The 72,089-nt window shown below is 40.5% G+C and overlaps 1 protein-coding gene across 8 annotated transcripts; it reads right to left on the reverse strand.

Annotated features, from left to right (window-relative positions):
• Nucleotides 1-13,395: 13,395 nt before the first annotated feature.
• Nucleotides 13,396-59,675, reverse strand: RhoGAP100F (Rho GTPase activating protein at 100F). Of its 8 annotated transcripts, none has more exons than XM_025303031.1 (21): nucleotides 59,181-59,675; nucleotides 57,289-57,402; nucleotides 55,045-55,248; nucleotides 54,010-54,168; nucleotides 49,700-49,941; nucleotides 47,916-48,174; nucleotides 44,006-44,017; nucleotides 37,591-37,843; nucleotides 36,850-37,113; nucleotides 34,984-35,142; nucleotides 34,719-34,882; nucleotides 30,878-31,226; nucleotides 29,214-29,432; nucleotides 28,500-28,888; nucleotides 28,041-28,173; nucleotides 27,858-27,977; nucleotides 27,626-27,786; nucleotides 26,921-27,113; nucleotides 26,500-26,762; nucleotides 21,654-21,717; nucleotides 16,060-16,175 (listed from the first exon to the last, which is right to left on the reverse strand). In XM_025303031.1, exons 1-20 carry the CDS (start codon nucleotides 59,442-59,444, stop codon nucleotides 21,682-21,684), a joined length of 3,957 nt encoding a protein of 1,318 aa, XP_025158816.1. In that variant the 5' UTR covers nucleotides 59,445-59,675; the 3' UTR covers nucleotides 16,060-16,175; nucleotides 21,654-21,681. The 8 variants fall into 8 exon arrangements, with proteins under 8 accessions (XP_025158813.1, XP_025158812.1, XP_025158810.1 ...); XM_025303030.1 differs by having other exon boundaries at nucleotides 26,500-26,766; XM_025303028.1 differs by lacking the exon at nucleotides 21,654-21,717 and having other exon boundaries at nucleotides 13,396-16,175; nucleotides 55,045-55,227; nucleotides 59,181-59,674.
• Nucleotides 59,676-72,089: the final 12,414 nt, after the last annotated feature.

A 72,089-nucleotide genomic window follows, 5' to 3' on the forward strand; every position in this document is an offset into this window, starting at 1 on the left:
GACGAAGCTCACACAAGCTAAAGATCGGGAGAAATTCGGTTTGCCTTTTCTTCTTTGTCAGACAAAACTGCCGGCGAAACCGCCGCGTTGGAACTCCCCCGATCGTAATTCAAAAGAATTCTTCGTGCAGCAGCAACAAAATCCGACGGTCAATTTTCCAAATCGTCTTGAACAACTTAACTAATCCAACAATAATGACGAAAAGCTTTCGATACTATAAAATTTGGTCTAATGAGTAGACTTACGCGCGGCGTTCATCGCCGACGACCGACGAATTTACGAATTTACGTTCAACAAAACTCGCCGTGATCTCTCCCGCTCGCGTCGAAGACATCGTATGACGCTCGATTACGCGTTGCAGAAGAGATTCTAAAGTCTGACACTCCGTATTGCAAAAAATTATTTTCGTTTCTTTGGTGTTGAAGTCAACTTGTATCCGCATACAAAGCGCTCTTGCACTTTCTTAAGATGTGTTCAGCCTTAACAATTTCTTCCACCTTTCTTCCCTTTTCCTCCGACGGAGGATGTCGTTCATCGTTCGCTCCGCCGTTTTGAAAACAGGCCCGGATGTCGGACAGTATCGGATGTATCGCATGATCTTCGGTCTCTTCGCAATTTTACTTTCATTTCGATTCAAACGCCAACAAACTGACTCATCAAACATTTTTCTCCTTTATTTATCATCGCCGACAACATAAATCGTGACAAACCCAGATTTATGTCACTAACACATCTATCGTGCACTAACGAAGATAAACTTATCGCAGAACGAATTTCAACATCGCGAAATATTCTGTACAAACAGCAGAAATATCAATTCAATAACGTCTACTCACGTACAATTAATTAAGTCTCGAGTACGTTCATTTTCCTTTCAAACTTGAACGCAACGCTACTCTCCTACTACTTTCAAATGAACATCGCGACCGACGGAGATCAAGCGACACATACACCTTCGGGATAGAATCGTGATAGATTCGTAGCCAGGCTGCCGTTAAAGCTGAACGCATACGATTTACAATTGACAGACACGGTTTATATCTCGTTTCCAATATATATTCCCACGAACACACTCGTACACGCACACATGCAGCCGATCCTTCGTATTCTCCTTATATTCGCTCCCTCACACACACACACACACACACACAAACACAGTGATTTCTTTTCTCTCTTTCCTTTCTCCCCCTCAATATCTCTCTCGGTTCGCATAAGCGGCCAATTACCGGGCATGAGACGCGGCGACGCATCCACGTAATTACAACGCTAATATACCGACACGCTACTGTATTTTTTTCGTTTATTTTCTTAAATATACATCTACTTGCTTGATATAGCGATCAACGATAGTCGTTCTTTATCTCCTCCACTACGATTTTTCTCTTTTCCTTTTCTCTCTCTCTCTCTCTCTCTCTCTCTCTCTCTCTCTCTCTCTCTCTCTCTCTCTCTCTCTCTCTCTCTCTCTTTCTCTCTCTCTCTCTCTCTCTCCTTACAACGGTCTTACGCTGTACCCCTTAGCATTCCTGTCTTTCTCTCTCTTCATCCTCCTTCTCCTTCCCCTCTCTCCCCCGCTCCATCTCGCGTTCCTTTTTCCTCTGTATAGTTTTAAAATGTTGTAGTTTTTTTTTTCGATTAGGAGATCTAAGTAAAATTATTAAATGCGGGCAATAATATTTAATCTAAGTCGCAACAATAGATCTCGATTACTGCGTAAATACTGATAGATATACTTGTCCGCTGTGTTTATGTTGCACCATCGTCTTCTAGTCTATTCCGTCCGTCTCTTCGCTCATTTCCCCCACCTGACCGGCATTTTATTCTTTGTAGCGTATTTATACCTTCCTCGTATTTCTTTATAATATTTATATATTTATATTTATATTCTTTTCTCTCGCTTTCTTATACTGTCGCGTCTATGTCTCCTTCATTCCGTTCCCTCCTCTCTCTCGTCTTGCCGTCTTTTCCGTCTCCGTCTCCTCTCTCTCTCTCTCTCTCTCTCTCTCTCTCTCTCTCTCTCTCTCTCTCTCTCTCTCTCTCTCTCTCTTTCTCTACTCTCTTTTTTTCTTTAGATATATTTGTAGACTTAGAATTTTCAATTCTCAGAGCGATCTCATCGCTCGGCCGTGCAGTTTCGCCCTCTACTTTATTTTTTATGTTCTCATACATCATCCACCTCGCATTCTCTCTATTTTCTTCTCTTTCTCTCTCAGACGCACTCCTCCTCTTTCGCTCTTTCAATGTACAATAACAACTATAGTCGTTTAGTCTCGTAGACGTCGATTACTCGTCGATTCGTAAAAATTTTCTTGTTTTACCTCTGTCTACATCTCTGTTTGCAACATTACATTAATTCGTCCCGTTCGTATGCAATTAATCGAATCGCCGACAATAAAGTACACAAGCGCGTTTATTCTCGACAATGTATAATTCTGAGGCTTTCTAATCCCCTAATGAAGTGAAACGTAGCTGCATCTCTGTAACTGCTCGGTATACATCCCTGTCTTTTTTATTGTACTGTTTTACTTATCGTTATGCTAATCTTATTTCTCTGTTCGTTCTCTATTTTCTGTCGCATCACGCACGCACGCAAACGAAATAAAATCCGAATGGGAAGGGTCGATTAAAAGAAACACACAATGTCCGAGTTCTTCGACGGTAATTAACGTCTCGCGTATCTCTTCCACCTTGCAGTAGTCGCGTGTATAATACATTCAATAACTGTGGTTGCCCATTCGCACTATGTCATTGAGTTCATCGACTAACACAGAGAGAGTTTACAAGCTCGCCCCTAAGCGCTAAAGTGAATTCTTCGTCCGCTTTCTATCTTTTCTTATCTTCGCGCGATATAACGATGTAGCTAATTCGTAATGATGGACATGTCAATATAGCGTGTATATTGATATGATGTACGCGTGTTTGTGTATGTGTGTGTATGCTACGGGAAAACGAACGTGTCTCTGTATTTTCTATTTTTCCACAATTGTCGCACGCGGATTAACGCGGGATACGGCGATTTATGCAGCGTGGAAGAAAGTACAGGTGAAGAAAGAATCTTCAAGAATGATTGCCACGAAACGACGATCGAGGAATGACGATCATCATCAATCGCGCGAAGATGACGCTCGTTGTTTTCGCAGAACGCTAAACGAGAAATTACTCTTTGCCTCTCCTTCTTCCTCCTCCCCCCACCCCCTCTCTCTCTTTCTATTTCGGAATATTTTCTCTCGCTTTCGCGTTTTTTTTTTTCTTATAAAACTGGAAGAAGTATGTAAAGTGTACATATTCTCGATCGTTGAAACGATTACTCATGCTCGGCTTCGTCGCGTAGGCTTGGAAGTTGTAGATTTGTGCGGAACCTACGTACTGACCGAAGCGCGAAACGAAAAACGAAGACGGCGCCGAATCGAGTACTTTAGAATTTCATTTGTACTGGCTCGATCGCGAAGTCCTAGCGGAATCGCATTTTACGTGGCAAGAGTATGCGGGAACTCGGCCACGGCGTTCAATCTCTTTGTCGTCAGTGAGTCGATCTCACGAGATTCTCTAACGCAGAGTCCCGATCGTAGAACTGACGTGCAAAAATTAACTGACAATATAAATTCCGACCTTGTTAGGTTATACAGGATGTCCGATTATTCGAACTCATTATTTACACACCGTTATTTCTTACGAAAATTGTTGACAATTTTTCCTTGAAGTATCGAAGAAAGTTATTACTTTTATAACGATTTTTCAATTTTTACATATTTATTTATTCACTTATTTGTAGAAATAGTTTCTTTGGTAATATAATGCACTAAATATAAATAGAATCAAAATAAAAAGAAAAGAAACGAGAAAAGAAATATAGAAAACAGGAAAGGAGGAGAACAAAGAAAGAGAAAAAGGAATAAAGAAAAACAAGAGGTAAAGGAGAAAGAGAAAATATTTTCGCTCAATATTCATTAAAAATTTTCTATTTTCTTCTAATATTCAACGCAACACACTTTTGAAACTGAACGACAGACTAAAATTCTGTTGACGTAAAATCCATTTTAAATTGTATGAAAAAATAATTTTGTTATCCGTTTAGTCGTCCAAGTCTCGACTTCGTGACCTTGGTCACGGAAGGCTTCATTGTTTCGATTATTTATGTCTCAGAAAGTATTTATGCTTTGATATTTTTTGTAAAGAAAAAACCGTAAGTGTTCATAAAAAATATTGCGGTTAAATATGTTAAATATTACACGAGTTACTGAACATCCTGCATATGTATTTCACAGCAAGTTAGAAATTTATTTTATATTGGCGTTAACTCATCGACAGCTATAACGATTTTTAGTGACCATTTAAATGCTCGGCTAAAATTTCATTCGTTAAAAATGCGATAAATAAATGCAATTCGTGATGTAGATATTTATTAATTTGTTTTATTAGCTCCTCGTCGGGGCTATATATTTAATTTATTATATGCAAGTGATTACGTTTTCATTTACGTACGTAATCATACGTCAATTAATCATACGTAAATTAATGCGACGTGATAATATTACAGCGGTTACTAACCCTCTCATGGTAATTAACATATTATCTTACTTTTGTGTATGTAATAACATATGTGTGTGTGTGTGTGTGTATGAAATTTCTTTATGAATAACATATGTGTGTATATATGTTTGAAATTTCTGAGAGAAAGTGGTACCGAAAAGTTTACTGTCCTACTAATATTGCGCTCTTTAATTTATAATTCTAAGGATTATTAAATATTTACATGAAAAAATATTTTCGAATATTACACAAGAAAAGTTATTTTTATTATCCATATTGCGTAAATTACGACAATGAAATCGTCATGATGATTTGCGCAAAGTCGCCTAACGTATATAAGTTACATTTCAAGAAAAGTAATTATCATCTTATCTATGATGCATTCGTTTCGTTAAGTTTAGCACGTCGTGCCTACGACTTGGTTACTCCAAAAGACCGATGATGAAGAGATGCTACGAAGTAGGAGAGAAAATGAAGGAAAGAACTTCTCTGAGGTACAAGACGTACTTCCCGATCGATCGGGGTCTAGGTCGAAGCTGCGACTAATCCTAAAAGCGTGTTTCTTTCCTAAAAGTCTCTCGAGCGTATGAAACGCAATTCACTCCCCTATCGGATAATAGTGTTCTGTGAGGCCCGTTGCTTATTTATTTTCACCCTTAACGCACTCCCGTCCGCTTTGTCTGCGCGAATTCTAAGTACGAATCATGGCGTCAAGGGCTCGCGAAATTCTCCCTTCGTGTTAGTAGGCCCACCTATTCTCCTTCTACTTCATCTAGAAAAGGAAAGTGTATCTCTTCTTCTCGCTTCCCTATGATATGTAGGACGATGAAAGCTTTAATGATATCCTATGAACTACTGATGCCCCCTGCTCGATGAAGGGTGGAAACGACCAGGCATATATTCCATTCAACATCGTTCGCGCAACAATTGCGAGGAAAATCACAGGGAAACGCTGCTTCGAACAAAATGATGAATCTTGACATGATTCCAACATGTCGCAAAAGCTCTCCTTTGAATACTCGAGGGAAATTCTGAAAGACCAAACTTGCAACGGCGCATTTTTGTCGACTCTTTGTCGAGTAACGATTGAATGTGACATAAAACTCAAGTCAAACGATAATACTGATCGTCATTTTTCCATAATCCTGTTTCTCTTTTCTCGTGATTCCACCGAAAGTGATTATGTTTATATCACTAGTGCGACTTTTAAACGTGAAATACGGGTCAGACGTTCGCTATTTTATGGGTTACGTTTATTCATATACGAGGAGGCAGACGGAAATAATCATGAAGCTTTTGTCAACTTTGCATCATCGCGATCATTTTTTTACGTTCGAAGTGTCGTCCACAACGCGATATTCCTCCGGCACTATTCACAACTATCTACAATTCACGCGTTCACCTAAGTACGATGAATCCTGGGTGGGATATGTATTCAGAGCGTTTTGGATGATATATACATTTCGATAAGTACACGAGAAAAGCTACGCTCACGAAAATACAAATGTATATATGCATGTACATGACGTGTGTATATATAACATGTGTATGTTGGGTGCGCACGTGTGTGTGTGTGTGTGGTGCGAATTCCTTGTGTACACTGCTTCCTTTCTAAGGTATATGCCGCGGATACATGTAATTCGAGTCATCTTCCTCTACTTCTCCCCTCCTCTTCTTCCGTTCCTCTTCTTCCTCTTCTTCTTCGCAAGATACAAATGAAATGCGTGATTTATTATTTACAAATCAGCGTCTTCGCCTCCTTAATCGACCTCCCTCGCCCGAACTCCGCTTTTCACCCATCTCGTGCCCGAAAGTCCCTCGAGTCGCGCGTCGCAATCTATTAAAATTATTATTATTATCGCTATTATGTACAGAGAGGATTTCACATCCCCTGAGAGCCGTTTCTCCCGAGAAGGGAGAGCGTCGTCACGACTCTTCTCGACTCGTCGCGGCTCGAGCTCGAGAGAAATCCCGCGCGAGCTGGAGCAAACGATACCCGCGCGTGTCTCTCCGCGCAACTCGCGGGAGAGACACGAGAGACCGTAGCGAGAAGCTGTAGTGAGCCTCGATCGAAGTAATTTTCAGGATCGATACGAGAACGCGATTACTAATTGCACAAGACGAGAGAAGGTGGCTCGATTGAAACGAGACGACGAAGGCGGGCTCTATAGTGAAAACAGCTGATTGCGGAGAGACCTTTTTCATTTATGTGTCGAAAGAAACGTGATTACGACTCGACGACTCGCTAAACTCGTTATATTTCACGTTAAAGCATAGCGTTCTTTATTTTTTCACCACCACAGCCTGCATTTTCCCCTTTCGCGCTCGTGAATTGATCGCGATCACATCGACGGCGAAACGGCAAGGCTAACGCGCTTTATTAACGTCATTAACGTACCAACTATCAGCTATTATTATCTGTTCAGGGTCATTGAGCATCAAAAAGAATGACAGTACATTATTACTCTCTTGCTCTCTCTCTCTCTCTCTCTCTCTCTCTCTCTCTCTCTCTCTCTCTCTCTCTCTCTCTCTCTCTCTCTCTCTCTCTCTCTCTCTCTGTCTCCCCCCCCTCTCTCTCTCTCTCTCTCTCTGCATCTCTTCCCTTCCGGCGACTATTTACAACTAAGCACACTCTGCACGTCGTGCCACGATCGGTGACTCGAGGAATACGACTCTTCCGCGATTCGTTCGCGTCTTCGGCATTTTGCAGTTCGTCGCGGAGGGACAACCTTTGTATCTCTCTCTCTCTCTCTCTCTCTCTCTCTCTCTCTCTCTCTCTCTCTCTCTCTCTCTCTCTCTCTCTCTCTCTCTCTCTCTCTCTCTCTCTCTCTCTCTCTCTCTCTCTCTCTCTCTCTTCACCCCCCCTTCTTGCTCTCCGCGGCATTGTCGGGCAATCGGAAGGACGAAGGAAGAGTAACGTAAATTGTACCCAAGCTGATCTGAAAATCATCTCGATGTTTCTCCCTCTCTGCCCCCGCTCTCTCTCTTTCTCTTTTCCTTTCTCAAAACTCCGCGCCTGCCGTGTGATATTTCGCCTTGACACGAAGAACTCGGAGGCGCCAATGATCATCGGATCGAGATCGAGACCTGATCGTCATTGTGGTTCAAATTATGGCGGGGGATGATTCCTCGATAATATCGAATCGATTATCTAAACGAAGGACACGCGATAGAATATTTGCAAAATACATTTCTCTTCTCTTCTGTCGGCTAAGCTAACCGCGCTCGCGATCGTCCTGACGATCCATCTGCGTGCACCGATCCGTCTAATTTTCTCTCATGTGATTCGCCTCCTCCTCCTCTTTCTCTCTTCTTTTCGTGAGAATTTCACGAAAGCCTTCACTGATGCTTCACCGATCGGCACGACGGATCCTTCACGAGGGACCGATCATCAGTGCGGACGCGATGTCAACCTCGTGACAATTCGAGGACTTTGGAGGGGAATAGCTAAAACTATATGTTTAGTATGTAAGTGTTAGTCATAGAAAGAGTGGATTTGTGGTTCATTTACGTACGAAATTTATGCTGTCGGAGCGCGGAAGAAAAACTGATGCGCCCCGCTACGTTCTGCCTCTAACTTATAGAAAAATCATAGAAAAATTCTCACTTTTTTCTTTCCCTCTATTTTTCTCCCTTTCTTCTCTCTCCCTCTTTATCTTCTTCTTTTTTCTCTTTTTTTTAGAAAGATCTCAGTATGACAAACGTGGTCCATCATATGTATATTTATATGTTAGTGCTAAGATTCCCGAAGGTGTCCAATAGACTTGTATTCATGCAGACGCTCGCAAGAAAATTCTGTCTCTTGTAATGTCGCGTAATCGACGTCGCGTACGATTATGTAATGTACAAACAGCAATACATGCGATAGCAATGCTACATATTATAGAATTAAGTTATAGAAACGTGTGTACTTGTGCGTCCTGCCTGTCTCTCGCAGTTGCAAATCGATTATCTCGTCCGAGGATTTCTGCGTTGCATCTAGAAGGTAACACCGCTGAATTGTAATCATCGAATCGATTCTAACGATAATTATGCTATTTGGTACGATTGGTATCTCTCAATTGGTCGCCAGAATGGAAACAAAGCGAGACCAACGAAACACGCGCGACAGATTCTCACCGAGGATACACGTAATCTAAACGATATAAAAAACTCGTTCAATCATCGGTAAAATCGTGCTCTTCGTTGTCAATCATCGGATCAGCGCGAATACAGTGTGTATGTGTGTGTGTGTGCGTGTGCGTGTGCGTGTGCGTGTTCGTGTGCGTGTGCGTGTGCGTGTGCGCGCGTGTGGTGTGTGTATGTGTGTATGCGTGTGCGTGTGCGCGCGTGTGGTGTGCGTGTGCGTGTGTGCGCGTGTGGTGTATGTGCGTGTGTGTGTGTGTGCGCGTGTGCGTGTGTGCGCGTGTGCGTGTGCATGTGCATGTGCGCGTGTGCGTGTGCATGTGCGCGCGTGGTGTGTGTGTGTGTGTGTGTGTGTGTGTGTGTGTGTGCGTGCGTGTGCGCGCGCGTGGTGTGTGTGTGTGTGTGTGTGTGTGTGTGTGTGTGTGTGTGTGTGTGTGTGTGTGTGTGTGTGTGTGTGTGTGTGTGTGTGTGTGTGTGTGTGAAGAAAGAATCCGACGTGTAATTATTCTCAATGCGCTTGCGATCGAGTAGAGTTCTAGAGATCGAGAATACAAGCCCGTAGGTCCGTTCAACACGAATGCTTCTGCAAGTGAAACAACGGTAATCAGCCAATGAAACGCGCTATGACACAGGAGAGAATCAGGTAACGCGCGAGCACGTTAAGGAATTATTTCTTTTTATTTATCATATTTGTATGTGTATGTGTATGTATGTGTGTGTGTGTGTGTGTGTCGACATTACGACGCTCCTTGGCTCGTTCGTACTCCACCATTCTCGTTCCGTTCTCTCCCTCTGACTACTTCGTGCCAACAGTTCGTCTCTTCAACACACTTTACGCTGACCAAGTTGCCAAGCGAGTCCTGTGAATTTCGTTGTGACACTTGTTCCTCCAATTTGTTCACTCAACTTCTCCAAATTTCGCCAGATGACTTCCTTCCTCCCTCCCTCTCGTTCTCTTTGTCTCTGCTTCTAGTTCTGAATCCACCGATTCTCCCGGTCGGCTGAACTCGCAACGAGACGCCTCTCGGTGATGTTTTCTTCTCGCTGCCGCTATCTCGATATCGAAGGAAAATACGGAACAAAAGCAAGTAGCAGCCAAAGAAAAGTATGGAGATCGATCGTGGAGAAGTCTAGAGCACGAATTGCTGCGATCTGTCGTCCATGTTCGTTCCGGCTCTTTCGCTCTCAGCTCAATTTCAGACCAAGGGGTTATGTCCTTCGCGAGCGATGCGAGAACTCTCGAAGAACGACGCGGTTACATTCAACCTGATTGTTCTCGAAAAGTGATTGCCGTTTGGTCGTGGATGATACACCTCGACGAGCTTCTCCACCGTGTTATTGATTTCCCGGGCGGCACCACGCCCGCCAGATTGTTCAGCTGCACGTCTCCTCCTCCCCGAAGGGGAGGATGAGGAATTCGTGCGCCTCGCCGAAATTTGTCGCGCTAACGATATCTTTCGATACTCGCCAATCTGGGCAGTCGGATAATGCAACAATGAAATTATTCAGTGATTGTTCTTGGACAGTCCTCGATACCTATTCACGATACTGTTTCCGTTCTTCCTGCTTATTCTCGGGTATTCTGGGATATTTGCGGGGGTCCGACAACATCCAGCATAAGCGAACGTGTAATAGATACTTGAGCGAGTGTTCGAAGTCGTCGATATTTCGTCGTTCCTCCGGAACGACATGAACTCGCGGGATCCAATGGCGACCAAACATGACCATCGTCGGCTTCGAAGGGATCTCTCTCGTCTGTCGCAATTCCGGACGAAAAGTGAACCTAACCTAACCTGCGCGCGTCGACGGATGAAACTTAATCTAACTCACACTGTGGCCATAATATTCCGGACTCATTACGATCGACACGCGTGTCGCGATTTGTTAAGTCTCGATTAATGTATATATAATGTATATATATATTTATGTATATAATATATATGTATGTAGGTATAGGTATAACAACAGTCAATTATATAAAATTGCGGCAGTGTGCTTTCACGTATAATAATTAATGTTAATCACGCACTTTTTTTCCCTCCCTCTCCCTCCCCACCTCTCCCTCCGTTTCATTCTTCTTTGACGTGTAATCGATTCGTCGTTATAATCAGGACGGCGAGGAACACTGGATACCGTTTTCGTGTCTGTGTCTATCTCTCCTTTGTGATGTTAATGTGATGTGCCGATTGGATAGTCGTATCGAAAAGTCAAGGCGACACGAGTTTTAGCGAATTTGCGGACCGCACAGTTTCCAAGGTGCTGATAATGTCGTGAGAAGATTGCTCGTCAGCGACGTGAACGTCATTCGGCCATTCGCAGCATGACGCGAACTTCGATTTCTTTGTATAACAACGCAAAATCGCTGACTCTGCGACTGTAATAACGCGACGGGCAGCAACGATTCCGAATGTTCAAAGTTTGCTTGAGATTTACGGAGATCGCTCAATTCCTTCGCGAACACGATTAGAAACGGTAGGAACTATGTGATGACGTCTCGGTCTAACGAGTCGATCGAACTGGAGAATGCATTCGCGACACACTCTGCCATTGCAACGGTTTGAAACGAACGAAGCATGAGCGAAATAATGATGAATTGTGAGGAGAGAATCCGCATGATCGAGGAGCTCGATGCAACGCGAGCGTAGATTCACGATGAAAAATAGCATTCTCATGTGTGATTCGAACATTATTCGATCGCAAATAAACAATTTCGCTGGAATACTTCGGTGGACATTTGTCGTCCCGAAAAAAATATGTCGAAATTTAAAAAACAGGACAACATCCTTAAAAGACATGAAACCAAAATCCGAGTGATGAAACAATAGCGTGAAACACAGTCTGTTGACAATCTTTTCAACATATTGGAATTGTCTCGTTCTACAACCAGGTGCATTAGCACTCCTTCGAGTACAGTGAAGCCCGTATCCAGACTACGGATTGAGATTGAGTATTGGATTGGATTGAAATTTAACCAATCAAGGCTAAGTTTACTATATTTGAGATTATTTTCTTTTTTCCAATCTCAATCCCAATCCATAGTCTAATACGGGCTTAAGAGTGCACTCAAATGAATAAAAATTAATGCATTTGTTTGTACTATTTTCAGGGTAATAGTCCCTCCTCGAATACCGTTCCTTCAATGCGGGAAGAATAGTAATATCCTTCGAGAAAATTATATCCCCGGATATTGTCTGAATATTCGAATTTCGGCCTCTTGACTCTCCGGGAAATTGTCCCAATTCTCGAATTTCGAGATTTCGACTTTCCGAGGCAATTACTTCTCGAAGCTTCCGGTCCTCCGATTTTCGCGAGACGTCAAAGTTATGCACACGATACAAGTGCGACTTTAGTCCGGGTGGTTCGATCGAAAATGAAAAGAGAACGAGGAACTGACGAATTGACGAACGCCCTCCTCTCGCAAGTTCCACCGATCCGCCATTTTTCTCTCAGCCAGCTGGAGCGGAAAGACCCAGCGGCGAGTGAACGAAAGAGAAGCACTCCGGTACCCGGCGTTCGCTCGCTACGCACGCACACCGAACGACAGTCACACGCTTGTTAGGGCAGAATGTAAAATATTGCGTACGGGCAATTCGTTAGAATGTATATATATGTATATATATATATATACATATATATATATGTATATATATATATATATACATATGTATGTATATATATATATATACATACATATGTATATACATATATATACATATACATATACAGGGTGTTTGATAGCTGATCATGCAGACGAAAGTTGGAGATAGATTGGATGTAGCCGAGAAGAAAAGTCATGTACCATAATGTAAAATTGCCAATAGTTATCGAGTTATTAATTAAAACATGTGAGCCAACGAGCGCGTAGAGAGCGGAGGGCGACCGCAGTAAGCACGTAGACATGATACAGGCGGAGTCAGCGAGTGACGGTAAGCGAGCGCGCGCGGCGAGGGGCAACGTAAACAACAAGAGGCGAACGCGCGCGACGAGGAGCGAGCGAGCGCGAACGACGAGGAGCGAGCGAGCGCAAACGACGAGGAGCGAGCGAGTGCGACGAAGAGCGAGCGAACGCGAACGACGAGAAGCGAGCGAGCTATAAGGAAAAAGCTATAAAGAAAAAGCTCTCGCTCGCTCCTCGTCGCGCGCGATCGCCTCTTGTCGCTTACGTTGCCCCTCGCCGCGCGCGCTCGCTTACCGTCACTCGCTGACTCCGCCTGTATCAAATGTCTACGTGCTTACTGCGGCCGTCCTCCGCTCTCTACGCGCTCGTTGGCTCACATGTTTTAATTAATAACTCGGTAACTATTGGCAATTTAACATTATGGTACATGACTTTTCTTCTCGGCTACACCCAATCTATCTCCATCTTTCGTCTGCATGATCAGTTATCAAACACCCTGTATATATGTGTGTATATATATATATATATACATACGTTACAAACTCAACTATACAAGTAGTTTCGGTTTCGCGCGACCATTTCAGTGAAAATGTTATCTCCCTCCACTCTCCTGCCCCGTCCAGAGTTCTTGTGGTTCGCCCAAAATAACCCTCGAATACAACGCCTTTCGATAACGTTAACTTGCGGAAAGAAGAAAGTTACATGTGTATCTATATATGTATATATACACATATATATATATATGTATATGTATATATATGTATATATATATGTATCTATGTATATGTATATATATGTATATACATATATGTATCTATGTATATACATATATGTATGTATGTATATATATATATATTTATATCTGCGTGTTTATACGGATTACAGTGCCTCCCTTTTATATGTTTTATTTCTCCCCCCTCTTTCTCTCTCTCTCTCTTTCTCTCTCTCTCTCTCTCTCTCTCTCTCTTTCTTTCTCTCTTTCTCTCTCTCTCTCTCTCGTCGCCGAACGGAGCCGCGAGCGAGATCGAGTAACGATGATAGAAACGACGATAGCGTGATGGTTATTATAACGAGGATTACGGCAACGACGACGATGATGATGATGTCGCGTCCGCTCGCGGTTCCGTTGCGATCTCGCCGCCGCACGATTGTTCTCAACAATCGCGACGATCGTTTACATTCCCCCCCCCTCATACCCCGCTATATACTCCTGTCTCTCTCCTTTCATTTCGTTAATTTACGTTAGATAATTCGTTCGTGTTCACTTTCTCTCCCACTCTCACTCACTCATTCACTCACTCGCTCTTGCTCGCGTTCTCTCTCTCTTTCTCTCCCTCTCGCGATCGTCGTTTTAAGTTTAGACGTATAATAATACTGGCTATTTTTACTCGTCTTACATCTCTGTCTCTCTTTCTCTCTCTTTCTGTTTTCTTTAAAAGTATAGTTAATTAATCGTAACATTTCTTTTTTTACTCGTAATTATTATCGTTTTCGGTGAATTCCTCTAGCGCAGCAACCACTCTCCCACGTCTTCCAACCAACGTCCCCGTGACCCAGTCTGGGACAACCGATTGTCCGATCAGTACTGATAGAGTGGCCGGTCGGTCGGTCGGCGACCAGCCAGCTGGCACTATATCGATACCCGCGGCGCGACATGTCCCAGCAATTCCGCCTTATGTACGCGTTGTATTGTCGACACGCGGAAACGCCGTCGTGTCTTCACGCCTTCCCAACGTATATATATATACGCACTTTTATGTATATTATATATATATATATATATCGTCTAATTAAGTTTGTTAGTTTGTCAGTTTTGTCGACTTGTTTGTTTGTTTGTTTGTTTGCTTGTTTGTTAAACTGTTTGTTTGTTTGTTTGTTCATGTGACTCCATCTTTCTCCTGTATACGAGGGCTAGCTATTGACGCTACAAGTAATAGTTTTTTATCAAAAGCACACGTAATATCGTGACTAGTCTATGTATGTATATATAATATATATATATATGTATATTTATATATATATATTTATAATATGTCGCGTATAAACTGATCATTATGTATGCCACGTGAGCCTCCTCTTCGTTGACCAGCCCACCACGTGTTCGTGCTCGCGCTCGCGTTTTGTGTGTTCTGTGTGTTGTGTGGGTCGTGTTCGTGACGATAATGATGTCGATGACAAAGATCGCGACGATGCGGAAGGATCTCGTCCGTCTCTCCACTCACCCCTATATCTTCTTCTTTTTCTTCTTTCTTTCCTTTTCTCCCCGTCTTTATGCGGCAACTTCTAAAAGAGAACAACTTACTTCTTTTGTTGTGCACAAGGTATCTTACGTCTGTGATCCACCGTTTCTTTCTCGAGGGACACTCGACAGACCGTGAAACGACTACTTGAAGAAACTCTCGCGACGTGCAGGGGACTGAACGTGTGTTCGGTTGCTTCGGTTGTCTCTCATTCTCTGCAACCTCGACTTTCCAGCATGGAAACCGTTTCCTCAGCGTTACAGCGCTTGTTTGCGTCGGCCACTTGCGGGAAGGATACGCGTGTCATTTTTCGAATCCTAATTTGTCCTGCGGTTTGTTGTACGGGCCAGCGTCTCCTCAGTTGCTCGAGACCATTCTGGTAGCGTTCTCGTTCGACGTGGTTGTGTCTAATCATGTTACATTCAATTTGCACAACTCTAGCGAAACTCAACTTCAATCAGAAGTCAATAAACCAAGGCGCGATGTTTAAGTAAGAAATTCGCCAGCGTTGATTTTCATTTCGTTATTCGCTCTTCGGGAAATCCTCTATGCTAGTACAATCTGGTAACATCGACCGAGCTCAAAGCACCTTTCTGTCTCCGTTCTCTCTCCTCCTTTGCTTCTTTTTTGTTTAAACTTTAACAAACCTTCGCGCAAGCAAGCAAGCATGAGCCATGGACTCCGCCAGGACCGCGATCGATCCTGATTCCTGTTCGGAATGCTCAACAACGGATTGCTACGTATCGATCGGCCGATTATCAGCAACGTAGACCGAGAAGACTCTCGCTCGGACCGCTTCTACATGCCTCCTGCACCGCAAACGCGTTCGATGAAACTTAAACGATTTGACCCTACTGAGAAAATTCGATCCTACCAGAAATTAACGACTATGCTGCCTTACTCGATTGAGTCTTGCTGGAGAGCAAAACGGAGGTCCGTACGAGCGACAATGCCTTACATACAAAGTCACGAAGCAGTCCTCAATCTTCGACGTACGCTCGTTCGCTTATTCGTCCTTGCCGAGGAAGAATCGACATCCTCGCGGCTTCCTCGTACTAGCGTGACTAGTGCGTCTTGGGCACATGCTGGTGCCGGTCGTCGTCGCTCGCCTCGACGTCGCCCTCGACGCCCTTCTCGCCCTCTTCAGGGTGCTGGGGGTTGCCCTCTTCAGTGTCGACGCTGCTCGTCGGCGTCACCTGCTCGACACCGGCGCTACCGCCGACGCCGATGCCGCTCGACACGCTCGTCATCGTCGTCGTCATTGTCGTCGTCGTTGTCTCGTCGCTCTTCTCGAATCCCAGACCTCCCAGAAGGCTCTTGTTAATTGGCTCCGGCGAGGCCTCCGATTCCTCGCTGCTAGGTGAACCGGGAGACGAGACTATCACCTGCGCGAACAAAACGGACCCACCGTCAAGGTGAACCGATTAGTCGAACGCAACGCCCCGGATTGATTGGAACTTACATAGATATCCTCTGATGTGTCATGGAGGGACAGATTTCTCGTCTTGGATTATTCGACATAGCAGTGCGCCAATAATGCGTTCCCGCGATAAAAAATTATTATATACAGGGTGCTCAAGAGTGTTTTTTCTCAAAGAGATTTTCAGTCAGATGACCTGATTTGAGGTTGGTAAAAACAAGTGGTACCTATTTCTCATTTCCTTAATTCCCCTCTGGAGCTCAAAAGAATATTTTCCAGCCCTTCGATCTTTCAACTTCCTCTAGAAGATTTTTAAAATTTTCCCGCAAATTTTAAAAGAATTTAGTCTTTATTCAAATATATAATAATTCGAAATTAAAAAAACGAATTTGAAGGATAGGATAAATAATAAAGTACTAAAAATTTGAAAAAAAATTTGATTTCACCCATTGACAAGTTCGAGAGAATAATGGACTACTTAAACCTCGTTTTTACACTACTGGCAGTTTTTATAAAGCAGTTATGTAAGTCAACAATAAAGATAACATCCTACTTATTTATCGGCTATTTGAAAAAGAAATCTCTTTTTATTTGAGAGAAATTAAGAAAAAATAATTTTATATTATATAAAATAAAATTTTTAATTATTCAGTTTATAAAAAGGTCAACTTCAATAACTTTAACCTTAACATATATTATTGAGATCATCCCTGGTAACCTATTATAAATTTTAACCATTCCTCTTCTCAATATAAATACTACGAATATATTGATAAACTTTTCGAAATGATGGCCTCGTCGTATCCTATTAAAGATTATCAAATAGCGCGTAATAAATAAGGTAAAATTATTATTGTATAATTGCACTTTGTAAAAGTTTTTTATGAGCGATGTTATAAAGAACCTTCAGTTTTTTTATAAAAAATTTTACATAGAATATATAAAAACAATATACGTACCATATCTCCCCCCTCGCAAATATCCCGCAACAACTCCCAAACTAAATTAACTTAATCTGACCTTTATCGTTCACAGTGACATAGGTTGAGTTAAGTTAGCTTAGTTCGAACAGAAGAGCGAAAAAAGAGGCAGAGCTACTCAGTTTTTCATAAATCTACACCATCTATTTTTTAATATACTAGAACACTACAAGCGCGCGCTACGTGCGCGCCATTTTAGCATATTCATAGTAAAGTTAAAAATACATATTATAAATAAAAAATAAAACTTGGAGTATAATATAAGTTCGATAATATCCGACTCCAACATATGATGTATTAGGAGCATACATTTTCAAATTCCATAACACATATTTCCTGCATAGTAACACGTCACCGTCTAACCAAATTCCGTTCTAACCAATGAAAATTTCAACATTTAGAATTTCTATTCAAGACCATCTTAAGCTCTCTCTCCTTCTCTCTCTCCCTCTCTCTCTCTCTCTCTCTCTCTCTCTCTCTCTCTCTCTCTCTCTCTCTCTCTCTCTCTCTCTCTCTTCTCTCTCTCTCTCTCTCTCTCTCTCTCTCTCTCTCTCTCTCTCTCTCTCTCTTTCTCTCTCTGTCTCTCTCCCCCCCTCTCCCTCTCCCTCTCCCTCTCCCTCTCCCTCCCTCCCTCTCCCTCCCTCCCTGCCTCTCTCTCCCTCCCTCTCTCTCCCCCTCTCTCTCCCTCCCTCTCTCCCTCCCTCTCTCTATCCCTCCCTCTCTCTCCCCCTCTCTCCCCCCTCTCCCCCTCTCTCCATCCCCCCCTCTCTCCCCCTCTCTCCCCCTCTCCCACCCCTCTCCCCCCTCTCTCCCCCCTCTCCCCCTCTCTCCCTCTCTCTCCCCTCTTCCCCCTCTCTCCCTCTCTCCCCCCTCTCTCCCCTCTCTCCCCTCTCTCCCCCTCTCTCTCCCCTCCCCCCCTCTCTCTCTCTCTCTCTCTCTGATACTCTCTCACACACACACACACTCTCTCTCATATTCTCTGTCTCACACACACTCTCTCACTCCCTCTCTCTGCCTCACTCCCTCACGCTCAAACTCTTTTTCTCTCTCACACTCTCTCTTTCTCTCCCACACTCTCTCTCTTTTTCTCTCTCATTCTCTCTCTCACACAATCTCTCTCCCATACTCTCTCTCACACTCTCTTCCTCTCTCATCCCCTCTCTCTCGTACTCCCTCTCTCTCACTCTCTCTCACCCCCATTCTCTCTCATATTCTCATTCTCTCACACACTTTCCTCTTTCTTACACCCTCTCCCACTCACTATCGAGATGGCGAATCAGCATCGCGGAAAAGAGGCTTCAATACTTCGATATAAAATAAATTCACGCAGCTAACATGCCTTTTTTATAAAGTGGATAATCAATGTAAAAAAACTACATATCCTATTTATGAAATTTCTTTTGTTTATCACATTTTAATAAATAATTATTATTAATTATTTAACAAATAATTGCAGATTAAAGCTTTTTAAAGGTTATTCAGTAAAATATTCTTAACAACATATGTCAAGATCAAAGATATTAGAACTGACACCCCTAAACTAAATAACTACACAATTTTGAATACGCTATATTGTTGAAAAAAAGTTCCGCTGAGACGATATGTTCCTATAAACTTTTCTTCATAATATGACATCAAAAATTAATTTTGGATAATATTGGACATACTTAAAAACACCCTATATATAATGATGGCCCATATATCAATTTTGTCTCTATATAGCCTCTTATATAACCTCGTATAATTAATGCAGATTGATCCGTATAGGAAAAGATGCTGTTGAATAATAAAAGGAAACAGTTTCATCCAATTAAAATGTCAACATCATGGACTGCGACAAACATAAATATTTACTTCAATCGTTTAATTTACAAATGTTCACTTATAATAGCATTCTTTTCAATATGGACATCTATAATTACGTATGATCATATATGGCCACATAAAAACAAAATTTACATGTAATTTTTTCCCGGGATATTACGAACTTTGCGCAAATCTCCAATTAGTCGTGATTCTATAGTGTTGCTTTTTGCTCGTGTTCCTTTCTTATTTTTGAAAGTCAATTTTCTCCAATTTTGCGCGATTTTACGACTCTATATTTCGCACTTTAGCATTCTCCAAGAGAGCAATTCCGCTGAATAATTATCATTGAACCTCCATTGTACACTTGCCTAAGTTATATCCTATATCGCGCGTCAATTATCATAATCATCCTTTTCGTTTTATACAAGAAGTGTATCATATAAAAAGTCAGGATAATTATGCAGCTCGTTGATTTCTTCTTTTGCCGTCGAAAGTTCTCAGGATTACCAAATTATCTACCGTAGAAAAATGTAACTCGTTCTTGATTATTTGTATTTATATTTATATATATATATATATATACATTTTTTTCTTCAAAATACCGTTCAGTTTATCTTATTGGCAGAATCTGATACATACAGTACCGGTCAAAAGTTTGGACGCACTGGTATAAAACGGCTATAATCCATAAAAAAGACAAAAATATATAATGTACAGAAAATTTATTGCACCTAGAGATTACATTTGAACATAATTTAAACTTTTCTCTAAGAAAAACATATAACAAAAATAAATATTTTGTGGTAAACTAATTTTTATGTTTTAGCACAGTCATAGCTTATTTTCATTAATATAGTATATCCTCCTCGTACTTCTATCACAGCAGCACAAATTTTTGGCATTCTTTTTATTAGTTTAAGTAGTGTTTCTGTTGGAATAGTCTCCCAAGCACTTTTTAAAGCCTCAAAGAGTGTTGTTTCATTCTTTAGTCGGAACATTCGAATGCGCCTCATCTAACTCATCCCACAAAAGTTCTGTTGGATTTAGGTCTGGCGATGAAGGAGGCCAGACCATTTTGTTAGTATTTTGAGCTTTTCTTGGTAACCTCTGGTTTACGAGGTATCCTCGACACAATTTTAACGTATGCTTAGGATCATTGTCCTGTTGAAACACAATGCCCTTACTTACAAGGTGCTTTCCAGAAACCACAGCATGGTGCATTAATATCTTGTGATAGCTCTCGATTTTAACTAGATCACTTATAGTATCACCTGCGAAGCATCCCTAAACCATAACAGATCCGCCTCCATGATTAACTGTGGGCTGAATGCACTGTGGGAGCATTTTCTTAGTGGGGCGTTTTCTTACAAACACACGACGCTTACATCCAAAGAGCTCAAACTTGCTCTCGTCCGACCAAAGAACGTTCTTCCAGTCATCTTCTGTCCAATTACGATGTTCCTTTGCCTAGTTCAGCCTTTTTACTTTATTTACTATCCGGAGAAAAGGCTTCCTGATCGCCACACAGCCTGAGAGTCATATCTGTCTCAGGCGGCGTTGAACAGTTGTCACCGAAACTATGTTGTCGCGTGATGTATTGAGCTCCGCTCTTATATCTGGGGCTGTCAACGTACGAAGGCGTTTACTTGTTATTGCTATAAACTTATTTTCTCGCTCAGAAGTCACTTTTGGCCTGCCTGATTGTTGTCTGTTAGTGTTTACATCTGTTTCGGAAAACCTTTTAATCGCCGTGCGGACTCCCTTCTCACTAATTTGAACAATTGTAGCAATTTGGTAATTGAAGTAGCCCTACTTATACAAAATGATGACTTGTGCTCTTTTTTTACAACTGATTTGGGTCCTCGGAGCCATTCTAGATATCAGAATTCGTACATCAAATTATATTGAAAGTTAGTTATATTTTCATGTCGGATTTTTGTAAAATATTTCTCTCAGCCTTACCTTTTTCTGTGTTATATCTAGTGTTTATATTGTTACAAAAGATATAATCGAGAACCAATATGTTGTTTTGTAACTTTCGCGCAATTCTCCGACCTAATGCCTGTGTATGTACTGAACGGCCAGTATCTTGCGATAAATTCTTGATACCTTACGACTTGATGTTTACGAATGTAAACAGAGGGCAATGGTGCGAACCAGTGCTTTCTATATTTATATTACTTAGCCCGCTATTTTTAAACATTATATTTTAGACATCGTTAAGCATATAACTATCATTCCCATTACGTCAAACTCGTTTTTATTGAACGAATAGGGAAAATCGCGCGGTGCGTCCAAACTTTTGACTGATACTGTACATATATGTTCAGATTGAAGGAAGATTCTTTAATCTCGTTCCGTATTCATTATTATTTCAAGCTCGCGGTAATTCCGCGAATACCAAAGAGTCGTAGAAGTGAATGCTACTGTGAGCATAGAGCAAAAGTATGTGCTATATCGAAGTAGAGAAAATATTTACAGTACTCGGAGTGTTGGCAACACTTAGATTATACAGAAAACGTGATGAATATGAAGGTATAGAGAATGAGAGTTACATGAACGATATCGTTTCCTCGATATCTGAATAATCGGGCCATGCATGTGACAACGAAAGGCAGATGTGTACACGATAATGAAAACGATAATAACGATAATACCTGTGCAAGAAGCGGCGTCTCTGTGCTGTCAGCGGTTTGGTAGAGCCGGCAATTTGCGCTTGCTCTGAAGAATACGTGCCCAAAAACGAAAAAAGATAAAGAAGACAACGTAAATTGTCATTATAATGAGAATGACGTCGAAACTATACACGCAAAACGGAAATCATACTGTGTCCCAACTGTATATACAGGGTGGACCAGAATTTGCGATACAGCCAGAAAGATGTGTGATTCTACTTCTCAAAATAAATAGAAATGATTTAATAACTTTTTTTCCGACTAAGGGCGCGATTACGATAAACTTTACGTAACGGGACGCGACGGAACATGAAGTGACGTAACGTAAATTTGGCGTTTGAGATTATATTTGATATTACGATCACCGTAACGTGCCGTAATAATGAATTCTGCTATGAGGCATTATCAATTTGTAAATTTAATTTTGGCCGGGTATTTGTATCTTCAACTGTGGAAGAGGAAACAAATACGAGCCATTGGTGTGAGAGATAGTTTTCGAAGAAGAATTCAGTTTGGTGACGGGCATAACCTGGCATAACGTTGATTGGCTGAAAGTGTCACGTAAACAGTCCGACTTGACGGAACGCAACATCTAAACTTAACATTGGCAAGCTTCACGTCGCGTTAAATTCCGATATTTCACGTCACGTTACGTAAAGTCGATCGTAACTAGCCGCATATAAAACAATGTTTTAGGTTTTGTGTCACTTCACGTCCCTTCGCGTCCCGTTACGTTAAGTTCATCGTAATCCCGGCCTAAAGCTCCGTTTCCGAGAAAAATAAGTTTGATTATCTGTCGAGTAGATTATCTGTCAAATTCGACAGATTCGATTTTGTTGCAGGCCGCTGTTGATTTTTTTTTTCAAGCACGATATAATATCTACTATGAAGATTATCACACGTATTATTGTACTACTGACATGGTATACAATCTAAACATCTTGTTGTCGTACAAAATACAGTTTCATTAATAATTTCTTGTGTTTAAGCGATCAGTATGTACTTCCGGAAGAATATTATTTTCTGCACTATCACGAACTCGTCGCCCAGGACCACAATGCTCATGTAGTGATCGAAAAGAACCGTCCTCTCTAAGAATTCAATCTGCCCTTGCAATAACTCATTTGTCTGAGTACCAAAAATTGGGAATTGCCCACGATTATAATTTGCCAGAACATTTCCGTCACATATTACTAATATACGAAATATATCCGTATCTTCTTCGTTGGTATATCGCGCCATATCATTGGTTTAAATGAAACTAGTATTGTATCAGTTTAGGATTAATATATACTATGTTAGATAGCCTAATATAATAATACATATGATAATACTCATGGTACATAACATCGCATCGTACTTACAGGAAATTATAATAGCGACCTATAGTGAAATCAAATTTGTCAAATTTCAGTCAGGTATACTCGGTAAACTTTTAAACTCATTTTTTTCAAAAACGGAGCTTCAATTAAAGAAAGGTTATTGAATCATTTCAATTAATTTTGTGGCGTAGAATCTTTTTTTTTTTAATTGTATCACAAATTCTGGTTCATCCTATATATGTACATAGTAATATACAAGGTGTTTCAGAAAGGGTGAGTTGGCTATATGTAGTTCTAATTTTCTCATCAAGAGAAACCAAAAATTCGTATAACGATAGTTCTTAAAACACTTGGTTAAAAAATTAATGCCAAGTCAAGATTAAAAAAAATTAATTTAATTATTAAATTAAATTTAATTATTAAATCTACTTCACTCTTATCTGTCGTCATCATTTAAAAGCAACTTTTTATTCAGTTGTGATTAATAACGAATAATAACTTTTACAAAGAATAGAAGATAAATGTCGACCGAAATGCAATATTCCAGGAGTGTTTGAACGCACAAAATAATCTATGATGCGAAAAATCCAAAATTATATACTATACACAATAGACATTTTGAGAATTTCCTTCATAATCTTATAGGTTTGATTTTTTTTAATTTCGGAAATCCATTTAATTAAAAAGATATTATTATATGAATTACGTTAAACATCGAAAATAATTCTTTTAATCTTGATATTAACTTTTTATCTAAGCGTTTTAGATACTATTTATACCTCTTTGTTTATCTTGATGAGGGCTGACTATCTGGCGTCTAAAAAGATTTTGTAGAGAGCTTTTAGGAGACAATGAAGGCTCCTTTCGTTTTTTTCTTAATGGAACGAGATATAAATTTTTGTTCAGATATCTCTCGTCAAAATTAATAACATTTACTTGAAATATTTCTCTTTATTCTATATTGTCAGAAACTTATGAAAAAGAAGAAGATATCTTCCTTTTCGAAAAGAAGATATTTTCAAAAGATTTTCGAAAGTTAATTTCGGGGCAATGTTGAAAGATATCAAAATAAACCAATCCGAAACCAAAATAAACGTATTCTGATTTGAAAAATATTTTATTAAATGTTTTAAATAGAGAGAGAAAGAGTCTACAAATTTTTGAACACATATTAATGCGAACATTGTTTTGGATATCTGACATTAATAGAGTAAACGATCTACAAGCATTATGTATTCTTATTTTTATATCTTCCTTCGTTGTAGGAACAATAGCCATCACTTTATGTTTTATGCAACTTCACGAAAAGAAATCTAATGGCATTAGATCTGGTAATCAAAATGACACAAGTCTACAACAAGTCTACTGCGTCCAATTCATTTATTTCCAAATTTTTTTATGTCTAATAAAATAAGTTTCTAACAAAGTATGCTAGAATCAGCAAAGTATGCTACTGTGATGTTGAGATCATATCTAATGTCTAATGGGATATTTTTTGCGTGGAAGAACATTTATTAAATAGTCACCATACATTTAATATGCTGAACAATGTTGAAATGAAAGAACTCGCAGCCAATGAGGATTCTCATTTGTGCAGTATTGAAAGTTATGTCTATTCAATTGGCCAGTGTTCTAAAATATAGTTTCGTCGGAAGAAAGCACCAACAATAAAAGTGAATTGCCTTCAGTAATTATATCAAACTACGTACAAAAAGTACGTACAAAACTACGTACAAAACTACGTACAAAAAGTAATTCGATTTTAAGTTACATCCAAAAAGAAATTGAGGATGTGATACGGATGATATTTAAGCTATTTTAATATTCTTCTAATTGCTGTCAAAATTGCAGCAGTGTTAACATTATTTGTAAAATTTTTTAGCTTGCAACACGCTTCGTTACCAACGAGAACAATTTCTCGAAGACAATTTTCTCAACGACTCAAAAAGTTTTTCATGTGGAAATGCTCAGCGAACATTTTAGCAACTTGTCTATAGTTGCCATTTACCTAACATTAATAATGTATTGACAGTTTCGTTAAAGTTTGCTATTTCAAACGTTTAATTTGTAAAGAAAATTTGATAATACTGAGAACCTATCTACTGTTCTAATCAATATATTATCGCTTTATTAATGAAATTTGAAATTGTTGATATCTTGTAAGAAATAACCTTCTCAATGCTGAACATATTTATAAACAGATTTAAAATAACTTAAAATACGTTTTTAAATATGCATTAAATAATTTCTTTACTATAATAATATAATGTAATAAAAAGAGATATCTCAAGTATATATTATTAATTTTGGTGAGAGTTCTCTTGATAAGAAAATTATACTTCGTTCCATTTAATAAAAAATAAGGAAGCGAGTCTTTTTTACTCCCCACAAAAATCTTTTTACCAGCCAAATAATTAGCCTTTATGTTTTATTTAAAAGAAAATCAAAGTCCACATCTTCATTGGTTCCGGAGGAAACAGCTTGTAACAGGTTATTTGACCCACCCTGTATATATGTTCGGAGAAAATACAGAGAAATGACATCGAGACATGCACGAAGGCATTTCGCATAAATGATATATGTGTGTGGGATATATATGTACACAATGAATTTCTTGTTTGAATTTGTATCGCGAAATATGACTATTTTAATGACAATGACAATGAATGACGATCGTAGAACATTTCGACCGGTGGCAGTTCCCAGAGCCGAAATTCATATTTTTCTTTATTTCGAAAGTAGTTTTATTCATCGATCGTCAGAATTGTCCGAATAACATGCCCTCGAATCCGCCATGTGTCGAGATGCTCGTGAGTTCGTGAGAAATAAAAGTTCTTCGATCGAAACCCCAACACGACTAATCGAAAACATTTGATGTATAAGCAGAACGAACAAATGGTCACTAAATGGCGTAGGTTCGATCTCGCAGAAGCGCGTCGCGAACGAGACCGCCTACGAAGCGAACAGAGAAGGAATAGAAACGGTACTTTGCCTACCATGCTGTTCACAACGTTTCAATATGCATAGGACACGAAAAGAAGCGAGAAAAAGAACTGAGTGTATACGTTTTCAGCACGTCCGGCGGATGCGCCATCTCGATCGATTTCTCTGGTTCCACAACTTTTGCAAGTTATTTCAGATTACGCGGTGTTTTAATCTGTGAAAGCCAGATAAATCGCGACGCGATTAACCGTAAACAGTATAAAATCCGTTACTCACACGGTAATCTTACGAGGAAGTTTACTTTCATGGCATGTTTTACAAACGATAATTTACCGAACACACCTCCTCCCGCACTTCGAGAAGGTACAAGATCAGAACAATTCGAATTTCCTTCACTTAAATTTTCACGATAGACTTGACGCGATGTGACACGTCTGCAAACGTGTGTTCATTGGTACTGAACTTTCTATTGATGGTGAACGTACTGTTTAAGGTTAACGTCCCTTCGCACGACAAGAAACTGAACTTGGATCGTGCGAATAATCCACACGATAGCGACATACCTGTCGAGGCTTGACCGGCGGTGGCGGACGAGTGGAGGGCCCGAGGACTGCGGCTACCGTAATTTGGGGTTGATGATGAAGTGAGGGTGGCTGCTGCCAAGGCAGCCCTGTGCGTCCCAATGTTCCCTGCAGTTGCACCTGCTGCTGCTGCTGCTGCTGTTGCATTTGCTGCTGCATTTGCTGCAGATGCTGCTGACTGCTGCTGCGCTCGACTACTGGCGTAACTCGAGGAAGCGTTGAACCGACTGAAGAAGTCTTCCGAACTGTCTGTGAAATTAGCTACTGATTACTCGGCCCTTACTCAACGTTTCCTTTTTAACGCACTGAGTCGCGACGTACTGATTTGATATCGCGAAAAACGAGTTCTGGAGAAAGAGAAGTAGAAAGAGAAACAAAGAGATATTAAGAACAACTACATTACCTGACTTTACTGGCCATATTTCCAACAGATACTTCAGCACAGCGATTGGTTGCTGAAAATCTAGCGGAGGTCCAGTTTCTTCCGAGTGTAACATCAACACCGGACCGAAACAGACGGCAAGACTCGCCGGTGACATTTTATTGCACTGCGACACTACCATCGCCAGATGATCCAGCAAATAGATTAATGTGCACTAATGGAAATCGATAAAAACTTGTAATTAAAATTTGATACTGATTTGAACTAACAGTTTACACACTGAGAAAAAAATATTAATTGATACCATTAAAATTATAGTCACTCTCAGCGCTAGTTATATCTTTTTGTTCTAACAAGAAAAAGTAGTAATGTCAATATGCATATATAAAATTATATTCCTACTAACACTATAATAACACTTATGCACATTAATAATCACTAATATAAATCACTAAGACCTGGTTGTTCCAACTTCTTGGTATGTTAACTGATAGTTAAATGATATGTCTGTCTTTGTCTAAGTTGAAGGAAAAACAAACCAAGAAGTTGGAACCAAGAAGTTGGAACAACCGGCCATAAATGATTCTCCTGACTATGATTCTTTCACTATATGATTATAATTATAAACACCAATCACTTTGTTCTCGGTGGTATAAAGAAAAGTATGTTACTTATTTTTCCTTCATGTTAGGATATAATTGAAGAGATCAAGATGAATATACGTACCCTGTTAACTTTAGGCAGACAATCTAGTATACTGAACATAAGCTTAGCGTTGCCCTGCGGGTCGTCCGGCAAACAGACGGCCAGTGCGTCGACCATCATTTGGTAGAGGCACTTCGTGAAGAGAGGTTCCGGAAGTTCTCGTAGATAATCCTTCAACACGCCTGAGACAGAGCAGTGCTTGGTTATTTGGACCCTCAAGTAGATAAAACTCGCGTATCTCATAGCACATTACCAGTGATGACATTGATATCCGGCACATTGTCAGGCGAAAGATTCACCGAACGCGCGTTTCTCTCGAAAGCTTCCCTAAGTATCCTCTTCTTAGTCGCCGAACCGCAGAGTCTGTACAAACCTGTTGCACGGAATAACGCACCGTTCTTATCGCTCTCTCGATTTCAAACCGCTCGATACTCACCGATGATATCGAGGCCTCTTCTCTCCACCTCCTCGACGCAACGCCACACGATTATCGGAACGTTCGGCATTCCCATCGCTAGAGCCGTGGAAACTCCACCGGGAACTCCGCCAGTTTTAGTCTCTCGACTTACCTATAAGACCAACAAGTATGATGTCTCTCCAGACCAGGAAATATAAGCAGGAAATTTTAGAACTGAAATACTAGAACGGAAATACTGAGACCAGAAAACTACAAAACAAGAAAATTTTGGTATTTCAAAAGTCCCAAATATTATAAGAATTTCTACAATAACTTTTATTATATATCGCGTATGTTTGAAAATATAATATTATTATTGAGATAAATATTTTGCCTTTGTGAATACTCGGCTCTTAGAGTTTTTAACCAATTTTCATCAAAGAATTTGATATATCATAAAATTAGGAATTGATACAGCACATTATTTTAAAAACTCACCACTGTATCCAGATCAACCCCGAAGAGAGGCGCTACCCTCGTAGCTAAGGATATAACCGGCAGACCTCTTCTACGGAAAGTTTGTTGGGCGTCGGTGTATCGCAGTCTTAAGTAGATTGTGCCACGTGGCTCAACTTTGACGGCTAGCTGATGCACCGGCGACTCCTTCAGCAGAGTTGCCAGATGCACCGATCCTTTGTAACAGAGTTTATGCCTGTACTGTGGGTCCCAAGAATATACGAGCAGATCCAACTGCCGATTGCCTACGAGATCCAGCTCGAAGGTTTCGTCCCAGTCAAACATCAAGTCGCCGGTTCGTACTACCGTCCGCGCTTTGTGCACCCTGTCGCACTCCAGCACACAATACAAGTCTCTCAAGCCACAACTAGCTGCAAATTTTTTTCGTAAATTAGCATATATTTGCATATATGAAATTTTATGGAAGAGCAATATGAATCCCGAGATTGATCAGATTCTAAGTGATGCTCCAAGCAATATCTAAATGATATTACATGATATTGAATGATTACATGATATTGATGATTGAATTACATGATATTAAATGATATTGAAAAAACCTCTCGGAAAATTCAAATTTAACTGGTCAAATTCAATGAGAAATAAAATAAAAGCAGTTTTTAAAACTTGTACGACATTTGCTAATATCAAACGACATTTACAAGTACGATCGGTTCATCGCTTTATCATGCTTACCTAAATTTGGTTGACCCGAAGGAGTGGAAGGTGTAGTGGCAGCCGATGAGGTCGTAGTCGATCGAAGACCGCGTCCCGCTAAAAGATGGACCCACAATAATCCGCTGACCCCACCTGCCAAATCGCCACCACTATTCTCCCCGAGTGAGCTCAAGAGCGAGCTTGTCGAGCTCGGAGTGCCTACAGTTGGCGGTTTCTCTATTTTATACTTGAGGAACTCTGCAAAAAGAAACCAATCTTTCATATTTTTCTCTCCGGTGACTTGGGCAGGAATTCCTTTAGCATCTTCCAAAGCATGATTTCTACCTTTATAATCTAATAAATTATACATTAGATTTAAAAAATACACATTTATATTTATCTATTTAATATATTTGTCATTTGTATTGGGGACTTGAATAAGTTCTCGCTGTTTTTTCGTGAAAATGAATGCTTTATTTAAAAAAATTAGTAAAAAACATGTCATTGAAAGTATTGTCCATCGCTAGCCACTACTTTCTCCCATCTTTCTGGCAGCATACGAATACCATGTCGAAAGAACGACTCATCTTTTGAGGTTATCCACGAATTGACCCATTTTTTGGCATCTTCATAAGAATGGAAGTGCTGCTCAGCCAGGCCATGAGTCATCGATCGGAATAAGTGGTAATCGGAAGGAGTAATGTCCAGTGAATACGGCGAGTGGGGTAGGACTTCCCATTTGAATGTTTTCAAGTAGATTTTGACTGGTTTTGCAACATGTGGCCGAGCGTTGTCATACTGCAAAATTACTTTGTCGTGTCTCTCCTCGTATTGCGGCCGTTTTTCCTTCAATGTTCGACTCAATCGCATCAATTGTAGTCGATAGCGATCTCCCGTGATGGTTTCGTTAGGTTTAAGGAGCTCATAATATACTACACCCAGCTGATCCCACCAAATACAGAGCATGAGAGTAGAGAATCAGAGCAATGGCGATAAACACGATTCACATGTTCGCTTTGGTCAGTTCAGCACCCATTTTCCTTCCTTTTGAATTTTGCTCATTGCATGTAAACAATCAGAAACTGCAACATTTAGTGTATCAGCCAATTCCTTGAGTGTTTGAGATTGATTTTGGCCCAATAATACTTGCAGCTCGACGTCTTCAAACCTTTTTGGTTGACCTGAACGTTCCCTGTCTTTCGCATCAAAATCACCACTTTTGAATCCTCAAAATCAATCAACATGTTGTTCCTAATGGAGCAGAGTCACCATAAATTTCCACTAATATCTGATATGCTTCAGCTGCAGCTTTCTTTATATCAAAGTAATGAAGAAGAACATATCGAAAAAACAACGTATTGCATTCCATTTTGAATTGATTTAAAAACAATATCACTGCTTGCAAAAGTAAACCTTGGTGGACTGAATTCTATTGAAAAACGTCTAACCTTTAATATAGCATAAGTCCCAGCTGTCATAGTTCATATTTACAGCTGGAGCTATCTAAATGCGAACAACGGAAATTAACCAAAATACCTAATATTTTATAAATTCAATATATAGTATCAGATTATATATAAAGTAGTATATCCATCTCCTTTTATAAATAATTTCTTTTCACTTCAATAAACTACAGAAAATTCATTAGTTGTTTCAATCGCCGAAACGGGAATAAGAAAGTCATGAGATAAATGAATAGTCACCTGCAGGATTAATATCTAGCAGTCTTTGATCCTGAGTTCTGGTAGGCGTTGGAGTAGGTATGCTCCTCGTGGACTCCAAGTCCAGCAAGTTCCTAATTCTTCTGACCGAGGTTGCGCGTTGGCTTGCGGAGCTGCTCAACGAAGGTTTCTGGGTCGCCAACGACGAGCGCGCGCTCGATGCCACCGAGGCTGGCCTTGGATTCGTTGCTCCTCGATGGCACGTCGAACTGATCGCCGTCGACGCTCTCAGATTCGCAAGATTCACCTGTTGGGCTGACGCCGATCTCGTCGATAGGCGATCGAGCGTGCTCGAGAGCGGTCTGTACGCACCGTAACTGCCATAGTCTCCCTACGTAATACAGAAAACAAGTTAAAGAAGATAAATATATAATAAAGGTTGTATCCTTTGGAAATCCAAGATTCATCATCATTAATCGTTAACTACGAACATGAATGAACCCCCGCTCGACAGAAATTTATATTTATCGAGTACATGCGTGCAAAATGTGAGTTCTTTCGAAAATAATTACACTACACAGAGAAAAAGAATTGGTTGAATTAACGCGACAATGGATGAATCAAACGCGTTTCGTTTGAAAAAAAATAGAACCTCTGATTCTTGTGAAATGAATTTGGTCCAGAAATTCTGTTTCCTTCGATTAAAACATTTTTAATTCTTTCATTGTTACATAGATTCAATTCATTATTATTGTTAAAAATAGGGATAATTCAGAGAACAGAGAAGAAAAAGATTAAATCAAATCTTATAAACCAAATTCTATTTTAACAGGCAAAAATTCTGTTTGATTCAAATATACGTTTGGTTCTTTCATTATCGAGTTATTTTAATTGATCTGTAGACGACAATAGCTATTACTGGAAATACTTTTTCTCTTTGCGCTGTAGACGTATGAATATATTGTCTGTGTAGCTCATAATACTTTATTTATATCAGGTGTAGTAAAAAGAAATCCATTATTTTTCCAATAGATGGCTTTAGTTATCTGTATCTCGCGTTGTATAAGTCGGATCGGGTTCCACTAGATGGCGTTAGAAAGATGAGGTTTCGTACTAAAAAAACTTTTCTGACAGTTTTGTGATTAGTTGACTCAGTTTTGTTTGAGCGCGCGTCAAAGATGGACACTAGCAAAGAGAAAATACGCTATATTTTACAGTTTTTCTTCGATAACGGCGAAAACGCAAGCCAGGCGGCTGAAAATATGAATAGTGTTTATGGTCCTGATACTGTAACAGCCAATCACGTGCAATTTTAGTTTCATCGATTCCGTTCCGATAATTTCGATGTCAAAGATGCACCACGCACTGGAAGGCCAATTGTCGAAAATATCGATAAAATCATGGACATTGTCGAGTCCGACCGTCATGTAAGCATTGTTTCAATTGCCCAAAAGCTAAAGATTGCACAAAAAACCGTTTGGCACCATTTGAATAAGGCTGGATACAAAAAGAAGCTCGATGTATGAGTGCCACACGAGTTAACGAAAAAAAACCTCATGGACCGAATTTCCATCTGCGAATCGCTGCTGAATCGCAATAAAATCGACCCATTTCTGAAGCGGTTGGTCACTGGTGATGAAAAGTGGATCACTTACGACAACGTCAAGCGAAAACGGTCGTGGTCAAATCGCGGTGAGCCGGCGGAAACGGTGGCCAAGCCAGGATTGACGGCCAGGAAGGTTTTGCTGTGTGTTTGATGGGATTGGCAGGGAATTATCTACTATGAGCTGCTCCCCTACGGCAAAACTCTTAACTCGGAACTGTACTGTCAACAATTGGACCGTCTGAAGGAAGCAATCGCCCAGAAGCGGCCAGCTTTGGCCAATAGGAGAGGAATTGTGTTCCATCAGGACAACGCCAGGCCACACACATCGATAGTGACTCGCCAGAAGCTCCGGGAGCTTGGTTGGGAGATTCTTATGCATCCACCTTATAGTCCAGACCTGGCACCAAGTGATTACCATCTGTTCCTATCCATGGCGAACAATTTTGCTGGTGAAAAATTCGCTTCAAGAGAGGCTTGTGAAAATCGACTGTCTCAATTTTTTGCCAATAGGGACGAGGGCTTCTATAAGAGAGGCATAATGAAATTACCTTCAAAATGGCAACAAGTTATCGAACAAAACGGCGCATACTTGACCTAAATCGGATCATTCTAACTATGGTAATTAAAGCCTTCAATTTCATGCAAAAATAATGGATTTCTTTTCACTACACCTGATATCTATATATCTTATAATACCAAGTTATTTTAAATTTAATCTGTTTTCAGCTATTACATAAACAAATTCGATTAGAATAATTTCGTTGAGTTGCTCCGTAAAAATAAAGTTCTCCGATGGAAAAATACTTCAAAAGTGCAAAAAGTTAAAATAATATTTCAGTGGCCTTTTCTAAATTTTGATTAATTTAATCAATGATTAACTGCCAAAATTGCCAATAGCAGTTTCTACGTAATTTGTTTGACATTGACTATAATTAATAATTCAATATTTCAACAAAATATAGTATTTGATACTAGAGACTAATAATAATTTTTTATACATGAGGAAACAAGAGAATTTCTTACTTATTGTAATAATAAACTGTTACTTATTCTAATAATAAACTGTTTTATTTTCCATGTTGGCCGCTTCAACCGATTGAGTTAATTGTCGATTAGCTTGATTAGAATTTGGAAAAAGTTATTTTTAAAATTGAAAAGCGAAACTTCCGGAAACGTCTGTGCTCCAATTTAACTCAAACTTCGTAAATAGACTCTTTTTAGATAAAAAAAATAAGTACCCTAAAGGAATATTTTTGACAACTTAGATACTAAACTACATTTTAGATAATTATACGTATTAAAGGACATAAGGGATTTGCCGATGACTTTGAAGTTGATATGCAGAGTGCACAAAATAAAGCGTCACGAATTTTTACCTCCAAGAATACCGTTTCTGAAGAAAATTGTTTTAAACAAAAGTTGCAGCATCTAAAGGGAGCTGATGCTATAGAAATGTTTTTTAAGTGACAGTTCAAGATCATTTCAGGATCAACTTAATTGTTTTAAACAGAAATGGGTATTTCTTTCAACAAATATATTTTTTGTACCGAAAACTGAAAGACCATTTAGTTTTGCGTAAAAAAGTATGTTGGAATTTATTTCTGAAACAAATAGTCTAAAAGATATCCCTGTTTCATAAGCAAACAGAACAAACCTCGAAAATACTAATCACTCAAAATCCTAAACTATCTAATCCAATCTAACCTAACATAACATAACCTACCTACTTTACCTCAACTTTATCTTTACTTTAAGTTCAAGATAGTCTTATACGTGTGTGCATATTTCCTCTCTCAGTTGAATCCAGGATTTTCTGAGTCATCAAAAATCTTCTGGCATACTTCTTTATTATCTAAAAGGAATCTATTCTATATATATTCTATATATAGTTAAAGTTCGAACTAAATTGAAGGATTTTCAAACTGTTTTCAGAACAGCCAAATTATGAGTAATTGTTAAGAAAAATTGTTTAACTTTTTAAGTCACCAAAAAATTTTTTCTGGTATACTTCCATATTATCTAAAAGGAACCTATATGTTGACAATGTTCGAGTTAAGTTGGAGCATGAACGTTTTTGGAAGAACAGCCAAGTCCCTTGAAACTGGAGAAATAGAGAAACAAGCGATTTCTTCGGGAGCACCATCCACCGCGCCGTAAGAACGGGGAACTACACACCGGATTTACAAAAGGTTTGGCTTGAATTCGTGTAACGAAATTAGCGACACTCAGTTGACTCTACAGAAGATAGCTTCGAAGCTTACGTGATTACACGAATACCTGATTGACGGCTGCGTGAATGTTCTCGGCGCTGTATGTGTAACGGGGTGGTCTACTTGTGGTCGCCCTGATCTGCTCGTACAGAGCGCTGGTGCTCGGCGTACGGCTCAGCCAGGCGCGATACTCGTCGGACGTGAATACGCTCGGCGAGGACGGTATCCTGCCTGTTGCGGTTTATCGACATGGTCAGTGCAGCCCGCCGACTGTGTACTCGCAGCTGCGTACTCGTGGTAACGCAGTTATCTCGTCCCCTTCTAGAGCTTACCTCTGTCACGTCTGATGGAAGGCAATTCCGGCGCCGACAGAGCGCCGTCGCTGTCCTCTTGATCGATCAGGCCCGACGCAACTGTGCTGAGACCCGACCTGAGACCAGGCTGCTGCGGCAACGTCCGACCGCTTCGTGGTAACGAGTTTGACCTTAAACCTGCACAGACCAATATTACGGTTGAACGCTTTGCCTCGGACCGAATAGTTGTGTCCCAGCCGGAGAATTTGAGGTCGAGACGAGAATGATGGGCTAGATGATATTAGCAGAGATAATATCTTATCGATCCTCTCGAGTAAAAATTTTAACTTTTATCCTCTTCTCCTTTCTTTTCTGTTCTTCTTGGCTCTGCTTGGCCATCCTCTAGTTATTTAGGAAGGAATCTCGAACAGCAGAAATACATCTCAGAGGCATCTAAGAGACATCTAAACCAAGTGAGATATCTTTCAGACGTCTATAAAAGATGTCTCTTAGATGCTAATGCTGTCTAAGATGCCTCTTAGAAACTCTGTTGTTCCTATCTCTTAAAAGAAATAAAAAGTATCGTGCTGAATTTGATTTCCGAATTGGAGCAGTGTGTTTCCGCGAATTTACCTCTAACATTTCTTGAACATTTCAGCTTACCTCATCAAGGAGAGGAGCAATCTGATAGTCGGTCCTCGGCAAATATTGTTTTATAAATGAGTAGAGGTTAATCAAGCAGGAGAAAAGATGGGGCAGAAGAAAGGGAGCAGGGAGAAAATTTGATTGGTCAATGGAATTTTAAAGCAACAAAAAAATAGTTTGCCAAATTGGTGTTCACTATGTCTATAAACAATGTCTTGTATGTGAGGGATGTTTAACCTTTTGAGGCACATATTTTTCAGAAAATCTGAATCACATGAAAATTTATATACGGAGGTTTCTGATGACGAATTCGTCATCAGATTTTCGAAATTCAAGATGACGGATCCAAGATGGCGGACGCAAAAATGAAAAATCGCGATAATTTCGGTGACAATGGGTATTGTGGAGTTTTTAGAATCGCTGATTACGAATCCGTTATCATATTTTCAAAACTCAAGATAGCGGATTCAAGATGGTAGCCACAAATATGAAAAATCGCGATAATCTGGAATCCGCCATCTTGGAAAATGAATTTTAGAATATGGACCTCAGATTCATAATCAGCGACCTCAAAGACTAACCAGAGTACAATTTTGGCTAATTTAATAAAAATTCTATGATCCACCATTTTGAATTCGCCATCTTGGAAAATTAATTTTGAAATTTGGACCTCAGATTCGTAATCAGCAACGCAAAAAACCTCCAAATCTTGATTTTAAGCAAAAAATTCACTCATAGTTCGTGAAAAATGATTTTTTTCTGTAAAGATGTGTGTTTTTCACACTTTGTTTATTTATAATAAATGGACAACTTATGCAAAACACTTTTCAACCTTTCATGTATGTTCATGTATGTTTCATGTATTTATATCATACAAGAAGCTAAAAAATGCAATACACCCGACAAGAATCCCTCAAATATGAAATATTTTATAAAAACGTGAGAATAAATAGGTGGTAAGTATACTTACCACTATGCCTCAAAAGGTTAAGTGGTGTTTTAAGAAGCCTTTATGTGTTCTGAAGCAATAGGCGCTGTATAGTCGCAGCTAGCAAAAGTATCATTTTGTCACAAGCTTTTCTCGATTAAGGTGAGATATAAGCAAAAGTGTCCGAATGTGTTGACTTTACACGAGGAACATACCATGATCGAGTAACGCAGCGTCTTAATGGAAGTTATCGATCGCAATTAAAGTTTCAACGACACACTTTGAAAACACGACGGGACGTGAATTGAATTCGACGATTATCTTCAACTCACCTGAGGAACTCTGACCGATTTGTGACCTCGAAAGGGTAGCTAAGTGCGATACGGCGCTACTTTGAGGTGGATTGTTCATGTTGTGCCTATAGTAGTAATACGCTGATTTTGGCGAGCTGGAGCATGTGGCCTCGGTGTCGGAGGCGTAGTCCAACGAAGGTCGATGTCGCCTCGTCAGGGTGCCGAATTGTCCCTGCCTCTGTGCGGCGGATGTCATGTCCGTCTGACCGCCATACCTCGAGTTGTAGCGCAATGCTGATGTACCTGGAAACACCAGAGAACCGTTGCAGCACTACACCCAATTTTTATATTGCACATGCGGAATACCTTTGAACTTAGTCCTAACTCTGTCTTCGCGTTTCAACGCGGAAAGCGCGCCTCACCTGCACACGGAACATACATTTTCACCAAACTTTCCCGACCTATTATCCGATACGCGTTCCTCGCGTCCTCGTCATTCGTAACAATGCGCTAAATGTGGAAATGAAATTTCTCCGACTTAAAACTGTAATAACTCGTTTCCTTTTTCTTCTCCCGCAAATACTTTACGGTCCGCGGAATTTAGTTGCGCAAGCGGCGATCCGAGAAAAGAGGGATAGTTTCTACCGGAAATTGTTCCTCGTAGTTCTGGAACGCTACGCGCCGGATGTTCTCTCACTCTCTCACTCTCTCGCTCTCTCACACTCCCTCCCCCTTCTCTTTCTGTCTCCCTTCCTCTAGGTAAGTAAATTCATTACGGACCTGATTTCAAGCTGGATCTAAGAAGGGTATGTCGCGCCGGCGTCGTGATACTGGTATAATCGACTCGAGGTAGATGCTGGTCGGAACCACTTCTCGGCATGATCCTTCCGCTTCCGGTGTGCTGGCCGTAACCGTAATGGGTCGACTGGGTTTGGCCCGACAGCCTGCCGCCGACTGATTGCATTCCGCCACCGGTCGACATACGCCGGCCGCCATTCGAGGGCATCACGGGCCCCGTGTAGAAGGGGTGTACCTACAGCCGCGAGTGAAACATCTTGAGTAAGACTCGTCGACATCCCCGCACGTGGCGTTCCCCCGCGTTGCCGATCGCCGTCGAGCGCGGATGTTCCCCTTTTATTCATTTCATCATCAACGAGGTACCAGTCAAGACCATCGGTCCTTTTTTCAAATTTTTGGAAGCATAAAAAGGGTCTGCAGAGACCCGAAGGTAACTGAAGAAAGATGATATTGCCGCGATTATATTAGGTCTACAAATGAATAATCCAACCTTTTTTAAGCGGCTAAGAAATTAAGTTTCAAATGATCTAATTTTTCCGCTCTTTTACGATCATGTAGTGTTGGCATATAGCTATTAAAAATTACATTTAATACAGCAAAAGGCTCAACATAACCTCAAAAATTCGGTTCAGTACAGTCAAAAATGGCAACAGATAAGGTGCATATCCGACACTGCATTCTTTACGAATTCCAATAAGGAAAAAATGTTGCAAGAGCATGCGAATTAATTTGTTCCTTTCTCGGCGAAGATGTTGTATCGCACGATGTGTATGCACTTCGGTTTAGACGGTTTAAAAGCGGCGATTTCAGTCTGAGTGACAAAGAAGCAGTTTTGTTTGGTGAATACGTCGGGTACTGCAAGATGTCCCAGCCGAGACTCATTATATGATGTCTTTTATCGTAGAAACAATAGGCTCGGCATTATCATGCAACAATTTCACAGGACGTTCTCTTTTACCACACTGAGAAAAAATTGTATTAAAATTAAACAAATATTTGTTCGAATACGACTGTGAATACATTTATTAAAATTAAGCGACTAATTTCTAAAATGAAATACAGAGGTTCTCTGAATGTAAACTTTTTTCCTGAATTTTAGAAAATAATTGCTTAATTTAAGTAAATGTATTCACAGTCGTGTTAAATAAATGTATTCACAATTCTTGAAAAAAAAAGAACTTGCAGAGCAGCTCTTAAGCTCTTAAGCAGCAGTTAAGAGTGACGCATCAAACTATTTCCAAACACCTACAAAATGAGGAAGATTCAGAAAGAAAAAAAATGGATTCAGAAAGAAAAAGAATGAACTCACTGAAGCTAACAAAAATCAACGAGTGGCAGTGTGTCTTTCTCTTCTCAATAAGCAGCGTAGAAAGTCTTTCTTGTGGAAAATTGTTACAGGCGATTAGAAGCGGATACTCTATGATAATCCGAAACGCTGAAAGTCATGGGAAAATCCCGGCGAACTATCAACATCGGTCGCAAAGCCAAAATATTTCGGAAAGAAGATTCTGCTCTACATTTTACGGGGTATGGAGGGCGTGGTTTATTATGAGTTATTAAAACCGAATGAAACGATTACTGCGGACCGCTACCAATATCAATTAATCCGTTTGAATCAAGAATTAGAACGAAAGGGCTCGTATAGTGCACTGAGAAAAAATTGTATTAAAATTAAACAAATATTTGTTCGAATACGACTGTGAATACGTTTACTTAAATTAAGCAACTAATTTCTAAAATGAAATACAGAGGTTCTCTGAGTGTAAACTTTGTTCCTGAATTTTAGAAAATAATCGTTTAATTTTAATAAATGTATTCACAGTCGTATTCGAACAAATATTTGTTTAATTTTAATACAATTTTTTCTCAGTGTGGCAAAAGAGAACGTCCTGTGAAATTGTTGCATGATAACGCCGAGCCATATATTGTTTCTATGATAAAAGACATCATAATGAGTCTCGGCTGGGACATCTTGCAGTACCCGATGTATTCACCAAACATCGTTCCTACCGATTACCACTTGTTCCAGTCGATGCAACATCTTGCCGATACGTCTTGTCCGCACTTCAAATCAGTGGATAAGATTCGAAAATGGCTTAACGACTTTGTCCAAAGAGACAACATTTCTCCGACATGGAATTCATTAGCTGCCTGAAAGATGACTTAAAGTTATAGAAAACAACGGCGAATACTTTGATTGACAAATTTGTTTTATTTTCTTTTAAAATAAACCTGGAATTTAGCTGAAAAATTTAGATTATTCATTTGCATACCAAATATATACATTCTGTAAAGTAAGAGCGTGTACGGGTTAATGTGTAGAAAAATTTATTTTTAATGATTTTTAAGTACATGAATTTGTTGTACTTCATGAGAAGAAAAATGCTATACCATTAATAATGAGTCCAGTCACCACCGGCATTGATAATTGCCTGGCATCTCCGAGGCATACTTTCTACTAAGTTGACTGCGTATTCGTTCGGTAAAGACCTCCAAATGAGACGAATTTGTCATGTTAGCTGCTTCAATGTGCACACTCTTTTTCCTCGAAGCTTGTGCTTGAGATATGCCCACACATTTTCAATGGGATTTGCATCTGGCAACTGCGATGGCCAATCAAGTGTGACGATGCCAGACTACTCTTTCCACTCGGTGCAAAGCTTGCTCCGGTATTTTGGGTCGTTGTCTTCCTGTAAGATCTAGTCCTCGTTTTTTTTATGAAGCATCGTTCAGCAGTCGGCAACAAACACTTCTCATAAATTTTAAGCATTTTCGGAGCATTTAAATTGTATGTAAACAAATGTAATGCTCCAAAACCCTGTTTCGAAAAGCAGCCCCAAAGATGAACTTTTACAGGGTGTTTAACAGTCTGTTGTATTAATCTATTGGTCAAAGTTGACCAGGAACGTCGGATGACAGTATATCCCCAAACAGAAGCTTCGTCTGTAAAGATCACGTTGCTCCAATCTCGGTCCAAATTCTCCTTCGCCCAAGCGAGTCTTTTCGTCACATGTTTTTCGCCTAACAGTGATTTCTTCATTGTGCTTCGATATTTGAGGTTATGCGCAAGGAGATGGGTTCGAATAGTTGTATGTGATACTTCTATATCCTTCTGTTTTAATTTTGCTGCTCCTTGTCGCAATGTTAAGGTCAGGTTCCGCTTAAATAAATTCACAATTTTTTTTCCATATTCGGCGTCACTTTGCCTATCGAGCCACGTTCTGGCAAGTCATCGACATTTTTTATCTTCTTATATTGCTGAACCCACTTAGCGACGAACGATTTTGACTTTCCCATGTATTTAGCAGCCACTGCATATGACATTTTTGGTCCTTTGGTCCTGGGGTGGAAACAAAGGAACACAGCCTCGTAGCGCGATGTGTATGCGGCACTCATGGCGGTTAACGTGTTTCTCAGGTTAGAGTTCGACGCCAACTGAATCTTTTGTGACAAAGCATTCACGACAAAGATTTCATCTATCGGCTCACAAAAAAACTAGGACGATATTTAAAGCCAATTGCCATTTATGCCGTACACGCTCTTACTTTACAGACTTCTTCAGTTCTTCAGTTCAGTATCTTCAGTTATTCGATATAAATATTTAGATATTCAGAATATGTAAATTTTATGGACTCTAATTTTATAATCATTACTTACGATTATTTTAATGTTTAATTAGTATGTATATGAGACGCAATAAAGTATGTAAGATACTTTTCTCGTCATTACCCTTACGATAATTCGGCACAAAATTTAACATACAACAGGAGGTTGCCAAATAATAAAACATGATGAATATTGCAAGATCAACGGTCTTTGCTTTACCTCATTCCGGTGTTCTCATCGCGAAAACTCGGGCGTTCTGAACGAAAAATCACGCCGACGGCAATTGCAGCAGTAATATCTCACTATCACTAAAGTACAGTCTTCCTACGATCGATCGATGGCATCGATCGATGGCTTCTCTCGCTCGCCAGCGACATTATTATAAATTCCGTTGAAAAACCGGAGCGCTCTGTACACAGAGCGCGTTAAGCTTTTATATAGGGGAGCATGCGAATTTATTTAATATGACTCTGCGCTTGATTAAACATGTATAAAAATTTCTCTGACATGCGTTACAGCTGGATTAAAATTTCAAAAAGTACCAGGTCTGTAAATATGAAACCGGAATTTGCCCATAGATGGCCCTAGCTGTCAATGTAGTTACCATCAAACCGCGTCATTGGCGCCATTTCCATTTGTTGACATCTGACAAAGATTTTCAACTCACAACAATACAAGTTTCATACAACAGCATAGTTTGTAATAGCGTTGAACATGTCGAATTTTGTGCCTGGAAGCTACGATTTGCGGACAGCATTGATTTTCTGTTACCATTTGGAGAAAACTGCAGAATCGCATCGAATGCTTGTCGAAGCTTACGGTGAGCATGCTTTTGGTAAATCACAGTGCTTTGAGTGGTTTAAAAAGTTCAAACGTGGCGATTTTGATGTGAGAAACGAAGAACGTGGAAGGCCACCGAAAAAGTTTGAAGACAGCGAATTGCAAGCATTGTTGGATGAGGATGACGCTCAACCGCAACAACAACTCGCGGATCAATTAAATGTGACACGAGAAGCCGTCTCCATACGTTTGAAAGCCATGGGAAAGATCCAGAAGATGGGAAAATGGGTTCCACATGAACTGAATGAAAGACAGCAGGAAAATCGTAAAACTACTTGCGAAATGCAGCTCGCCAGGTACAAAAGAAAGTCATTTCTCCATCGAATTGTGACTGGCGATGAAAAGTGGATATATTTTGAGAATCCTAAGCGTAAAAGATCATGGGTAACTCCAGGCGAACCATCGACATCGACTGCAAGGCCAAATCGCTATGGACGAAAGACAATGCTCTGTGTTTAGTGGGATCAGAAGGGTGTGATCTATTATGAGCCGCTAAAACCTAGCGAAATCGTTCATACTGAACGCTACCGACAACAAATGATCGATTTGAATCAAGCTTTGCGTGAAAAACGACCAGAATATCAAAAAAGGCAACACAGAGTGATTTTGCTTCATGATAATGCACCATCACACACAGCAAAACTGGTCAAGGAAACGATTGAGGCATTTAGTTGGGAAATACTTTCGCATGCGGCTTACTCACCAGACTTGGCTCCGTCCGATTACTATTTATTTGCATTGATGGGACACGCACTTACTGAGCAGCGCTTCACTTCTTACGAAAATGTACGAAAATGTCTCGATGACTGGTTTGCCTCAAAAGAGCAACAGTTATTTTGGCGTGGCAACCACAAATTGTCAGACAGGTGGGAAAAATATATAGCTAGCGATGGGAAATACTTCGAATAAAATATTTTTTATCATTTTCATATAATAAACGTGTATTTTCTATACAAAAGTTCCGGTTTCATATTTACATACCTGGTAATCTTTGATAAATCTTTGAAATCCACGATAGCTTTGCGGAACGCGACGCTGTTGCTCTGCTGTGCGCGGAGCACCATCGAGAGAACAATCGATGATCGATCGACCACGTTAACGCTAATATACGCTGCGACGGCGATTAGCGTCTTATTCCGAGGACACAGACAGGAAACGCAATCGAAAGAACAGAGATATGCAGCAAGCTCACAACAAGAAAACAAAAAGATCAGGGTTCGCGTTTAACGGGGCAGCGGCACGTGTATGCGACTTCTCTTACGTTTTAAGAATAAATATATCCGCTATTCTAAGCGCTTCTTGTGCCAAGCAGAGAACTCATTAAACGAACGCACAGGTGCAACGTGGAAATTTCAGTCGCCTCCCCGCGATCATTTCATTTATTAACTCTCTCGCGAGTGCAACCCATTGCGAAATAATTCGTTCGCTGGACGCGAATTTTTTCTCCCCTCTTTTCATTAACCCTTCACTCTAGCGGCGGAAAGTTTGAGCCCCGCCAACTTTTTCTCTGAAGCCGTGCAGTTCCCGGGTTTATAAAAGGTATAGCCCGGTTGATTAATGATTAATCAAATCTGCAAATTGTTATTATCGTATCCAGCGGTGATGCTCATCCGATTATTAAAAAAGACGTGACGGGCCGGTTAGAGTATCGTCAATTTTCGAAATCTTTCTCGGTCGCATGTATGCTTAATCGTCCTCTTCTCTTCCACTAACAAACTTAATTTCGGCCGACGGAAAGAGGATCTCGAGGAACTTATCCCGTTGATTCTTCCGCGAGAACGGGACGCGTCACGTAAGCGGACGCACTCGCGCATTCGTTCGTCTCAAAGTGCGTGCTTGAAGGGACAGCGAAAGGAAGAATATGTATACTCGTCCATGATATAGGCATTACACAGTAAATCGCAGTCATACACAAGTCTAGATATCAAGATAGAGTTTGTATTGTCTTTACCTTTGTGAAATCCTGGTTAATATCAACGTAGCATTCATTCATAGAACCGATTAGTCATGTTAAGCACGTGGTCGGTATGCGAACGGATCGGCAAACCGTCGACACTCCGCGTCGTTCGGAAATGATGTCAGACACTTTGTTCCCTGACTTTTTTCTTCTATTTTTATTTCCACGCGAGCTTTCTTTCGGGGATCATCGGTGGAAGTTTGATTCGTGGGCATGCATTGTCCCGAAATTTCTGTTTCCTATCGTCGGGCGTTTTATGACAAGTTTAAGGCAATGAATCGATTGCACTTTTTGGCTAATGAGAAATCCGATATGGATTTTTCTTTTTTTAATATGACCGGTAACGGTCTCGCAGTTGGATTAAATAATTTTTTAATTGAATGTATATTGATATATTTCCCGACTGTGTCAACTTGTCTCCCAATTGCGGTCAAACAAGCATTATTTCTGTATTATATCGGGTTGGCCAAAAAGTTGTCCTTTTTTCCAATAAATGGATATACGTAATGTAACTAACTTCATTCTAAATCGCAAATTCATTATATAACTTGACAACTGACTGTTCAAGCTTGTTTTAGAAAAAGAAAGTACACGATTTCGTTAACAATGGTCTGTTTGTCGTCGATCTCAAAATGGAGAATCAGAAAGAATGTTTTTGTCATATTTCGCTATATTATTTCTGAAAAGGAAAAAACGCTGTGCAAGTTCATAAAAAATTGTGTGATGTGTATCACATGAAGTAAAGATGCTTTAAATTTACGACAGTGTCAGAATTGGTTTACTAAATTTTGGTCTGGAGATTTTGATGCTAAAGATGCACCACTCAGGAGGGCCAATCAAAGTTGACGATGACGAAATAAAGGCATTGATCGAGTCCAATCGGCGTTTAACAATACGAGAAATTGCTGAGAATCTTAATATATCGAAATCAAGCGTTGAAAACCATTTAAAATAACTTGGATACATCAGTAAGCTCGATCTTTGGGTGCCACACGAGTTCAAAGAGATTCATCTCACTAAGCGCATTGACATTTGCGATTCTCTCTTGAAACGTGAAAAAAAATGATCCATTTTTGAAACGTATGATAACAGATGACGAGAAATAGGTCGTCTACAACAACGAAACAGATCCTGGAGCAAACGTGATGAACCCGCTCAAAGCGCTTCAAAAGCAGATATTGACCAAAGGAAAGTTACGCTGTTAGTCTGGTGGAACTTCAAGGGTATTGTGTATTTTGAGCTGCTTCCAAGGAACCAAATCATTAATTCAGACTGCCGTCAACTGGATAAATTAAATGATGTTCAGACTGTCGTCAATTGGATAAATTAAATGATGTTAACAAATCGAAGCGTCCAGAATTGGTGAATCGCAAAGGTGTTCCACTATGATAACGCCAGACCACATACAAGTTTGGTCACTCGTCAAAAATCGTTGCAACTTCGATGGGATGTGTTATATCCACTATGCTCGCCATACCTAACACCATCAGATTACCATTTCTTTCGTTTTTTTTAAAATACCTTGAATGGTAAAACCTTCACTGCTGATGATATCAAATCGTTCTTGGAACTGTTTTCGTCGAAAAAGATGAAAACTTTTTTGAACGCGGAATGAAGTTACCTAAAAGATGGCAAAAGATAATCGAACAAAATGGACAGTATATTGTTTGATAAAGTTTCTGTTTCCCATGAAAAATTCATTTGCATAGAAATAAACGCAATTATTTTTGGCCAACCCAATATTTCTAGAGAATCATTACGTTCTTCCCTTTAGTTAATAATAATAATACTTAAAATAAAAATCTCGAGACTTGGGATTTGGGACAATTCCTCAAAAAATCATAATACCGAAACCTGAACATCTAGTTAATATTCCGAGGTATAATTTTCGCGAACAGTACATACAAATATATTAATATCTACTACTTTGTATGCACACTTTTGCTGTACTCTAAAAAATAAATATTAATGCACTTGACTGTACAGGGTGTAACATTAACATAAAGGCCTGTATGACGGGTTGCCTGTCTCTATTCGGACGATAATGCAGAGGTTGCCGAAACAGTCACTCGTTGACTTTGTTGATAATGATGTTTGTAGTGCTTCCAGTTATGACGAATGCAACTAATTTTACACCGTAATCCACCGTAATCCGTAAATGACAGTTTATTAGCTATTTATGACAAGAGTCGAGCCTCAAGATCACTTCTGCAAAAGTATGAATCAACCAGAAATGCAGTATAAATATTGACTGCAACTTAATCGACAATAACTATCAAACGACATATTTTCGGTACATCATAGTCTTGTATTTTGACGCCTCTTTTATCGAAAATAGGGCTTGATAGTTGTTATTGATCAGAAGCGATCTTTTGTAGAAACATGGATGAAATATAGTATATAAAACTTCTAAATATTTCCATACCGTTCTTTCTAATCTCCAATTCCTATCCAACTTTCCAACGCAAGAAAGAAATTAAGAAATTATGTGAAACAAGAAAATATGTTGTATTATTTATCTCCTTAACTATTACTCTTATTTACTCTGCTTAAATTCGTAATGTTTATTTTTCAGTTTCACTTTCTTAAATGTCTTTTTCAATCTTATTTAATGAGGCTCGACTACTGTCATAAACAATCGTAAACTGTCATAACAATCATGGTGCAAAGTTAATTGTACTCGTGATAAATGGGAGCACTGCAAGTATCATTATCAACAAAATCAACGAGTGACTTTTTAGGCAATTTCTACATTATCGTCCGAATAGAGGCAGGCAACCCGTCATACTAACCTATTTGTTGATATATGTTCCTGTACAACTATAAACAAAAAATTTGCTCGCTGTTTTTTGTGTGAATTTCGCAACGCATCCGAAAGGAGATCCAATAGGAGAATCTATTTTTCACAATGGCGCAATTCTCAATATATCCACAATTGCACAAGATAATTCTAATATGTGTCGATAAAATTCGGCATCTCGGAAACTTGTCTCGATATTCAGATTTCGGTATTACAAGTTCTCAAGAAACCGTGTCCCACTTTCTCAAACTTCAATACATTCTTTTTTCTAGGACAATACGTGTTCACCAATTCAGCTTGTAGATCTCGTCATCGCGCGAGCGATATTTCAATCTCATCGACACGCATGGCTTGCATTGTTGTTTTCGATTTCTCAAGCAACTTTCCCGCGAGGCATACAACATGATGAATCGTTCTTTCGTCTTTGTCAAATTGAACAATCCGAATGACTCGGAGATCCCGACAGTAAGCATGTACATCTTCCTGACTTCTGTCGGGAGGGTCCCGAGACATTGCCACGAGTTCACCACTTTCTTTCAGTCGCAAAGTAACGCTCATTGGAGACAGTGAAGGACAAACAAGTATCGAATTGGTGCAGACAGGTGTGAAAGGGTGCTCGATCCACATCGTCTAGAACATCTATGCGTGAACTACCGTCGACGTTGATTCGAGATCCGAGAGACATCGGGCAATCGCAGGAATATTCGCGATTGCATCAAATATTCGAGTCGTGGCAAATAATTCATCGTAGCATCGACAACCAGAGTGTAAATTTATATCACTGTTGAAAACGTTATTACCCGATAAAGAGCAACTCTCCTTACAAACTCCGACATTCCATCTGACGCTAACGGTGTGTGCTTTAATCCAGGGCGCGTTGTATAGCGCATTATCAAATTATCTAAATTATCAAATCGTTCGTGCTTCCAATAGCAGTTAAATATTGTAATTCAGAAATTTTTCATTCTGACCCGCACGGCGATGTTTCACTCATCTCGTCGACAAGCGATTCACCTTCCCTCTCAGCACGTTCCTCGACGCTCGGGTGGATCTCGAAATCCGCGTCGGGATTTCGATATCGGCGGAACACTGCGATCGACTTACTTTCTCTGCCAAGCTCTCCAGGGTCTTCGGATAACCGCGCTCGTACGGCTGAAAGTGTTGCGTCGCTGAAGGTTTCGGCTGGTGCGTGATGACCGGCGGCGGTGGCGGTTGATAGGACCAGTGACCTTCCGGCCGCGAATTGTAGTACAAATCGCCGTTGCTCGATCCGAGATCTTGACTAGATCCCAAACCGGTGAGACCGAGTCTCGATCGCGATGGCAGCATCTCACGCCCGTCGCCTCGTCGACGGCTGCTATCTCTGCGTTCGAGGGCAGGTGAGAGAGAAGAAGATAATAAAATCAGATTTCGTGCGCGAGAAGCAGCGCTCGAAGCTCTCTGTTGATAAAATAACGGTCATAACTATCGGTCATTTAAGCTCGGAGTAACTTTCCTTAATTTCTATAAATTCATTAATTCTATAAATTCTATAAATTCATTAAAATGAAAATAATTACGTAACACATACAAAGATACAAAGATATATAAAGACATTTTAACTGCGAATAACAACTTTGTTAACTGTGGTATCCGGGTCCATATGTTCTTATTTGCGTATCGAAAAAATATTTTTTAACATTGTGACAATTATTATTTATTAATATTTAAAGATTTTATTTTATTATAATTTTTATAATTGAGGAGGATCTGAATGATATGACCATTTAAATTAATTGCAAAGAAGCATATTTTTCCTTTATTATATTAAATATTTGTGCATAAACAACAGCGTTTAAAAATTCATAAGAAATGTTTATGCATCTTTCTTACTTTTAATTGTAGGTCAGTCAATTATTTCACGTCTGTGTAAAGGTCATATAATATCCAATCTTAAGTCGAGATAAAAATACTATACGCAGAAAAATGTTTGATCGAATAAAACAATTTTCTGGTGAAATATGCACGATACACAAGTTCCGGTTAAAGTTATCAGAATTCGGTCTAAATTTTCAAGATATCTGATTATCTTAAACGGGATTCTGGTATTTTCAATCGGAATTTCTGAATCGTTCATACTTCACCGGAAAATTGATTCATTCAACCGAGCATCTTTCCTTGTGTACGTGCTATGTATAAGATTTTTTAAGCAACACAAATTTTTTAACCTCAAGAACCAATTTTTTATTAAACGAAATATGCGAGTAGTAAATGTGATATACTACATTTTCCCTAAATATCAACAATGTTTGTGAACGTAACTTTAGAACATAATTGCATAATTGCAAGGGAACAAAAGAATACAAAAAAATGTTCCGTATTTTCATTATAATGTATACCTTTCCAACCAGGTCTCACTCGAAATTGGAACTCGACCCATATAACTAGGACCGTTACCTTCTAACAGAGGGCTTATAGGATTATTTTAATTGAAAGCTGTCAACGTTATAAAAACGTCAGTATATCACCGGCGCACGAGCGTGCATGCACGCGCTGCGCTGCGAAAAATAATTGCCCTTCAGAGAATATCGACTTCTCGACTAACGATCGATCTTCATGATTGTAACGAGTTTTTACACGAGACGCGAGCGAGAGGATTAAAAGGCTTCAAGGTTTTCAAACGACGTTAACAATAGAATCATCCACAGCGGCGCGAGTCTCGGGCCGGCCAATATGCCGGGAGATATATCGTCCATTTTGAATGGGCCGCTGCACTGATCGAAAAATCGCCGTCGCCGGAATTGCGACCGGTGATTTTCGGAACATTCCGCGCATGCGCGCGAGGCACGAGTGGAATTCCCGTGCGACCGCGAGTAGCCTGTTGCAGAAAAGCCGACGGTGAAACTCACGAGACCGAATACCTGACGTGGTTACTCGTCGCATGGTCACTCTCGTCCTCATTCAGCTCCCTCTTGATAACTACCACGGGCGGCGCCTTGTGCTCAGTCTGGCGGCTGTGCGAGACTGGTTGGTGCGGACCATGCCTGGTGGCCAAGACGAGTCGCCTTGGTATCGACATGATGATCACGACATCGTCCAGGCTCATATGCGTCACGTCGACCAGATTCACCGCCAAGATCTCGTCGCCCACCTACACGTGCAAATGCATGACTGTTCGCGGATGACCAATAAAGACGTCCACCACACACCTGGCCGGCGGAGGGGGGAAGCCGCTCGCGCGGTCAACCAAGGGGGATAAGAGTCACCCTGGTAGGAATCGATCAATGCCGAGCCGCGAAATGTCAAGGTGCGAGAGGATAAATTTAATTCGGTCTGCTTGTTTCGTTTGCGCACCCCACGTCTGAAAACACGATGTCCGTGCGCGTCTTGAAATAGGCTACAGGGCTTTTAGACAAACCCGGACCCTGAGCTCAGGTGACAATCAAGTGTTCATGGTGAAACGAGGAGAATGCGCAACGGGGATTCGTGAGATTTATCCTCGAATTCATCCTGTTTCCATATCGATTGCGATCGCGTCGATTTTTCTCTACGGCGACGAATTCCAGGCCGGTGCGCTGGGAAGAAAGTGTGGCCAGTGTGTAATTACAGTTTGTAATTACAGTACGAGAAAAAATAATTATACATTATCATACGCGAATTTTACGTCTATGTGACCGTATATAATTATACGTAATTATACATGTACACAAAATATACATATATATGTACGTAAAATCGTGTGTATGCCTAAAACGTATACAGGGTGCACGATTTATCTGAAGACATTGAAATATCTCGAGAACTATGCATTGGATAAAAAAAAGTGGTCAATGAAAGTTGTTAGTCTCGAAGGGGGACATCCAATGATACCAAACTCGACCTCCCACCCCACCCCCTGGGGATGGGGGTTGGGAGCAACTTTGAAATCTTAAATGGAAACCCCCATTTTTTATTGCAGATACGGATTCCACGCCACAAAATACGTAAATTTTGTCCGAAACTTTTTTTTTTATTCGTGATAGATGGCGCTGTAATCGCAAAAAATTATATTTTCCGCAATTCTCCAGAAATGATCATTGGATTGAGAAATAAAAAATACCTGTTCAATATTTTTAAAGAACATAATAAAAGTTATTAAAAAGATAAGGTTTATCAACCTAACCTAAAAGATAAGGTTTATCAACAAGTGTCAACAACTCGTGAAAACATGGTAGAACGCATAAGAAACGCTTGCGCTGAAACTCCCGCAGATATGCTTCTATCCTGTGTACAGTCATTTGAAAAAAGGATCAATAAGTGTATTGAAGTTGAAGGTAAAAATTTCGAACATTTACTCTAATTAATTGAACAGTGAGAGGCAAGGGGACTCACATTAAAAAAGCACCCCGATCTGTGAGAGGCAAGGGGACTCATATTAAAAAAGCACCCGAAGGGAACATAAAACTACTATGTCCTCGTCGTTGTTCCTGTGTAACGCTAAAAGTAGTTTCTCGGAAAAATTTAACGCTATCTATCACGAATGAAAAAAATTGTTTCAATAAAAATTTCACGTACAATCTAATTCTGCAATGAAAAATGTGGGTCCCCATTTGAGATTTGAACGTTATCACCCATCCTACCCCGAGAGGATGGGGGGAATAACTTTTATTATGTTCTTTAAAAATATTGAACAGGTATTTTTTATTTCTCAATCCAATGATCATTTCTGGAGAATTGCGGAAAATATATTTTTTTGCGATTACGGCGCCATCTATCACGAATCAAAAAAAAGTTTCGGACAAAATTTACGTATTTTGTGGCGTAGAATCCGTATCTGCAATAAAAATGGTTGCCCCCAACCCCCACCCCCAGGGGGTGGGGTGGGAGGTCGAGTTTGGTATCATTGGATGTCCCCCTTCGAGACTAACGACTTTCATTAACCATTTTTTTTTATCCAATGCATAGTTTTCGAGATATTTCAATGTCTTCAGATAAATCGTGCACCCTGTATATACAATTAAAGTAGTTGCTTACAGGCTTTATATTAGCCTGTAATATCAAAATTCAATTGAATAAAAATATCTCTTTTTCCTTTTCTTTTCGTTCGACAATATTTTTTTGCATGCAATTATATAGGATGGCACCGAAAAAGGTGACCAAACTTCGGTATCGTATTCTACTCTTCCTAAGGATAAAAGAAGGTCATATAAATGTAGGTCCGGAAAGATCCGAAAAGGTCTTCCTTTCCGAGATATAAACACTTTTTTATTTATGATCGAATACTGTAGGAATGTTTGAAGCTTAATTAACACGCATGCTGTTAATCAATCTCGACACCAACATCAGTTTTTACGCAACGTGTGAGCTGGAATTATTGGAGACTTGCTTATTAATTTTTCTTCCACCAGTTTTTCTTCCATTTACACTCAACGGTAGAAATCATATACAATTTTTGGAAATTGAACTTTCTACACTATTACAAGATATATCATTGGCAGCACGTACTCGAATATGATTTATGCTGGAGCTCCTTTTAGTCGAACTACTAGAGAATATTTTGATAACAATTACACCAATCGATGAATTGGCAGAGGAGGACCAATTGCCTGGCTTGCACACTCCCTTGACTTAACTCCTTTAGATTTTTATTTGTGGAGACATCTTAAAAGTTTAGTCTATGATAATAATACTCTTGATAGTCTGGAAACATTCAAAACCAGATTATTGCCACATGTAAAAAAATTCGGAGAACACCAGGAATTTTTGAATATCTTCTTCTTCAAGTAAGCTTTAAACATTCCTACAACATTTCCTACAATACTCAATCATAAACAAGAAAATTTATATCGGAAAGGAAGAGTTTCCAGACCTATGTTTATATGACTTTTAATTTTAGTCATCTTTAGGAAGATTAGGGTAATTATTTAGAATAGGGGAGCCACCCCCGATTTCAATAATTTTCATATATATTATTATTACTATTCTCCTTTAATAACATGCAACAAATTTTAGTTGTCAGTCGATGCTAATTAAAAAGTTATTAACAAAAAAGTGTAATGAATAATAATCACGTATTGAAGTACTACGTGTCTTCTGTGGCATATTCTGTGTGACATATGTTATTAAGGACATCTTATTGAGTAACCTATTGTAGGTTTTAGCCGTCGCTCATTGTTTATTAAAAAGTTATCGATAAATGAAATTTTTTAATGCAAATCAAGATTCCGTATGGGTTTGCAACTTTCCACGCGAAACTAGGACGGTCGAGGAGAATGCGGGAGGGGGGTCAAAGGCCCCCCTGTATTCCCCGTGTGTGTGTGTATGTGTATACATATGTTTAATACTACTTTCATTTATTAAACATATGAATTTTTAGCACATATATTAGTGGTTATTATACAACAAAAATAACCTCTAATACATGAGCTAAAAATTCATATGTTTAATAAATGAAAATGTCTCAATCATATATATATACATACACAGACACACACACACACACATACGGGGGGGTGGTACAAGGGGGGCCTTCGGCCCCCCTCCCGCACCCTCCCCGTCCGTCCTAGTTTCGCGTGGAAAGTTGCAAACCTATTTCCTTCAGCATGTAGACGTGTGTTTTTCTTTCGATGTATAACCAGTACAAGAAAGGTAAATAAACAAACCAAGCGAAGAATATAATACGTAAATAAATCTTTATATATAGTGTTGTACAATTATTTCCACAAAAGACACGTAGTACTTCAATATGTGGGCATTATTCATTACACTTTTTTGTTAATAACTTTTTAATTAGCATCGACCGACAACTAAAATTTGTTGCATGTTATTAAGGGAGGATAGTAATAATAATATATGTGTGAATTATTGAAATCGGGGATGGCTCCCCTATTCTAAATAATTACCAAGATTAGAATACGGTACCGAAATTTTTCGTTGTCCACCTTTTTCGTTGTCACCCTGTATATATGACCGTATACAAAAAATTCATATGTATAATTATATGTAATAATTTACGCTAATGTGGGTATAATCGCATAATGAAAGATTTATAGCTAGGAGAAGCATTCTTGTAGTAAGTGTTGCTGCAGTGTTAGTAATAATAATTTAGTGATAATAATTTAGTATTAGTAATAATTAACGCATATCGCTACTGCTTTTTCGTTGGGACAGAAAGATGAAGCAGCTATAACTTTAGTGTTATTAATGTATTCTTTTTTAGCGTGAGGGAGTGGTTTCTCACCTTCAAGCAGCCGCTGTTGTAGACGGCGGTTTCCAAGGCTATCCTCGAGATGAAGACCCCGTCGTTTCTGTCGACGCCGTTGCCCTCGCGTATGTAGAGGCCGAGGGTCTGTCCCGGTCGTTTGATTATCTCGACGAAGTGGATAGGGTGCTTGGGATCCTGAAACGAAGATCGTCGGCGAACTTTCTTAATTCGTGCCATCGAGATACCCTCACGGCACGTTCCCTTCGCGTCTGTCCTCCGCCACTCGCCACCCCCCGGCCGTCCTACTTCTAAACGCGCGTACCTTCAGCGCAGAAATTACGCGGCGCGGAATTGCTTCATTGTCGCGAGAATAATTGTCTTGGTGCCCGGATTGCATCGAATAGCCGATGCAGGCAGATTGTTACGCCGGGTTGTCTGTCGGCTCCGATTCCGGGACGGAAGGCGAGTTGAAAGGCGGAAGAAAGAGAAAAATTTATGGCGAGTAATTAGTCACGTTGTTATTCTGATTTAGTTTCAACGACGAGATAATTTCTTTGGTGCTCGTAATATTTGTTGTCCGCTGTAATTATCGTCGAACAAAGTACCACTAGCGAAAAACAGCGGCGAAACAAATGCATGTGTACATTACACAACCGGATTAATTTATACTTTAATATGCGGTACAAGAGTGCGTTCCTCTTTATATTACAGTCTGTTGAACAATAGTTGTGTAACTCGATGAATGAGAGAATAAACTTTCTCCTGCTCCTTGTCTCTTTAATGCGTTCTCACTCACATGTACCGCACATTAATAGAAAAATGACACAAAATGTTACAAAATTGCAATATCGTTCTGTCGTTGAATTATATGAAAAAAAAAGGGGGACAAGAGAAGAGAACAACGCGAATAGGTATGAGCGCGGTGAGATGGATGACGGGAATAAAGAGTTAATATGACGACGATAACGCAAAGAATTATGCGCTGCGTGGATTTACGACGCGGTGAAATCTCGCGCTTCAACGCAAATGAATCATAATCTGTCGGAAGCAGACGGTTTATCGATAACGAACCTGCATGGCGATAAATTTTTTCGCCGCCTCGGAAGCCTGTCTACCCATTTGCCGAGGCTCAATGACACGCACGACCATCTCGCCTCTCCGCTCGACAGCTTCAAGGGCCGCCGCTGTCGAAGCGTCATGATCGTTTTCGACAGTCTCGATCTGCTTGAAGATCTCTGTGCTGATCCCGCTCACCTGCAACGGTAGGTCCTCCCACTTCAGGGAACGTATAACATAGCTTCATGCCGTCACGCGCGGATCGGTGAAATTGCCTCGACGACGAATAAAATGTTCTCCGTATGAGAATTGCCATTTTTACTTCGTTAAATAATGAGAAGAATGGTAACACGCGGAAATCACAACGTAAAAGTTGCCCATAAATAGTCAAGTATCTGCAAGATACTTTGCCCTTGCTAGTTTTTACCTCAGCTATATATATAGCATAAATATATAGCATAAATATATATATAGCATAAATTTAGAAAAAATGATTATATATCGTTATATAAATTTATATATAAATCATACATAATTATACAGAACCCATAAATGAATTTTTTCTCTATATAGCCATACATATACAGTAACCTAACTTAACCTAACCTAACCTGCTTGAAATGCTCACTTAAAATATATCAGAAGAAATGTACTGTTCCACAAACTATTTCAGACAAAATTGATTTTAAGAAAGCAATAACAGTGACCTTGCCTAACAGTGTATATAACAGTGGCCTGACTTTGTTCAAACTATTGTCTGAAACAATCTTTTCGCATCATGCATTTCTCTCGAAATATTCTAAGTAGGGGATTGAAAACAGATCTCTCGGTATCATTCGGGCGGATTCACACCTTGGCAGAAAAGCAGAAAGCAAAACAGCAGAAGCCAAGACAGACTATCAGCGCGACTTCTGATTGGATGCTGTTTTTTTGCCAAGGTGTGAATCCTCCCTTATATATGGAAAAACACTCCAAGCGTGAAACAAAAAAAATATTTTCGTTCATTAAAACATTAACATGTGACAGTCTACCACAAACATAAGTAGTTGCATTAATTGTATTACTACAACAGCATATTTCTTAATGTATGCGATCATGTACAATTATGTGTGATTATATATGGCCATATAAAGATGAAATTCATATATAATCATTTTCTTCCGGACAAACAATATTTCCTGTGCGAGCCAATTGGATAAGCTATATAATGTATCATCAAGTCAAAAATAAAAGCTTAATGTATAGGTTTGTAAGTGCGTCTTATTTTGAGATACTTGATTAATTACGGACATTTTAACACATCACTCAATAAGTTCGTAGGATGACATATAAATGGCGCTACTATTGACAAATCCATATGATTTTTAGGAAGTACTAACCTTCAAATGATACGTGTCAAAATTTCATGACAATCGGACGTTTAGTTCAAAAGTTACGGTGGTTTTAGTGACGCACGACGTCGACTCGTTTTAGCAACGCGTCGACGATTCAGCGGGCTGTTTGGAGCTGTTTCAGCGCAATAAAAAGGATTTTTTGATGCGATATGTGACAATGGATGAAACATGGATCCATCACTACACTCCAGAGTCAAATCGGCAGGGAAAGCTCCAGGGAAAGAGATTTGGCTCCAATGAAGAAGTGATTGCCGAAACTGAAGCCTTGCTAAAACGAGTCGACGTCGTGCGTCACTAAAACCACCGTAACTTGTGAACTAAACATCCGATTGTCATGAAATTTTGACACGTATCATTTGAAGGTTAGTACTTCCTAAAAATCATATGGATTTGTCAATAGTAGCACCATTTATATGTCATCCTACGAACTTATTGAGTGATGTGTTACATGCACACATATATATACACAATTGCATTAATTGCATAGGAACTTTTACTTCCTCGATGTAAAATCCTTATTATATTCGTCGGCAGACTCATGTCTGGTGTCATAGTAGACGTCACCGTTGTTTTCCACATAACATCCTGTCGCTTCCTCCGCGGAGGATTAAGAGAATGAAACGATCGACAAAATTTAAACCGGACGTATTCGATATAACAGCGATCGGATCGTTTGAATAATGTATCACGGCTAAAGCACTGATACGTCTCTAACAGTCGTCGAGACAGCTTCACGAGCAACACAATAGAGCCTCGTAGGATATCGGAATCCCATCGCCCTGCTGTCCGCCAATTGAAGTTTGCCGACACAACGAGCACTAAATTCGTCCATTGTGTCGGCAACGAGTTAATGAAATGTCACTACCTTCCTGAAGTCTCCTTGAATGACCATGGGGGGTGGTTCCTTGGGGCGCAACTGGTTGGCAGGTGCCTGCCTCCCAGGACTTGCGCTTATGTCTGTCACTTCTCCTCGGCCCTCCTGCAATTATAAGACAATAACCGATTATTTCCATAGCCGGTTAGTTGGCCCTGTTCGAGCGTTACATCGCTTATGATATCGCTAAAGGACGGCTAAGGGGCTGAATAGAGAGGGACGACGGTCGCGAAAATCTGACATTAACTCAAGCAGGCTGTTCTATCGATGCTGTTCCATATAACGCCTGATATGGCCTGACATCAAGAAAACTCGAATCCCGCGAACGTCGTTCTCTTCATCGAAAACGGATCAGTCAGGGTCTAGATCAATGATAACCGCAATAGCTAAGCTACGTACGTAACCACGACTTCGCCTACATATGTCACATACTCCGGTCAATCATAGGCAATTACGTAACTTGGATTTCCCTCGTCTTATGTCATTTGCTACTGCACAGTGCTTCGGACGATCGCATGATTCCGATGATAATTACAGTAGGTTGTTGTTGATTAATAATAAGTGCATGAATAGATGACGTGCGTGCTGACATGGTTGTTCGAATTATTCGAGCATTTATATCGGTCAGTTCACAAAGTGAACATGCTGTTTGATAGAGAGAATTGTTTGAATAATTCAAGGAAATTCCATCATTTAATGTCACTTATAAGTTGACGAGCCATCATACGAAAATTCATGAGGCTCACGGAAGGCGGAAAGCACTTCTCGAGAGCACGTGACCTAGAACCACCATGACACAGGCATGAATGGTATAGTTTCGAAGCGGAAATTGTTGTACGTACTATATATATTCACGGAAGTTAATTGAAATTTATTTGGCAGGTCGCCGCGTTTTCTACGGATACTTTTCAGGCGCGATGACCTCCATCAGTCTTACCGAGACATTTCCTACGAATAATCCATATAGTCTTTATTTACACGTCTCTCGATGAAACAATCGCATTACTCGCTGATATTGATCGAAAAAATCACAGTGAAATATTCCTACAAGAACAAGAGGTAACAACCATCCACCTTTGGAACATTGCACATCGAGAGAATCACGTGTCATTTCCCTAATCGCGGAGCCTTGAATAGCCCAGGATCTCACGCTAACCTCGATTGGCATAATTTACGGCCATGTGCGTGGCAATAAGGTTATCGGATGCTTGATTCACGACGGAGGATCGCACTCATTCCGGCCGAAAACAACGCGTGTAAACCTGAAATCCCATCAAGATTCTCCGAGGAGCACGAGAGGCCTTTAATGAGAGGCCCGATGTTTCATTTCGGAAACTTATCAACCTGTCGCACTTGAACGTTACGAGCTCCAGCGTAAATCCTCGCACTCGTTGACCGTGATACCGCCGGCAGGAGCCCGCACCTTATCGGAATTTCGCCGAGAGGAACGCACCCTCGCTCAGCCCGAACCACGAGCGCGTCTCGAGCGCGAACTCATCCACCTGTCACACTCGGACGAGAGAGAGAGAGAAAGAGAAAGGGGGAGAGAGAGAGAAAGAGAGAGAGAGAGAGAGAGAGAGAGAGAGAGAGAGAGAGAGAGAGAGAGAGAGAAAGAGAGAGCCACAAATACCGGCGTAAATACTCGCGCACACTGACTGTGGCGCCAGGCCAGAATAGAAGGGAGCAGCTCACTCCGACGGAGATCATCTCTCCCTTCAGAGGCATCGCAAGACAAAGGTGCCTTCGATCGACTGCACGCACCCAGAATAAGCTCATCCACCTGTCAGCACACTTTACAGTCACTACCGGCAGGGCTGTTCCGGCTGGTCGAACACAGCACGACACTATTGTGAGAAAGAGAGAGAAAGGAAGAGAAAACGCACCCCGCGAAGGCATGTGACCGGGATGAGCCACGCGGCGGTACCGCACATCCGCTCGCAGAGCGACAGCAAGGACATCCACGCCGCCGCGGCCGATTTGCAGCCCCTTTCGCTCGCCACCGACTCCTGGAGCTCCTCGCCCTTCTTGCCGGCCCACCACCGCCGGTCCGTCTTCTCTTTCCGTCTCTCGGTATCATCCTGCCGGGTGAACGCCGCCGCCGCCGCCGCCGTCGCGCGTGTCGCGCCACCCCATCGCGGCGGCTCCATGCGTGCGCGAGTTATCCTACCGAGTTAGCGGTCCGAAGACGACCGGCCGGCGAATCTTCTTCGCCTCCCTTCTACCTGTCCCTCTCTCGAGCGCTTCCGCAAGCGGCCAGTCTTTTTCTTCCGGATCTCACGTGACCGGCGAACGACGGAAGGGCGCACGTAGTACGAGTGTAGGTGCTCGATGAGGATGAGAGTGCGACGGACGGAAAGAGAGAGAGAGAGAGAGAGAGAGAGAGAGAGAAAGAGAGAGGGAGGGAGAGGGAGGGAGAAAGAGAAAAAGAGAGGGGGGAGAAAGTGTGCAACGGAGAGAGAGGAAATGAGACAGGGATGTGGAAGTCTAGAGTGAGGGAGAGAGAGAGAGAGAGAGAGAGAGAGAGAGAGAGAGAGAGCGCGTATTACCTTGCAAAAGAAGAAGCACCCCGAGCCACCCCTGTCGCACATCCTCGCCTACCCCATGGTGGCTAATATGGCGGGAAGCGGCGCTCAGGAGCGTACAAGTGAGGGCGCGCGTGCGCCACTGCCGAGAGGTTACCGTGTCGCCGCACGCGGCGGAGTATGAGTGAGTATCGATCCGCTGTGACGTCACCTCATACCCCGTAACCCCCTCGACGTGCCCCTCGCACCCTCGCCAACCCCTTCGTTCTTGCGGACCCCCGTCGCTCCCGCGACCCGTCCTACGCGATCGAGCACTCCTACTCCATCGCAAACGTACGTACCGTCTACCAAGCCGCCCCCCTTTCCCTCCTCCGTGCCCTGCTACCTACGCCGTCGCCACCCCCGCGTGCCCTTGCGTGCCCATTCGATTTCTCTCTGTCGCGCCAGCAACTTCTTTCGACCGTCATTCTCTCTTCCCTCGCCGGTCCTTACTCCGTCTGCGTTGCCCTCCCGGTCCTCTCTCCTCACCTTCGCCTACCGATCGTCGCGCAACATCCCCCGATTCGCGCATTCCGCCTGCCGTATCTGCGCTCAAGTAACTCCGAATATTTCGGCAGTATCGCTCACAAATTTTTGCTCAGCCTAAGTTACCAGCGCAATCAGCTCCCTCCCTCTCTCTCTCTCTCTCTCTCTCTCTCTCTCTCTTCTTCTTCTTCTTCTTCTTCTTCTTCTTCTTCTCCTCGTTGTTCTTTTCTGTTGTTTTTTCCTCACTGTTTCTTTATTCATCTTCGTCGTCCTAAGCATTTATCCCGACTACTACCCTGTTCAGACAGTTGTCCCGTTTTCCTTCAAGCAGTTTTCCACATGCTTCGCTCGTCTCTCCTAATTTTTTTCACGTCGTACTCTCCATCTCTTCTTCTCGCTCTGTCTCTCTCTTACTCTTTCTTTCTCTCGTCTTCTCCTCCCCGAGAACCTGCCACCTACCTCCTATCTACCAACCGCGACTCTCCTGAATTGGATTTTCCCTCGTTTCGCTTACTTACTTCTTATTGCAGTCGCTAGCACTCCACTTACGGGTGTCAGCGGTCGCGTGGGTTACCCTTCGACCTCACGGCGACGGCAACGACGACGACGACGACGACGACGATTATGGCAGCAGCAACCTTGTTCGCACCTTTTTTCCACAACAGGGCGGATTTTTACGACTCGTGAGAGTGGATTTCTTTGCGAGTCCTCTAATCTGTGCACTCGTCTTCTTCTTACACTCGTCAAAGTGGTCGCCCATTACTTCCGCCTTGACGATATCCCGGCTTATTTACCTGTGTATCCCTCTCCCTATTTCGGTTCTTCTTCTTCTTCTTCTTCTTCTTCTTCTTCTTCTTCTTCTTCTTCTTCTTCTTTTTCTTCTTCTTCTTCTTCTTCTTCTTCTTCTTCTTCTTCTTCTTCTTCTTCTTCACTTCGTCCTCTTCTTCTCACTTCCCTTCTTCTTGTTTTATTTACTCTCACTCGTTTCTCCACTCGATATCAGTTTGCACATCGCATATTTTTATACGCGACTTTGTATCATGCCTCATATTTCCCTGGTGACACTCTTTCACCCGGCACGTATTCACTCTTTTTGCGATCTTTCGAAGCGCCTTCCTACCCCTACCTTCCGCTGCCCACTCTCGCCATGTTCGATATAGTATTTGCTTTTTCTAGAGGTTCTTCACCCTTCTGTCATATCTGTTTTCGAGCCGGCTACCGTGCCGCCTCATCGCGCTAACTTCTTGCTCCACATATGACGGTGGTACGCAACTCTATTACAAACAGCATCTGCGATTTAAAGCCGCTCGGCCCCGGCTGCAATAAATAAGCCTGAGGCGACGGACAAACGCGAGAAACGCCGGTAATGTACTTTCCGAAGTAGTCTATATCATCATCCTCTCGTTGACGTATGCGAGTCGTTTTACAGCCGGAGGGGGTGACTCTTTCCCGAATGAGAGCGAGTACGAATGCTAGTCGGGCGATGGAAGATACCGAATGCTGCTGCAGTCGCCGTCGTTAAATTTCGAACAGTACTTCCATTAAGAATACTCACACGGTCCGCTTTATTCGCACTCGGACAGGATGAAACGTAACAACAAGCCCGACCGTGGTCGCGGGGCAAGAATCAACGAGACGTGGGAAAAGTGCCAGATACAGGGAGCATCTCACGAAGAGAGAAGAATCTTTTAATTAGAAGCCCAATTTAAATGTCAACCGTGCTGCACCGTTTCATCTCGCTCGAGGAGACGAAAAACCAACGTAATAGCGATGTTACTTACAGCGAAATAGCGGAGCGACTCCCCGTGTCGCCGACGGGGTATCAAAAGTTACGGCCCGGGAATCGATCCCCGATGCTGAAATTTCGCAAATAAAGCCGCTCGTGCAAGCTCCGTCCGCCAAGAATCCGTCGATAGAAAGACGGAGCAGAAGCGTGAAACGGAAACGGACGGACGTCTCCTACGAGGCAAACTGACTCCCACCCACCCATAATGCGACGATTCCCGTAAAGCCTATTAACGGTCATCACGATCATCTGGGCCACGAAGATCTCCTACGGAACATCCGCTGCGAAAATCACGACCAATTCGACGTCTGCTCTCTCTCTCTCTCTCTCTCTCTCTCTCTCTCTCTCTCTCTCTCTCTCTCTCTCTCTCTCTCTCTCTCTCTCTCTCTCTCTCTCTCTCTCTCTCACCCTTTCTCTCTCTCTCTCTCTCTCTCTCTCTCTCTCTCTCTCTCTCTCTTCACTTCTGTTTCCCCCTCTTTTCCTGCTCCACCTCCACCTCTTTCGCACCGGACGCCCACACCCTCTTGCGCCCACCACAATGCCCGTCACTATTTGACCGACGTATCCAGTGACCTAGGTAGATGCCCATCACGATGGTCACGAGGAAGGGGAAACAGGCGACCGGATTCTTCCCCACCACGTGGGTGCACGACGCGAGCATACCGACTGTGATGGGTGATAGTGATGATAGTAGTGCTAATAGTAGTAGTAGTAGGAGTAGTAGTAGTAGTAGTAGTAGTAGCAGTAGTAGTAACGATAGTAACACGTTGTAACACGAGGTCGTCGGGAGATGTTGTACTGGCATACGCACGGTATATTAACGCGCCACGCTGCACGCACATTTTCCTCCCTTGATTTAAAACCGCCGCACGCGCTCTTTCTAGTCGCAGCAGCGGCCGCTCTCTCGCTGACGTTTTGAAGACCGGAGTGGGCGGAGAAACGCCTCGCAGGGTATATCCTTGATATGGCGAAAAATTGGTTTTCCGATTTCTGCAGATTTCCAATTTACGCCCGTTCAATTTACGGCAGTTACGTGAAGAGTGACTATCCACTTATGCACGAGGTTCTGTCTCGCAGCGAATCTCAGAATTATGAGACCTGTCTGAGAATTCTCAAATTCCGCAAATTACCCTGTTATCACGTTATCGTATGTTATCATACTATTACTCATCCAGAATGCGTAATATTTGTGAAGTGTATAAAGTTCTGATGATTATTAGTGATATCTGTATAATATACGAGAGATACCTTATAGATATTTTGTAGAGATATGCAAACTATTCGAATTCGGATCGAATTGAATCATATCTAATGTAATTCGATTCGATTCGAATCCGAATCCCTATGATTCGAATCCGAATAATTCGAAAATTTCGAATCGCGAAGATTCGAATACGAATCAAATACATTAGCGTGTGCGCGCATCAGCTACAAAACGCATCAGCTACGTATTTCTTAGATTTATAATTAATAATTATTTATAATTAACTTAACTTATAATTAATAACTTAATTATAAATTACTTTAAATATTTAAATATATTTAAATATATTTTATTTTAAGATGATATTACAATATCAATATTCCTTTTTATATTAAAATTTTCCATCATTATTTGCATGTTTAATAGTCATGTTAAATTTTTTAATGATTCGATTCGATTTCATTCGATTCGATTCAAATTCGAATGAAATTTCATAGATTCGATTTGATCCGAATTCGAATTTAAAAAATGAGATTCGATTCAATTCGATTCGATATAAAAATTTTTGATTCGCACATCTCTAATATTTTCCATATAAATTTTGTTCAACTTCGTCGTACTTTCTAATATTGAATAAATATATTGTTAATAGAATTTGTCTTACTGCGAGTCGTAATAAATTTTGTTAAGAAATGTAAATTTGTTAATAGTACTTCAGTGCCCAAAACATAAATAGCATGTGTGGAATGGAAAGAATTTGGGGCAGAATGTCGATACATTCCTCAATTACAAAATTCTATAGTAATTTTTACTATTATTAATATTCTTTCTATGTTTATATAAGGTGTCTGGGGTTGAAAATGACTACAACTTGAAAATTTGCGTATTTATTTGCAAAATGGGAAAGGACCTTTTTCAGAATGACCTATAGTAATTATGATCTATAATTATATGACGACTATTGTGCCTAACAATAGGCAGAGTTCAAAGTTCAATATACTCATATCTATTGCTAGACACAATAGCCGTCATATAATTGTAGATTAAGTCATTTTGAACAAAAAAGTCCTTTAACATTTTGCAAATGAGTACGCAAATTTTCATGTTATCAATTAAGAGAACCTCTAAATGTGGCCATTTTCAATCATTAATAACTTAATAACTAATGACTTAATAATTTGCGATTTTTGCAAAATAGTATTTAATTTTTCTCTTCAATTTGATCTAATTAATTTTCACTTCTCATTTCGTATTTTCAATTTCTCATTTCGTAAAGATCCCGGATACTCTGTATATTAACGCTCGTCATTCCTCTTGTCGTAGTCTTCTTGATTGATAATGCCAGAAATACAAAAATATATACAAACCAATCTTTTAAATTATCTCGTTTTATGATTCTGTCGCGTTAGTTTCACGGTTATTTATTAATCGTTAGGGTAAGAAAAAAATTTCCAAAGTGTTTTACAAATCTGCCCAATTTCGATTGCATCTGTCTTTTTGTAAATATATTTTTTTATTTCAAAGTGTTTTGCACAAATTTTTAGCATATGTTTTTTCATTCTTTTCTTATTTTAACGTTATTGATCATCAAGACAGTCGCGACGAGGGAACAGAAACTTTAATATCAATTTAATTTTAATATCAAGTATCTGCACAATTTTCACTCGATAATTAATAAGAAACTACTCAGTAAGAATCTTGATATTATAATCGCGAATTATGACGCAACACTTAATTTGACATTAGAGCCCATTAAAACATAATGACCTTCATTATTAAAATTCACACAAAATTTTGAAACTATTAAACTAAAATCCAATTGAAGTTAATTGGAGAAAATAATTTTATTATTCATTTAGTCGCCCGAAGCTCAGCTAATAAAAAGTCTCGCTTTTTCGATCATTTGTAGCTCGAAAATTATCAACTCGACATTTTTGCTAAGAAGAAATTGCAAACGTTCATAAAAAAATAACATTATGTAAATAACAGAATGCGAATTACTAGATATATATATACAGGGTGTTTCAGAAATAAGTGGCCAAATTTTAAGAGCATGTTCTACTCACTGTGAAGGCGAAAAAGGTTCGTGTAAACATGGATCCAGAAACGCTTTTTTGACAAGTTATGAACACTTTTTATTTACAACAGATCTTGGTACGAACATTTCATTAAAGAAATTGTTGGAAATGATTTCCTTTCGCATCAATGTATGCCGCACATCAACGTCTCATGGATTGCCGAAAACGTTCAAAAATTCTCGGAGTATTTTGTATTTTGATACAGAAAACGATAAAACGATAAAATGATTTTGGAATACTTTCACAGTAGCAAAGGAATCTAAACAAGAGTCTTAAGACGTCCCTATAGATAAAAATTTAAGGGGTGTAAGTCGGGAGATCATGTAGGCCAAGCAATGGGCTCTCCTCCGTCAATCTATCTATAGATGTAATGATATTCAGAAACTCTCGAGCAATCCGATTGAAATGTGCTGAAGATGTGCTTAGTAAAAAGTATTTATAACTTGGGAAAGAAGCGCTTTCGGACCCGGTGCTTATATTTCTCATCTTTACAATGAATAGTATATATTCTCAAAATTTGGCCACTTATTTCTAAAACACCCTATATATATGCAATTATATCAATCAATATTAATTTTCTGTGATGCAAAATGAAACCGACCTGTTTCGCAACTGTCGCTGCTGCGATGGCACCGAGACAAGCCGATGAGCGATGGACGAATGATTATGCGTGGCCTCTCTTAATATCTCCCGTCGGATGTAATTGTAAACACCGGTGTAAACGCGGCCTACCGAGCACCCCACAAATTTACGTCGCTGTTGCGGGGGCGCAAGCCAGGGGCAATCTGTTCAGCGGAAGGATCGCCGGATTTAATGTTTCCCGACCTACACGCATCCCAAGCGCGCGCCGAACTCCCATATTGTCGAGTTACTCGCTGGTAAAGTGGCAGCATAGATATTGTGCAACTTTTGACAGCGGCCACTAAATCCGCGCTGCTCACCGCTCTCTCGTGTCCCCGGCGCAGCGCGCCGCCACTCGCGCTGAAAACTTCTACGAGTGTGACTTTTCTGCACACGCGGTATGTCCAGAGCGCCACGTCGGAGCTCTTTATTTCTGACAACGAAGGCTATTTTGTTTATTCATTTTGTTCACATCCGTTGTATTCGAGAATCACGCTTGAGATTTGCCGCGTCATAACTCAGCGAAACGCTCTTCTTCTTTTCCTCTTTCGTTTTTTCTTCTTCTTCTCGCGGCATCCCCTAAACGGATATTTATTTAAGAGACGGTAATCCGTAAATAAATAATTTTCTTTAGTTTCGTTGTATATAAATTATATAGGGTGCAACATAAACATACAGATTAGTATAACGGGTTGCCTACTCCTATTTGGACGATAATACAAAGGTTGTCAAAAAAGTCACTCGTTGATCTTGTCGATAATGATATTTGCAGTACTCCCAGTTATAATGAGTGCAACTAATTTTGCAGCGGAATCATTGATGACAAGAGCCAAACTTCATTGAAAACTCCTTATTAGAATGTAGTATGCTCATATTCTGAACTCTTTTTATCGAAAAGAGGTAGCTTATGAGTCTTCTGATTTGCTTATAAGTTACAAACACTTCGAAAAACAAACACTGTTTTTGATAAAAGAGATATCAAAATGCAAGATTACATGCCGATATATATCGCTTAATAATTATCATCGATTAAGTCGCGATCAATAATTTATGTTGCGTTTCCGTTCAATTCATACCTTTGCAGAAACGATCTATTCCAAAAACGACGCAAGATAACATATAAGACTCCTAAATATGTTTGTGCCATTTTTTCTAATTTCCATTTCCAACCAAACTTTACAATATAAGAAAAAAATTAAGAAATTATACGAAACAAAAAAATATGTTGCGTTACTTATTCCCTTGACTATTACTCTTATTTACTCTACTTAAATTCGTAATGTTTATTTCTCAGTTTCACTTTTTTAAACATTTTTTTCTTAATTTAATGAAGCTCGGCTGCTATCATAAACGATTACGGTGCAAAATTAGTTGCATTCATCATTGTATGTTAATGTTACACCCTGTACATTTACTTATATGTTGTATTGTTTACAAAATGATATGGAATTTTAAAGGAGATTTCGAAAGGAATTAATTCTTGTGATATCGTACGAGCAACGCCGTTCGATACAATCGACGCCATGATGAAACATGATTATTCATTCGAAACAGGAAATAGAGAACACACCATCCGCGTCGTCAGCTCGAGAAATAACTCGATTAAGATCTCATTATCGAGTTTGCACGCTTCATTAATCCTTGTGTCCCTTAAATGAATTACTTTCGGTGTCGCGAGCCTCCGTTTCGCGCGCGGGAGGGCTCGGAAAAATTACCCCCGCGGCCGAGCAGAAAATAAAGTTTTACTTAAGGGGTTAAGAATGAGGAACGAGGGCGCAGTGGTGGCTCGCGGTCTATAAATATATCCCAATGGAATTGAATCCGTAGTGGCCGATTTAGCCAGGCTTCGTTTCAATTTGGCACGAATATTTCGAACCATGAGTTTTTGTTAGCTAACCTAGATTTTCTCAAAAATAGAAATACTACCGCGCGCGCGCGCGAGAGAGAGAGAGAGAGAGAGAGAGAGAGAAGAGGAAAAAATCCTACGATAAGAAAAGAGTCATGGGACACATATATACACTAAGCGAACTTCTATGCATTAGGTCTTACCGAAGCAATATTTTCATACTACGTATCATCTGTGGAAGCAAATTTAGCATCGATAAAAACTCAGCAGAAACAACGATTAACAAATTATATTTGCAAAAATATCATAAAAACTGCGAAAGTTTTTATGATATTTTCTTTCATCTCGTCCGTATGAACTAAATTCACACACACACACATACATGCTCGCGGAAAATTCATATTAAATTCTTATTAAGTTCAACGGAGAATCGAATTAAACTTAGACTTATCGATTATTCAACGAGTTCGCGAGATTACTGGTCAAAATATAAGACCAAAACCCCGATGGCGTCCCGATTAAAAAGAGATAGAGAGAAAGAGAGAGAGAGAGAGAGAGAGAGAGAGACCCGGCAGTTAGGGGCGATGAAATTTCGGCGAAGAAAGTAAATCGAAGACGCTAATAAATAATAGACGCATGTAACACTCTGGCGTCGGAGATTCGAGTTGCAGCGTGCGACGACGGGGTAAGTTCGCGTCGGAAGCGTGCAGAGGAAATAGCACGCCATAAATCGCGCCAGCCAGAGTGCGGAGAATACGCGTGTGCTCTCGAAAATCCCCCCCGAAGAAATCCCCGCGCTCGCTCCTCCCAGGCCGGTTGGAGGAGAAGCTCAGGGCGAGCGGACGTCGATACGCCACTGGCCGTAGTAGTACGCAAACGTTAGTAGTAAAACGTAGTAGTAAGTAGTAACGACGTGTACGCAGGCGTACGCACATTCGGTATCAGCGGTCGGCAAGGTGGGATGAGGAAAAGGGGGATGATTTGAGGACGAAAGAAGCAAAAAGAGGCCGAATACGGAACGAGGAAAAGGAGCGGGGAGGGAGAAAGAGAGGAAGAGAAGGAGTGGAGAGGAGGTGAGAGAGAGAGAGAGAGAGAGAGAGAAGAGGGTGAACGAGACAGCGCCAGGACGATGGAGCAAGAGCGAGGCTCGAGGGATGCAGATGGAGGAGCGAGAAGGGTCGGCGAACTATGACGAGTGGAAAAGGTGGGATGGAAGGAAGGGGGTGAGAGGGAAGGCAGCCTGAATCCTGCAATACGATATTCGTTCAATGCGCCTGCGTTTCGCGGCCTCGGGGAGTGGGTGGAAGTGAATTCGCATGTGCGCACGCTCGTCACCGGCTTGACCGCACATGCTGCCAATTGCACACACACACACACACGCGCGCGCGCGCGCACGTCTCTCTTTCTCTCCCCCCTCTCCCCCTCTCTCCCCTTCCTCCCGTCGTCCCTCCTCTTCTCTCTCCCTCTCACCCTCTTTCCCCCTCCCCCTCTTCTCTTTCCCTCTCACCCTCTTTCCCCCTCTCCCTCCCTCCCTCCCCTCTCTCCCTCTCCCTCCTCTCCCCTTCTCTTTTTCTCTCATATTATTATAAAAATGGCGCAAAAATTAGCTTCACCACAGAAATTTAATTTCTAGGTGTATATTTAATGAATACATTGTCGTGAATACATTGTCATGAAAGAAATAGGTAACAAATGTCATTAATAAAATGTTAATAAGAACTCAGTTTTATATTAACTAAAACTAAGCGGGAATTTACTACCTACAATTTTGAGAGAAAAGCTTGTCGGAACGTTGAATTATCTGCACATTGATTATTATTGTGCGAGCGTCAAAGAGCTTTTAATCATGCATTAGATTCATTTACCAAAGATGGATTCTCACATTACACCATATTATGAGAAAATAGCTGAGGACTGAAGCAAGAAAGTATTACCTTGTTGGATACCAAATATATAACATTATTGTTACTAAACTTCTTCGTAATCTTACTAGAAATGTCAACAAAATGTTTTCCTCTGAAACTTACTAAAGAGAACTAAAGCACTTGATGATAGATTCCGATTATCTGAATTTCTAGAACTTTCTAGGACTGGATTTTACAAAACCTTCTTCCACTTATTATGCGTCACTATAGAATACAGTCTCTCTCCTTCAACTCGCAAGTCAAGATCTATTGGACATTTTAGAACTTATTTTTGTTCTATTTTTCTTGATGTGGTGACGTTGTTTTATGCTTGAGGAGCTTTTTCTAATTTTATTCGTTTTGTCAATCTCTCTCAAACATTTCAATATTTATTCTATATATGTACAGAGTATCCGGGATCTTTTGGAAACAAAAGATTGTGATGATTAGTGAGATCAAACTGAGAAGAAAAATTAAGTACCATTTTGTAAAAATCGCAATAGTTATTAAATCATTAATGATTGAAAATAATCACATCTAGAGATTCTTTTAGTCGATAATTTGAAAATTTGGGTACTTATGGCAAAATGGTAAAGGACTTTTTTGTTCAGAATAACCTAACCTACAATTATATGATAGCGGTTGTGTCTAGCAATAGATACTAGTATATTGAACTCTGAATCCTGAATCTTGAACCTAGGCACTAGGCATAATAGCTGTCATATAATTATAGGTTAGGTCATTCTGAATAAAAAAATCCTTTATTATTTTGAAAATAAATACGTTAATTTGCAAGTTATCAATTAAAAGCTTCTAGATGTGGTCATTTTCGACCATTAATAACTTAACAACTTATTGCGGTTTTTGCAAAATGGTAATAGTTATACTTGACTTTTCTTCTCAGTTTGAACTGATTAATCTTCACAATTTTTCGTTTCCAAAAAAACCCGGACACCTTGTATACATATATACATATATATTATATATATTATATATATATATATATAATATATTATAAACATTAAATGTGAATTTACAATATGAGGAACTAATTTGCTGTCTCTTGCCGCCGTTCACCAAAATATAAAGTTTTGCATATTATATTAATTAATTTTTGAGCGCCCGAAGGGACATATTTTAAAGCGTATAATAAATGTGTTTTTTCTCTTTACTTCTCTCTCTCTCTCTCTCTCTCTCCTGCTTGTTCGCTTGCTCCTTCTCTCTTTCCCTATCTCTTTGTTCCCCTTTCCTCTCTCGTCTCTTTCTCGCTTCCTCACTCTCTCACTCTCTCTCTCTTTCTCTCTCTTTCTTTGTCTGTATTTGCGACAGGTATATATATGTGTGCGCCTTCCGGCAGATCGATGTGAGCGGGTGTGAGTTTTATGTGCCTACTACGAGACTATACACATACATATCTACCGAGACGAGGAGCACCCGCGAAAATTATATACGCCTTTTGCGAGCGAGCGAGTAGGCATGCCAGCGACGCGGATGACGATCCTCGCGATCGCGCGGCTGGTGTCCGGGTGAATAGCATCCCGTCTTTCTTCGGCAGTTCCCTCTGTACACAGCGCAGACTGTGGTAGCGCGATAATAATTTTATGCTTCCTGTTGTGTAGATCGTGATTATTTACTGCAGGCGACAATCAGGTCACTGGTCCGTTAAAAGCGACGAAAATACTTGCGGAATGAAAACTGAAAAGATACGTGCAATCAAGGTACTCGCGAGCAAGTTACATACGAGATAATATTTCCAGATAACGATTATCCGTGACAGTTAATGAAATTAACTTCCCGCAGACTGATTCCATGTTTTTTACAGATGACTATGAGACTATTCACTGATAAAACGCAACGAATCGACTGATAGGATGAGAATTGAATAGATCGACAGCCAAAATATCCGTGAACCATCCTTCGGATGCATGTAAGATGATTTTCAAATAATGATTAACGCGACTGCCAATCAGATCAACGTTTCACTATTTTAGTGAACTGCTAGCTGACCCAACTCGATCTTTCTCTTTCGGCAGAGAGAGAATTTTCCAGAAATTTGGAATCGCCCGCGACAAAGTAACACTCACGATTTTTACGCTTCATGAGAAGGGTGTGACATTCGTCGCGCATTTATTCAACCGCAATATCATCCCCCGACGTACGCAACCACCGAGCATTCCAATTATCGTCGATGTTACAATTGTTCTTGGTTACAATTGACCTCGCAAACGGTCCTATTGACTTATCCAACCGTCCGGCTCAACTGCACGATAACCAAGACTCCAATCGCGATTAAGTTAACCGAGTCT

The sequence above is a fragment of the Harpegnathos saltator genome, unplaced genomic scaffold (assembly GCF_003227715.2).
Source record: "Harpegnathos saltator strain DR-91 unplaced genomic scaffold, Hsal_v8.6 scaffold528, whole genome shotgun sequence".
In the NCBI taxonomy this organism is placed as follows: domain Eukaryota; kingdom Metazoa; phylum Arthropoda; class Insecta; order Hymenoptera; family Formicidae; genus Harpegnathos; species Harpegnathos saltator.

What these genes read in the sequence shown, in the direction of transcription:
- RhoGAP100F (XM_025303025.1), bottom strand. Translation starts at nt 59,444, where the DNA reads ATGGAGCCGCCGCGATGGGGTGGCGCGACACGCGCGACGGCGGCGGCG. An exon ending in TTCAAGGAGACTTCAGGAAG is followed by an intron (nt 55,249 to 57,288) that starts GTAGTGACATTT and finishes CGTTCCCTGAAG; the next exon opens with TGGGAGGACCTACCGTTGCA. An exon ending in GCTAGATATTAATCCTGCAG is followed by an intron (nt 29,433 to 30,877) that starts GTGACTATTCAT and finishes TTCTTTTTGCAG; the next exon opens with AGTTCCTCAAGTATAAAATA.